Source organism: Crotalus tigris, unplaced genomic scaffold, assembly GCF_016545835.1.
Source record: "Crotalus tigris isolate CLP2741 ecotype Arizona unplaced genomic scaffold, ASM1654583v1 scf7180000017628.32516253702:7417878, whole genome shotgun sequence".
NCBI lineage: Eukaryota > Metazoa > Chordata > Lepidosauria > Squamata > Viperidae > Crotalus > Crotalus tigris.
Window position 1 is genome coordinate 5631917 of NW_024096523.1, and position 70761 is coordinate 5702677.

Here is a 70761-nt window from a genome sequence, read left to right on the forward strand (position 1 = left end):
GATGGCTCTTTACTCTTATGTGTGGATTATAGGGCCCTGAATACAATCAGTGAAAGCAACCTATACCCTCTGCCCCCCATGAAAGACATGCTGTCACACCTCTCAAAAGGGAAATTTTTTTCTAAACTAGACCTAAGGGAAGCTTACTATCACGTGAGAATTAAGGAAGGGGATGAATGGAAGACCGCATGGGGTGCTATCAATTCACTAACTTACCAAAAATGAAGGGAGCATCCTCAGTAAAATCTAGCCAGCCACTAACATGGACAATGGAGTGCCAAGCAGCGTTTAAGAGATTAAAGAGACTTTTTTCTGCTGAACCAGTACTAAGGCACCCAGACATGGACAAGCCCTTCGTAATACAGGTGGATGCAAGTGATGTGGCAGTGGGGGCTGTTCTATTACAAGAAAACAATGATGGGGTATTGCAACCCTGTGCATATACATCCAAGAAACTCACGGAAACAGAACAGCGCTGGCCCGTTGGGAGAAAGAGGCATACGGGATACGTTGGGCATTACTCATGTGGCGACAGTTCCTGGAAGGCAACAAAATCCCCTTCCAGGTGTGGACTGATCACAAAAATTTGGAAGCCCTGAAAGCGCCCAGGAAGCTCAATCTCGCATGCCCCAATATAACAGCGCACAAGCCACAGACTCTAAACCAATGATGACAGAGTCACAACTGGCAGCACCAGTAACCACAAGAACCCAAGCTAAATTAAAACCACAACTGGACAGCCAAACTGGAATTGAATTCCGAAAAAGTTTGGAAACAGACGAATGGTTCCAGAAAAACAAAAATTTGTGCACAATGAGAGACGGGTTGCCTTGGGTAGGGGAAAAGTTATATATACCAATAAACCAAAGAGTCACATTCATGCAGCTTTGCCATGACACAAAATCAGCAGGGCATTTTGGGTTTGTAAAAAATTTACACTTAATTAAACGGCAATTTTGGTGGCCATCCATAAAAAAGGACATAGAAAGCTACATGGCCAGCTGCCCAAAATGTGCAACTGCAAAGAGGTTGCAAGGGAAATTGCCAGGACTATTACAAAAAGTGGCAAATCCCTCAGCCCCCTGAAGGGAAATAGCCATGGATTTTATAGTGGAATTGCCAGAAAGCAATGGGAATACTGTTGTCTGGACGATCACAGACTTGTTTTCCAAACAGGTGCACTTTATCCCTTGCCAAAAGATTCCCACCCCAAAAGCCTTAGCAAAACTTTTCGTCCAGCACATTTACAGATTGCATGGGGCACCCCAACGCATCATCTCCGTTAGGGGAGTGCAATTTACATCTGCATTTTGGAAGGAATTCATATCCCTTTTAGGAACCACTCAGGGACTGACATCTAGCCATCATCCACAAGAGAATGGGGGGGCTGAAAAAAGGAACTCAGTACTTGAACAATATTTGAGATGCTTTCTTAATTTCCAGCAGAACGATTGGATGGACTTACTCCCTTTTGCAGAAGTTGCTTACAATAATGCAGTCCACTCCAGTACAGTTTACACTCGTTTTCAAATAGCCACCGGTCAAAGTTTCAACCCCATGCCAGAATTAACCCCGAACGAACCAACGATCCCATCACTGAAAGAATGGATGGAACAATTACAAAACACCTGGCCAATAGTTAGAAAAGCATTAGATGAAGCTAGGCAGGCATACAAAGCACAAGCCAATAAAAAAAAGGGTTGAGCCTACACCATTCATTATAGGAGAAATGGTGTACTTATCTACAAAATACCTAAAGTCCCTACAGCCCTGTAAAAAACTTGGACTAAAATATATAAGGCCTTTTCCAATTAAAAGAATCATAAACCCAATAACAGTTAGAATTACCCAAAAATCTCAGGCAAATATACCCAATTTTTCATTGCAGCTTGCTGAAAAGAGAGTGTCAGTCACCTTTATGGCCAACCCCCCCCCCACCTCCAATCATGGTGGAGGGCGAACAACATTTTGAAATAAAGGAAATCCTTGACTCTAGGAGATATCATAGAGCGACTCAGTACCTACTTGCCTGGAAACACCTCCCTGCCTCACAAAATGAGTGGGTCCATAAACATCATGTCAGAGCCCCGAAGCTATTAAAGACGTTTCACACAGAGTATGCTAACAAGCCTGACTAACTTTTATACCTGTTCTCTTCTCTTTCAGGTGGATCTGTCTTATTTTTAAGGGGGCAGGATGTCAGAATCCAATTATATTTCATCTCTAGTTATCAACTATAGAAAACCCCATTTCTGCCTTCTCTGGATTCTGCCATACGATGAAGGGGAAGGGGGTGAACAAAGGGGCTTTATGGCCCTCACTTTATGGCCCTAACTGTCTAGAACGCCTGCAACCATTTTCTCTTAATAAAGGATGCCTGTTGGAAGAACTATTCTAAGAGTTCTGTCTTCTTAAGATGCAAAGTGGGGTGGGTCCTTACAGGAAGGTTAAGAATTTTTTCTTTTGAATATGTATAAGGGTACTTCGATGCCAATGGTTTGGGATACTAGTAAAGCGTGTATGAGAGGGGTTTTGATTCAAATGAACAATGCGAATAGGCGTAAACAGATGCAAAAATGTATAGAGTTGGAAGAAGAGATTAAACTCAAAGAGAAGGCTCTTATTTTAAATCCACTGGATAATAGTTTAAGGGTTTCTATAACTATGCTTAGGGAGCAATTTAATATGTTAATGGCTGACCAGATTGCAATTAATTTGCGGTACATGAAACATAATATGTTTTGTAATGCAAATAAATCTGGTAGGTGGTTGGCTTACCAATTACGAAAGAAACAGAAGTCAAGGATTATAGAGAAAATAGATTATAAAGGTAAAGAGGTATATCAACAGAATCTGATTAAAAGGAGTTTTTTAGATTTTTATTCAAAGTTATATGCTAGTGAAAGTATACAAGTTTTAGATATAGAAAAGTATTTACAGGTAGCACACTTTCCTAGACTTTCCAATGACCAATGAGATGAGATGAATTGTTTAATTACTTCTGAGGAAATCATTTGGGCAATCAAACAATTAAAGATTGGTAAAGCTCCTGGTACAGATGGACTAACAGCAATTTATTACAAAATGTTATCTGAAGAAATGGTAGAACCATTGAAGGAACTTTTTAATAGTATTTTGTTGGGAGCAGAAGTACCTCCATCTTGGAGTAGGGCTTTCATATTGTTGATCCCAAAGGAGGATCAAGATTTGACCCAGCCTAAGAATTATACACCTATATCTCTTTTGAATACAGATTATAAGATTTTTTCAAAAAATATTGGCAAATAGGTTAATGCAAGTTTTGAAGTAATTGATCCATAGTGATCAATCTGGATTCATAACTGGAAGGTATATGAAATATAATGTAAGACAAATTGTTAATCTAATTGAGTATTTGGATAAGAATAATCAAATCCCTGCAGCCTTGATATTTTTGGATGCGGAGAAAGCTTTTGATCAATTAAATTGGCAATTTTTATTGAGAGTTGTAGAGAAAATGAATTTTGGGGATAAATTTTTGTATGCTCTTAAGGCTATATACCAACAGCAATCGGCACCAATTATAATTAATGGAGGATTAACAGATGCATTTAAAATTGAAAAGGGTACTAGACAAGGATGTCCACTATCCCCATTGTTATTTGTTTTAACAATGGAGATTTTATTAATTAAAATTCATGAATCAACTACAATAAAGGGAATAAAAATAAAACAGAATGATTATAGGTTGAGAGCTTTTGCCGATGATTTGGTTGTGACATTATCTCAACCGATAGATTCGGTAAGGGATTTGGTCGAAATCAACCCAGTATGGGAAAGTTTCTGGTTTTAAGGTAAATAATAATAAGACTAAAATACTTTCAAAAAATATGTCTATGAAGGAAAAAGATATGTTAGCTAAATTAACAGTTTTTGAAATAGTGAAAAAGGTTAAATATTTGGGAGTTTACATTACAGCTTCTAATGTTAAGTTGTACAAAAATAATTATGAGACATTATGGGTAAAAGTGCAAAAGGATTTGAATGATTGGAAAAAATTACAGTTATCTTTGTTGGGGAGAATTTCAGCGGTTAAAATGAATGTTCTTCCAAAGTTTCTTTTTTTGTTTCAAATGATACCTCTCTTGAAAAAAGATGCCAGCTTGGAGGAATGGCAGAAGGGTATTAATAAGTTTATTTGGGCAGGGAAAAAACCAAGAGTTAAGTTTAAGATTTTACAAGATACACGGGAAAGAGGACTGATTTAAAATTGTGTTATGATGCGGTGGGTTTAACGTTGATTAGTGATTGGCTTAAATTAACAAATAAAGATATACTTTTTCTTGAGGGATGGGATTTATTATATGGATGGCATGCATATTTAATTTATAATAAAAAAATAGATCAGGTTTTTAAATCTCATATTTTAAGAAACGGACACGTGATAGAGGTGGTATCTAGAGGAGTGAATTTGGATAGGATTTCTTATAAGGAATTACTTAGTTTGGTAGGGAAGGATTGGCAATTAAAATCTTTAGCTGAGTTGAAGCAAGAAAATATTGTACACTCTTGGTTTCAATATAATCAATTGTTAGTTAGGTGGAGTTTAGATCAAAAGGTTGGTATTACTTTAGAGGATGCGAATTTGGTAAAACAGATTAAAGATCAAACTCGAGCTCATATAAAGAGAATTTATAATGTCTTAATAGAATTGGATTCTGAAACGGAGTTAGTTAAAGATTGTATGGTAAAATGGGCACAAAATATTCAAGAGCCGATTCTATTGGACACATGGGAGACAATTTGGGTTAGAAATGTAAAATTTACTCAAGCTCAAAATTTGAGAGAAAATTTTTATAAAATGTTTTATAGGTGGCATTTGGATCCCCAAAAGTTGTCTTGTATGTATCCCAACTTACAGCCCAAATGTTGGAGATGTGATAGTTTGGATGCAACTTACTTTCATATTTAGTGGACTTGTAGATATATAAAAGCTTTTTGGATTAAAATTTGGTGGAACATTCAAAATATTTTTAAAAGAAAGATAAAGTTTACTCAACTATTTTTGTTGGGTATTATTGTAGATTTTGATGTTAAGGAAACTAATTTGATGTTGAATTTAATAACAGCAGCAAGGCTGTTGGTAGGGCAATATTGGAAGAAGGATTGTTTGCCAACTATAGAAGAATGGACGCTTAAAGTGTCAAATTTAGCAGAAATGGCTAAGATTTCTGCTTATTTGAAGGATCATTCACAAGAAAGATACATTTCGGTTTGGAGAAGATGGATAGATTATATTCAGAATAAATATGGGACTAAAAAGTTCCATTTATTTTATGAATAAATTTTAGGATATTATTATTGTTATTATTATTAATAGTTTAGTATAGTGGAATTTTTATTATATTGTATTGTTTATGAATTAGTATTTTAATTTGTTTATATGATTAAGTTTATTTGCAAATTGTTTATTCTGTGTTAAAAGGGAGTAAAGTGCATTATATTTGTTTATCTACATAGTTGGTTAATGTTAGTTAGATTATGATTATTATATTTTTTACCCTGTATTCAGCTCTGGGAAGTGGGGGAGGGAGGGAGGGGGAGAAGGCTGGGTGGGTTTGGGGTATATTTTGTAATTTTTGTAAAACTTTTTAATAATAATAAAAAAAAGAATTGCTACTCAGGCCTGCAATAAATGTTCCTGTCTGGATTATACCTGTTCCAGATATCAGCCATTCATTGCATTGTTTTGCATTGCATTCAGTGGATCGCATCGCATCCAGTGGTGGGATTCAAATATGTGAATAACTGGTTCTCTGTGTGGATGCCACTTCCAGAAGTCCATTCTGGGCCTGGGCCACAAAAAATTAGCTACCGGTTCTGCTGAAGTGGTGCAAACCGGCTGAATCCCATCACTGATTGCATCCCATCCCATTCTCCTTTGAATTTTCTCCAGGATATGCAAAGAGGTATAAGAGTGAAGAGAAGAGGAATAAAGATGATAAGGGATCTGGAGGCTAAATAATATGATGAATGATTGAGGAAATTAGGTATGTCTAACCTAAGAACGAAAAGGGCCAGGGGAGATGTGATAGCAGTCTTCTAATACTTGACAGCTGCCAAGTGCCTGAATTCTGATCACATGATTCTGGGGATGCTATGATGGTCGTAAATATGAGGAGCAGTTACAAGTCACTTTTTTCAGTGCTGTTATAACTTTTATTGGTCACTAAATGAATGGCTGTAAGTCCAGGATTACCTATATTCCAGCAGGAAGAACCTGTGCAAAGTGGGTGGGGCTAAACAGAAAAATCCACCTTTCTGTCTGGTCTTTCCTTTTTAATCTCTCTTTCTCTCTGCACAGCTTTTTCCTTCCACTGAGTAGGAAGAGCCTGCTGGAAAGGTTGGACTTTTTTTCTCCAAAAAATCTGGTATGAACTTTGGCAAAGGATGTTCACCCATGAATTAAAGGAGTTCACTTAGTAACTCGTTTTCTGGGGAAGGGGGCAATGTGTAATTTATTTATGTAATTGAAGGGAATATATTTAGACTTCTGGCCTTCAGTGATATTTACTCCCATGTAATTACGAGGTCAAGTTTCAGCCTGCAGTATTTTCCCACGAAAGAGCAGTGAATAGGGAAAAGATGGCAAAATAAACAAACAAACAAACAAATAAATAGTATCCTGTTCTTTCTTTTGAAATCAGGCTTGAAACAAAAGGGTTGTTTTTTTATACATCCCTGATGATGGTTAACTGACCATGGCAAAGAATCTGTAAAAATGCAAAAGGAATGTAGCAAGAAGCATTCAGAATTCAATTCAAGAAGGAAAAATGTAAAGAGAAGGAAAAAAATAAGGCATTTTTATTTATTTGTTTGGTCTTAAGCTTAGATCTATAATAACCTGATATCTGATGTGGTTGATACCACAGCAAGAGCAGCAGCATCTGGAAAGGCCTATAGTCCAAATAATTTCATGTTTACCCATCTGGAAATGTTTGTTGGATGAGATTGGTCAGAAGGAGCTCTCAAATTTCCTGAGTATTTCCATCCTCTTGGAATTTCCTTCCTTCCTTCCTTCCTTCCTTCCTTCCTTCCTTCCTTCCTTCCTTCCTTCCTTCCTTCCTTCCTTCCTCATTCCCTCCCTCCAATTACTTGTGGTGCTAAAGGGAAACAATCACACCCAATAGCTCAACCAAATGGATCACTAGTATGATTTAAATCTCTTTACAAACATTCATCTGCCTTTAAGGCCCAGAGCTTCTCCCCCGCTCCCCCCAGCCCGTTCTTCAGATGAGGCTCCCTCGATGAAAAACGGCTGGCCTCCTTCCCAGTGCAGAAGATCATCTGCATTAGCAACTGCACTCGGTTCTGGGAAACTGCTGCAGACGGAGACCTGTTTTAAGCCATAAAAATTTTTATTCTTTCACTCTCCAAAAATAACATCACTGTGACGTTTTTCTGCAAATCTAGCTTTAATTCTAGTGTTCCTCCAAGGCCAAGGAGTATGCAGCATTCCCCCCTTCAGTTTCCTGCACACTAATATTCCTAGGAAGTCAGGAAGTGAGCTGTTGGCCTAAAAATCACTGTGTGATCACAATGACTGTCATGAATACATGCCAGTGGCCAAACGTCCGAATTTTGATCATGCGACTATAGGGATGATACACGGACTGTGTGAAAAATGATCCTTTTTTCCCCAGCGCCATTGTAAGTTTGAACGGTCACTAAATGAATGATTGTAAATTGAGGACTACTTTTATATAAGATTGTTAATGTATATAAATGTATGTTTCTTAAGAATCAATAAAAAATAATTAACTCTGGGATGTAGAATAGCCTTTTATTACTGAGCTTTCATCAACTAGCTGTTGACATCATCAGAGTAACAGCTGAGAATAAAGGAGAACCTACATGTATGCTTGTGTGACTGTTTTTAACGGTCAAGACGTAGAACGTATATATAGCATGCTCACAACACACTTGCTCACATTTAGTCTAATAGTTCTGGCTTTGTTGCAAAAGCCGGTCTCCGACTGAAATTCAAATATCCCTCCTCTCAGCTGATCGGTGCGTAGAACTTGCTGTGCTATGCGCAGTCGCACATCGACTTTATGTGTCCTCGTGAGAGGGGTGCAATTGGCGTGGTCGTTTTCTCTCGTGCTCAGCTGTGGTGAGTCTGGCTCTGATGTGCGAGCCAGTAGATGTCCTCGTGGAACGTAAGTAGATGGCACGAGGACATCTACTGGCTCGCACATCAGAGCCAGACTCACCACAGTGAGCGAGTGTGTTGTGAGCATGCTATATATACTTTCTATGTATTGACCGTTAAAAACAGTCACACAAGCACACATGTAGGTCTTCCTTTATTCTCAGCCCTTACTCTGATGATGTCAACAGCTAGTTGATGAAAGCTCAGTAATAAAAGACTATTCTACCTCCCGGAGTTCATTATTTCTTATTGATTTTTAAGAAACATGTCTACACCTGGGATTCAAATATTCAGAACAATCAAAAATAAATGTATATGTATATAAATCACATTTTTTGTGGGGCTGCATTATTAGCTGTTCAGGGTCTCAGGTGACCTGTGGACCATGGGCTGGACATGCCTGCTTTAAAAGATGGATTTTTTGGTTTTTATACCTTCGACTCAATCTTGACTTCTAGCAACTGCTTGGAAAAAATCCCTGACATTTTCTTGGCAAGATTTTCAGAAATCTTGGTTTGCGATTGTCTCCTTCCTAGGCTAATGAGAATGACTGGCCTAAGGTCACCTAGTTGGTTTTGTGCCTAAGGCAGGACCAGAACTCAGTTTTCTGGCTCCTGGCCTGGTGCCTTAACACCAATTTGGCTCTTTTTTAACAGTTTGGGGCCCTGATACTTAAGGAAATATAGCTCTATGAACCTATCTTAACACTAGGTTTTGTGGGATGGCTCTGATCATAGGATTATAAGGTTTCCTGCTTGAGCAGGGGAGTTGGATTAGATGACCTCCAAAGTCCTTTACAACAACATCAACATCATCATTATCCCATGGTTGGGAGAACAGTGCCATGCGGATATGAGATTCTTCTCTAACATGATGCTCTAACTTTGGAAAGCCTTCCTCTGCCACCCTTGTTTGTTTTTATTTTTACTCTGGCATTCAAGATTTAAGCATCCTCTTCTAGCTGTGTCCAGCTGGTCCTTATTTAAACACCTCCCTCTTATGTCTCTCTTCATGTGTTATGGCTATTTTAATCTTTTAAAGTTTTGGTTCTCTTCAGTTCATTTTAGTGTTTTCTCCTATTTATGGACTGCAATCCATCCTGAAAAATAAAAGATTAATGAAAAAGAAAAAACAAAACATAAGATGGGATCTCTTGAAAAAGATTATGGCATCGCTATCCTAAAGGTGCTTTTTCAAAAGGCAACAGGACTTTCTTTGTTTTCCTTGAAGATATTTCGTTTTTCAGCCAAGAAGCTTCTTCAATTGTGACTGAAGAACTGAACTGAAGAAGCTTCTTGGATGAGAAGCAAAATGTCTTTAAGGAAAAACAAAGAAAGTCCCGTTGCCTCTTGAAAAAGCACCATTGGGACAATCATGACCTGGATGATGAAACCTCCATAGACATATGACATTAGTAATTACTTAGATTTAAATAGTATGAGACACTTTAACAACCATATTGTAGTGGGCAGTGGTGGAATTCAAATATGTGAACAACCGGTTCTCTGTGTGGATGCCACTTCCAGAAGTCCATTCCGGGCCTGGGCAACAAAAAATTAGCTACCGGTTCTGCCAAACTGGTGCGAACTGGCTGAATCCCACCACTGGTAGTAGGCTATGGAAATGGCCTTGAACAAGATATTCAACAATTGTTCAGTAAACAATAGTATAGTCCCCAAAGTGGGGATGGAAGTGAGGACACTCAATAGAGTGTTAGTAAAATTTGGAGACTCTTTCTTGACACGGCCTACTTTGAAGGGTTTTAGACACTTCCAATAGTACTTTTTCCAAAAGGCAACTGGACTTTGTTTTTTTCCCCTTTGAAAACATTTCGCTTCTCATCCAAGAAGCTTCTTCGGTTTGTTGATGAGAAGCGAAATGTTTTCAAAGGGAAAAATACCCCAAGAAAGCCCAGTTGCTTTTTGGAAAAAGCATCTTTGGGATAACCATGACCTGGATGATTGGGAATCTCCATAGACATTTTACATACTCATTGGTTCCCTAAAAATAAAGCACATAAAAGAAAAAACAGGATTTTTTTTTTTACTTTAGAAATCACTAGCTTCCAAATGATGAGATCAGCAATACAAGTGTATTCAAACTGTCTTTAAAAGAAAAATAAAGTAGTATTCCTAACCGAGTATTATGAGACCTCAGGCAGGAACTGTAATTGAGCTTCAAAGAACTGAGAAATTTGCATCCTTGTATAAAATGATTTTTTTAAATCGCTTTAGGATTTCTGAAGTCGTGCTATTTTCTGACTCTTCCCTGCAGCCCTTACAAATGCATTGTTAGCAGCCCGGTTGTGTGACATGGAACTTCAGGCTCACAGACCTAACCAGGGCTTGTGGTTCTACACAGACATACGCAACCTGGCATATGCAGTCCATTCATGGCAAAGTTTTTCACACTCAATCAGACTTTTAGTTAAGGCAAGAAACCGCAGAGCCTTGGGAAGAAAGTCCATCCGAAGTATTTCTCCATTGACAACAGACCTTGGCTGATGAATTAAGCAGCCAGCATTGCAATGCTCATCGCAAATATGTATCAGCCTGCCTTCTCTTGGCAATGCCTAACCTGACATAGCAAAATAACACAGTTCCCTTTAGGTGCCAGATCAAATGATAGGACCTGTTTTCACAGGCATTTCCTGGGATAATGAAATGCTCTCCCCCCTAAAAAGCTCTTTTGATGCTTCCAAAAGCCTATCAGAAGATTCTCCTTGGCTTTCCAGTTTTGCATAGTTGAGTAGGTCAATGTGGTCCAGCCTAGGCCAGCTCCTATGTTTCCTTTCTATGCTTGGTGCCACCAATGCCGTTCTTCGCTGGCCAAGATCCAAGGATTTAGAATGACCTAAATGTGGGAACACTCTCTTTGCACATTCATGAAATTTATCCACCAAGTTGCCTGAGTGGGGTGTGCTATCCATATCAATAACTATGTGGCTGCCTTTAAGTGTGTCCTTCCTGGGCAAAATATGGTTGCATCCAGGCAGAAGAGCCCATGAGAATCTCCGTATCTCTTCCCTCTCCTCTGGCAACCTACAACTGCCTTCCAAGTCCTGGATACCCACCTGGGAAACACTCTGCTTTTCAAGAAGACAGTTATTAAGCTTAATGAGAGGCAAAGGCAGGGCATTGACAGCTGTAGAGAGGACCGACTCTGCTCCACGAGCGAAGGAGAAGGCTTCATTCTCTGGCAGGGTGTTGCTGCAGTCAGAATGGATGCTCAAGAGGGACAGCGAAGGTGAGAGGCTCTTGTGATGAAAGAACTGGGTCGTGGTTTGGAGCCTGCTGGAATTGCAGCTATTGACCCATTTCTTCACAGGGCTGGAGCAAGATTGGAAGCCACTGGAAGAAAGGTCCACCTCGTAGTAGCCTTCTACACATTCAGCATTGGCCCTGAGGGTAGATGAAGTAGTCCTTCTCCTCTGAAAGTAATCACTTGTTGGTCCCGTGTCCTGTGGGAAATTCAGGCCCATGGAATAGAGTTCCTGCTGCATCAACAAGCGAGTTTCCATATCTCTGTTTTCATACAGCAAAGTATTAGCACAGATGAAGATGAAGAGTCCCACACCCATGACAACTGGTCCAATGAGCTTCAATTTCTCACTGTGAAGGAAGGGGTGGGCTTGGGGAGAAACCTTAATTTCCTTCCTGATGTCTCCTGCAACACTAGAGTTCCCTGGCCTACCACTTCCAGACTTTGTATGGTGAGGCCAATATCCAATCACAGCAATGGTCATTCCCACTAAGACCACCGAGATCCCCACCATCACGAAGACTCCTGAGGGTGAGCGCATCCGAAGCTGTCCCTTCACCACCATCTGCGGGGAGGGCTTGCGCCGAAACCTGCCCCTGTGCCATCGGGAAGGACCGGAGGATCCTGATGTTTTCTTCTCTGAGGTGTTATGGGTCTTCATGGCTTTGGTAACTTCAGTTATACTGTCAGTTCCTCTTGGATTGTCCACAGGTCATCTTAACAATAGTGAGAGAGGGAGAAAGAAAAGGGTTAAGCAGAACAGAACATAGACTAATAGGTTCAAGGTCTTCTAGTCCAACCCTTTGCCTAAGACAGGAGACCTTATTCCATGCTGGACAACATGAATGTAGTTGGAAGGCTGCAATTCATCTAGAAAGTAAGGCAGGGGTCTTCAAACTTGGCCCTTTAATGACTTGTGGACTTCAACTCCCAGAATTCCTCAGCCAGCGTGCCTGGCTAAGGAATTCTGGGAGTTGAAGTCCACAAGTCATAAAAGGGCTAAGTTTGAAGACCCCTGAAGTAAGGGCTTTCCTTACCAACAGGTAACTCCACCTCTAAGCTCCACTACTGACTCAAATAGAGCTGCTCTCATCTTTTACAATGTAGAACTTCTTCCAGTTATGTTGATAAGAAACCAGAGGCATGTGTTCTTTGCATAACACAGTAAACTAGCCTTCAGAAGCCTTCGAATCCGAGAAAAGGGATAGCTAAGCTCTAATCAATGACCAACTTTTTGTGAATTAGCAGGCTAGATTGGAGCTTGAGAACCTCAATTTCAAATCCTGATCCAAACCTAACCCTTCAGGGCCAGCTTAGCTAACCTAGGGGGAACTGCTTTCTAAATTTGGCAATTTATCCTAGTAGAAAGATCTATCCATACTTTATTGGGGGTGTGAAAATATGTCCTTGAAAGCCCATTTTCTATTGTGGGTGTCCCATAAATTTTCTTTGTGGTCTTCCACATTATCTTTGCTCCTTGTAGGCTTTGGAGGCCAAAACAGTTGCTGTTTTGCATTATCTCTTTGTATCCTAATTTTTTTAAAAGATGGGTCTGAGCTCAAGGTGAGTTGCAGCCTGCCACGTTGTTAGAAACATGATTTAAAATTAATCAACAATTGACTAAGCATGCAAGCAAATCCAACATAAATTCTTCGTTTTCATTTAATCATTTTAAGGTATTATCTGTCTCTGGAAAAAGACATTAAGTGAACAAGCTTTATAATGACAAATGTGTTCTTGTCCCAAACTGTCAAATTCTGACATCAAGAGAAATTATTGAAAGAAAGAAATAAAGGGATTTTTAAAAGTTCCAAAAGGTGAATCTACCAACATTATGTAATCCCTAAAGATATAAAGAAATACAGATGTAGCTATAGATCTATTATCTCGCATATACCAGATATTTCATAAACACATACATTTTAGTTGCTTCCTAATTGCTTTTATTCCCTAAATAGCCTCTCTATTTAATTAATATTTCCAATATTTCCAATCTGACAAATTACATAGGTCAGTGATGGTGAACCTATGGCACGTGTGCCTCTCTGGGGCACACATGCTGTTGCACCAGCCTCGCCTCCCCCCACAACCCCCTCCTCTCCAGCAGCCCCCCTGAAAGAGAGTTGCCCCTGAGCGTGGCCCACATGGAGCAGCGCAGCCAAGGACATGGCAGCCAGGCAGCATAGACAAGACTCTGCCCTCACACCCCATCATGCAATTGATACTGCAGGGTGCGGGCAGAGGGTGTGGCTGCCATAGCGCTGCTGGGCTGCCTGGGTGATTTGCGGTGGGCCCTGGAGGCGGTGAGTGGTCCTGTGGGCAGGTGGAGCAGGGGATGGGGGACAGAGCGGGGGCGGGGCAGGGGGTGGAGCAGGGGCAGGGCCAGTTTTTGGGCACTCGGTCTCTAAAAGGTTCGCCATCACTGATATAGGTAGTTCGTGGTTGTTTAGTAATCGTTCGAACTTACACCGGCACTGAAAAAAGTGACTGATGACCATTTTTCACACTGCAACTGTTACAGCATGGTCACATGATCAAAATTTGGTCACTTGGCAACTTGCTCATATTTATGATGGTTGCAGTGTCCCAGGGTCACGTGTTCACTTTTTGCAACCTTCTGAGCAGCAAAGTCTATGGGGAAGTTAGATTCACTTTACAACTGTGTTACTAACTTAACATCTGGATCCTGGATCTCCTAACGTAGGCATCAACATCACAGAGAAGAATTTCTGGAATGAGCTGTCTTTCTTGAACTTTCCAAGAACTCAAACTCTCAGCTAAAAAAATCCTTACATTCAAAGTTCAAAGATGTCAGTTTAAGAATTTAATATTATGCAAATAATCTAATCAATCATAGTTCCTAAACAACCACTTGGTTGTTCAGCTCATGAAAAGAGAACTAGAAACATCCCAAGATGCCTTACCCAGGTTACATACCAAATGTAACTCAAGTCCCTAGCAAAACGGCTGACTGCAAATCACCTTGAGCTCCTGCCTTGTATCACCAGACCCACTTTTTAAAATAAGACAGATACAATGGCTGGTTTAGAGATAATGAAGGCCAGTGCTAAAGCAAACTGAAGGTCTACCCCAAGAGAAGACTAGGCAAGTTCTTGGAGCTTCTGGATCCTCCTCCTTTAGTCTGGAGGAGGTCTTGTGAATGTATTCACACAACAATTGCAGTGAAGAATGCTCTGCAACACCCCACCTGGTCACATGGAACAGTGATCTGCAGGGACCACCTCTTTAAGAATGCCTGCATCCCACCATTTAGGTTGTCTTCCCTTAACCCAGACAGCTCAACATGGTTTCCAATCAAATGCCTCTGGGAAGTAGGTCATGCATTCAACTATAACCTCCTATAGTTCCTCAGCAACTGGAGGAGATATAGGAAGGTATATGACACACTGAAGGGTAGAGTGTAATTAAGAATATGCATTAATCACACACATAAGCATCTCCTGGGAACCACCTTAAATCAAGCACATCTTTTCATGGAGTCCTGCACTGTGGACCGTTCAAACAAATCCACAAAAGATGCAGCTACTTTACTGGGTGTGCAGTGGCCTAGAAGTTAAGGTTGGTAGTTGAAGACCCAAGCACCAGATGATGGAGTGAGTTCCCGTTTCTTGCCCCAGCGCCTGCCAACCTAGCAGTTGAAAGCATGCAAATGAGAGTATATAAATAAGTACCACTTTGGTGGGAACATACTGTAATAGTGTTCCATGTGACTCGGTATATATTGTAGTCATGGCAGCCACATGACCACAGAAGCATCTTTGGACAACTCTGGCTCCCTTGGCTAAGAAATGGAGATGAGCACCACCCCATAGTTGGATACAACTGGAAAGGGGAAACCTTTACCTTTTTACTTTACTGACAGATGCTAATAATACACCTATATTTTTTCTTTTAATGATCCTATAATCCAAGGGTCTTCAAACTTGGCCCACGCCTGGCTGAGTAATTCTGGGAGTTGAAATCCACAAGTCATAAAAGGGCCAAGTTTGAAGACCCCTGCTATAATCCCTTGTATAGAGGTGGTGAAGGAGCAACTGAAGGAAGTTGAGTGTTTACCAGCCAGATGCCCTTCCTAATGCCCATTTGGAATCTGTGCCCCAGAGAGATAAATATCTGTTGCTATCTAGGATTGAACCCACAGCCTCCTGATTGTGAGGCAAGAGTTCCACAGCGAGGCCACCACACCACTTGATAATAATGCACCTATAAACACTCTAAATCATGTCACTCTTCAACGTGGGATCTCTGCAGAGCCCTAATAAGTAGCCATCCTGTATAGTAACTATCAGCAATCTTACTCCTGAGGAATGTGACCCATGGACCTATCAGATTCAGAGTCCCCTTGTGGGAATTTCCATGCATTGCAATGGAGCTTACAGAAGAGAATTTGCCATCCAATAGGAATTCTACCTTCCCACACACTCCCTTGGGATTGGTGCAGGGAAACGGTTTTATATGCAGTGGGGTTTTGTACAGCGACTTATGATTTCTGACCTTGAAAAGCACTAAGTGTCATGGTTCCAACAAATAAAACTCTTCAAAAGAACTTCAAGGCATTGTTTACCTTAAAGAATCTTTTATTCGAGAAACAAAGTATCGGCACTACATAGTCGAAACCAAAAACTAAATTCCCCTCCCCTGATACAAAGTAACAAAGCACAATTCCCTCTTCCAATAAAGTCATAAATCACATTCCCCAATTAGCTTTCTCCCCAGCTCTCCAGCCCCCCAAACTCTATCAACTCTGGGCCCAATGACCTTGGGTTCCCACGGCTGAGTTATTATTGTTATGACTAGCTGGACTCTCATCCACATTCCCCTTCCCAGCATCAACTAGCTCTAAAAGCAATAGAGAAAAATGGCTGCATTTCCATCTGTTGTCAAAGCAAGAACATCTGATATTAGCAGCGTTGACACTAAGGCTATTTATTCTTTGACTCCACTTACCCTTGATTGCCAAGAATATCTGACTCAAATTTAGCTCAGTTGTTATTATGAGCCACCATAAAATCAACGTTCATAATTGCAGCGGGATACAAATTGGATTGATAAATGAGGTCTCATGCAGAGACTTCCTTGGATCGCCTTCTCTCCCACCTCCCCCGTTTCCCCATGATCTAAACTTAATTCCATCTGGCTGAAATGGGAATGGTTGGGTAAACCACGGGCTGCATAAAACTTCCAAGATCCAAGATGATGTTGCCAGATTCTGGTGACAAAATGTTTGAATTTTGACAGTGGCATTTTGCTCTGGGTCTCTCCTGCCCATCACGAGTTAGACTGAAGGAGAAAGGCCTACAGGTATCAAATCATTTGAAACCCTCACACTTATTCCCTTCAACCATCCCCAACGTGGATAGATTGGGCCCCTCCCTTTTAGTGATCTCCACATAACACTGGATAGCCTCCTATGGTCCGTTAAAAGTCAGAAAGCTAAGTTATGTTAGGACATGGCTTTCTGGGGATTCTGGGAGCTGAAGTCTACATATCAATAGAATAGAATAGAATAGAATAGAATAGAATAGAATAGAATAGAATAGAATAGAATAGAATAGAATAGAACAGAATAGAATAGAATAGAATAGAATAGAATAGAGTTGGAAGAGACCTTGGAGGTCTTCTAGTCCAACCCCTGTTCAGGCAGGAAACCCTATATGGTACCATTTCAGACAAATGGTTGTCCAATCTCTTCTTAAAAACTTCCAGTGATGGAGCACCCACAACTTCTAGAGGCAAGTTGTTCCTCTGATTAATTGTTCTAATTGTCAGGAAATTTCTTCTTCAAGCCGCCAAAGTTGAGAAACACTGGACCAGAAAGAGCATCTAGATTCTGAACTTCCACCTTACATGGAAATCCAGTAACTTTTCATCAAGGGAGATCTGGGTGACCTATTCAGTCCCCCCTAAATACAAGCACTACCTGGATAAGCTTGGCATAACTTGCTTGGTATGGCTGATCCTAATTTTAAAAGGAATGCAACAAAGCCATTGGGGACTGTATAAGAATTAGCATCTCACCTGATGCCCTTCACATGCATTGGGATTGAACATCGGACACTGAAATTCCAGCAGACTCAGGAAGACACAAGGTGGAGAGACAGATTTTAATGGAAAACAATTCAGGAATCAAGCAGACATTATTTTTAAGTGGTCCAGACTGTGAGGTAGATTTAACATGACAACTATTGCTAATATTCTTTTATCTGGAATTAAGTACAACTAAAAAAAGCAGAGCAAGACAGAACATAACTCTGAGCTAGAGAAAGCTGTACTCTATGCAGAGTTCAAAATCATAATGTTATTATTAGAATTCTCAAGAAAGGTTACATAAGCCCATATACGTCTATGTGTCTGTTTAAAAAAAAAGTTCCAGAACTCTTTGACACTATTACTAAAATGGACTGATTAAGTCCACATTTTGGTAGAAGTTATTTGACCTTTCTAAATAAAAAGTTACTTACAGCATTTGCTTCCAACGTCAGCTTATGATTCAACTGTGAATTCTGTCCATCCTTATAAACTGTTCTGTGTTGCCCTGTGGCATTTTAATTCACAGAGCAGGGAGACTCAGATTAGCAACAATTCAGAATGATAAATGCTACAGAAATGGAAATATTAGTGACATCCCAAAATATACTGAAAGCTGCTTGACTCTGATTTTAATATTTAAGAATTCTCTGTGTGTGTGTGTGTGTGTGTGTGTGTGTGTGTGTGTTTCTGTATGTAATTGATATACTTGGAGATTTTGTTAAAGTTCAGATAATGGAACTTTGGATGGTTTCTCTATGATTTTACTAATAAAGCATTCTATGTGTGTATGGATATGTATACATATACTATGAACCAATCAATCATTTATCTATATTTGAACATGATGAGTGCAAGCACCTGTACACATTTATCAACCATGATTTTGTCAACTTAATGCCACTCAGTTAGTGGCAGCGTCCACTTTTTGTAGTAACAACTGACACAATTTGCCCTGCAGTCAGGAGCTGGAGTGATAAGCAAACATTGGAACCATTATCCCAAGAAGCTTCCATTCTATATACGAGCTGTATATCCAGAAAGCAAACTTAACATTATGGGTAGTCCTCAACTTACAACAACAATTGAGCTCAAAATTTAGGCTGCTAAGCAAGGCAGTTGTTAAGTGACTTATGTCTCATTTTATGAACCTTTTTTGCCACCGCTGTTAAGCGAATCACTGCAATTGTCATGTGAACCATGTGGTCATTAAGCAAATCTGACTTCCCCATTGACTTTGATGTTAGAAGCTGGCTGGGGAGATTACAAATGGTGATCACATGATCCCAGGGCAGCGCAGCTGTCATAAATAGCTGTTGTCCAGTTGGGGAATCCAGAAGAAGAAACTTGTGAGACATTGTTTTCGCAAGAGTATAAAAACTTTACTGAATAAACTACATTGGCACAGAAGAAGCAAAACCAGTTCTGGGTTTCCCATGCAAAAGCAAGCATAGTTAATCCCCCCTTTTCCTTATGGGCCACTCATAGTCCAAAATGTCCACCAATCACACCTGTTCATTTTGTTATGAGAAACAGTCCACAAACCGGGACATCTGCTTGGGGTGCCTTGGGATGCCAGCAATGTCCCATGGTGCCGAAGGATGCTTGAATACCTCCTTCCCCTGCAGTCCAACCACACATACCCTCCCTATTATTGTCAAGCTACGAGAGAAGAGGAAGTGTAGGTGAAAGTGCAAATCAGTCTTGACACCTGCCAGTTGCCAAGTGCCTGAATTCTGATCACATGGCCAGCAGGATGCTGTAACGGTAGTAAGTTGAAAACCAGTAATAAGTCACTTTTTGTGGCTGCCATTGTAACTTTGAACTATCAGTAAATGAATGGTTGTAAATCAAGGACTAACTGAAGTCTGCATTCTGTCTCTAACCAGCATCATGAAAACTGAAATACACACACTCGCCCCAACCCCCCCCCCCCCCGCTGACATTTCTGGCATAATGGTGAGCTTTTTTGCTTCTTCCCATTTCTTTACGGCAATTGCCCGGCTAAAAACCTGTAAAACCTTTTAGATCGTTTGGGTTCCTTCTAAAAAAAATAAAAAATCAGGTCAGGATTTATTCATTTTTATTTTTAATCCCCCAGCCAGCATGGCTAGTGGCTTTTGAAATTTACTGTATGTCATTAATTTCTCCTGGAACACAAATGTGTTTTCAGAGACAGGCATGGAAAACAGACGTAGTTTAATTTTTGCAAAATGGGACATGATGAATTGATGAGCTGACCAGGCATTGCACCCATCCTTGTACCAGACGCACCAGGTTTAAATTCAGTGGTTGACAACGTCATGTTTCCTTGCTCTTTAAACTTCACTTGCTGCAGAAAATAGATAGGTCAAAGACTTGCTGCAATAAACTTGCAAATTCCCTAAAGGCCATGATTTATAACTGGTACTAATTAAGGAAGCTATTAATGGGACAAACCCATGTTGTTTGCATGAAATGTTCCAAATCAGGAACTGGATTAACCAGCTTCTAGCAATCTCTGGAAACAGTTTCCTGACTGCCTCCAATGCTGGTTTTATGCTATTATAAGAGTTCAAACAGACCTAATTTCTTGCACTGAGTGAAGAGCTCACACATCCCGCATTAAGCACTGACTAGCCTCTGTTCAAACGGCAGGCACACATCCCACTCAAATAATAAAATCAGTCTTCTTGGCAAGCTCCTTAGGCTGGCAAAATGTTGTTCCAAACATTAAAGCTCTGCAAAAGAAGGTCATTCCCATTGCCAGAAGAAAGCTAGCCTTTATTTTCCCTCTTCCTTAAAAGTATTTTCAGATAAACCTGGAGCTGCCTATTTAGCACAGGAGACAGAGGGAGGCGTTGCTGGGAACGCGTTTGTTTCCTAGCTGTGTGTTTTCTGGTCATGGTGATTCCTGCCTCGCTTTGGATTGACACCCTGGCTGGACTTGAATCACAGCTTGGAAACTCTTATTGACTCGTGAGCTCTCCTGTGTTGTGGATTTAAGTTTTGCCTGGTGGATTTATTTTGTTTGAGAAACTTTCAAGTGCTTTGTGGCTCTTTGGCCATTGCTTTGTGGACTAACATTGGTCTGCTCATGGCTGGACTTAATTGGGACAGTTCTGAGGTTTTTGGTGAAGAGAATTGCTGGGGAATATTAATAAACTCACTAAATCACAGTTACGTGTGTGTGAATGAGTGAGCGGAGCAGCACACTCGATTGTTAAGTGAATTTGATTTCCCCACTGATTTTGCTTGTCAGAAGGTCACAAAAAGTGATCACATAACTCTGAGACAGTGCAACCGTCATAAATACATGCCAGTTGCCAAGTGTCCAATTTGATCAGGTGACCATGGGGATGCTACAATGGCCATAAATATGAAAAACAGTCATAAGTCACTACTGTAATTTCAGTGTTTTAACTTTGAATGGTCACTAAATGAATGGTTATAAGTCAAGAACTACCTGTAATGGCTGTACTTGAATCCTTTCCGGAGAGCTGAGAACTGCAGCAGGCAGGGGCAGCAGGGTAGAGTGGGTAAAGTCATATCACGTATGTGCACACAGCTGGGATGTTTCCCTTTTCCTCCCAATTTGGGAGAGAACTTGAATTTTTAAAAATACTGTTATTAGGACTATTTTTAGATTGAGCACTCCTGGGAAACTACTGGCTTTCCCACTGCAAAACTATGGGAAATGTTGGCACTGACATTCTGAAGTTGTGACTGGAGAGATTTGGGGTGGGGGCACAGAAAGGGATCTGAGCCCTTCCATTGATGCATAAAGACCACAGTGCAAAAGACTAGAATTGTGTATTCCACATAAGGTGTTGGCATTCAACATTGCATGGACCAGATTTTTGGACCTATAAGGCTATTGATTACTGGGTGATCACTAAAGAGAGGTAGAAATGTATAACATGCCTCCCATTTTAGCCCATTGTGTCTATCAGGTGTCAGCAATAGTAGAATTCATTGGAGGACATAACTCAGCTTCCCAACTTCCAAAAGGACTACAAGAGAGCATCCAGCAGTATGCTGATATGGCTGGCTGGAGAATTCTGAGAGCTGAAGTCCACACATCTACAAATGGATAAGATTGAGAAATACTGGGTTGGAGTGATATTCTCAGGGCTTTCATTGGTGAAATACATTCAGCACTTAGCCAACTCCTTCTACCACCACCACAAACATACCCCAAAATAGAGCTGCAGGGACTCAAGGAGTCTCTACTCTAAGACAGGGCTTTTCAACCTTTTCACAGATTGTACCACTTTTAGGACATGACAGTGCTTACCAAAGTGTCAAAAACTTGATGACTAAAAAAAGGGGGGATTTTGGGTTTTACTGATTAGATTCATTTGTTGTTATAGAAATGGCTAGTTTATAATATTATGGAAAAGTACAAAGTTGAGGTTCAATGTTAATGCTTCCTTCTACTGCAACAGAGGAAGTCTGTTCTCTTTCCCTTCTCCCCCTCACTTTCCCCCCTTTTTCCTCCCCACTGTGTCCTACTATTTGCTTTTGTATTTTTGTATTTTATTCTATAATCTAATAAAATATTACAAAATGTAGAAAAAAAGTAAAAAAAATACTGGTTTTAATTTCTTTGATGGCTGTTCCTTTGCTGAATCCCTTTCCCTTTGCACTCACAACTGTATGATGAATTTATCCATGTTTATTAATATGCACCACTACCAGCTAGTTCAGGGGTCTTCAAACTTGGCACTTTTAAGACTTGTGGACTTCAACTCCCAGAATTCCTCAGCCCTCATGGCTGGTTGAGGAATTCTGGGAATTGAAGTCCACAGGTCTTAGTTGCTAAGTTTGTAGACTCCTGAGCTAGCTGGTTTGCCCTTCTGAGCTCTTCCACAGTGTAGTAAGAATGCACCCCCCATCCCTTCCCTGTATCCTCAAAGACACAGGAATCAAGTGCAAAGCAAGAAAATAAAGAAACACAAACTGCGAAGCTGCCTCAGGTGTGTCACGAGTTACAACATTGCAATTCTAGACTGAAAGGCTCCGGCAACTGCGAAAAGCTTTAGCTTTAAATTAAGGCAGTTTACCTTCAAAGAAAACTTTCTAAAAGCCACAGACAGACTCAATTAAAGGGGGTAAAACTGATTAATTTGTTTAAAGGGATTAAACTTTTCCTGTTGTCCTTTTTCCCCTCCCCCCATCCAAACCATGGTATTTTAATTTATAGCTTCTCTTCTCTTTGCCCTCCCCTTTTTCTTCAGTTCATGTTCAGCTCAGAGCTGCTTCCCAAAGCGACAATCAGCTTGAGCCCTGCAGGCTCCTGGAGCCCAGACAAACAAATCAAGGAGAGAAACAACCGAGAACTAAGGAGAAACTTCTTAACAGTGAGAACAATTAACCAGAGGAACAACTTGCCTTCAGAAGTTGTGGATGCTCCAACACTGGAAGTTTTTAAGAAGAGACTGGACAGCCATTTGTCTGAAATGGTATAGGGTTTCCTGCCTGAGCAGGGGTTGGACTAGAAGACCTCCAAGGTCCCTTCCAACTCTGTTATTCTGCTATTCATTCTGCCCACAAAAGGCACTAGGCTAAGCAATGGGGATAAACTAACTTCCATATCATTCGTCTCCTGCAACAGGAAACTTTATTTGCAGAAGTCTTTGGAAACAGCTTTTTGGGGTCACCAGCACATCCTTTTCTTTTTTGCTAATGTGTCTGGAAAATTCCACCTTCTGCATTGCTGCATTATTCTTGTATTTTAAGATTAAACTGGGGGGGGGAAGGAACAGCCAAACAACAGTGCTTTTCCTGCTTGTGACTCACATAGGCCCCCTTCATATATATCTGCATTACATAGCGCAGATTGTTCTCGGTTACTGGATTCTTTGCTAACAAGATCATTTTTTTTAAAATGCTTGCTCAGCGCAGCCTCTCCTTTTCTGTTTAGCATTAATACTCAGGCTTAGACGTCAACTTTAAAATGCTCTGTAATGCCATCTGTAACTGTAGCAGGAGTGACACATTTTGCTGAGAAAATACAGAGTACATAAAGAAGCAACTTAATGAGTAAACAATTTTGATCTTTTTCCCTGCCAGACTAACTTTCTACATGCAAGGTCTAGAAATGGTAAAGATTGCTCCTCTCCCTCATCAGGTGCAAACCACCAGCTTCTGTCTGAAATTAATCAGCATCCAGAGTGTCCATCTCAGCATAAATCTCTAACTCATCATTTTACCTTATTTCCCTTTGTTGGTATTAAAATATATTTCAGCAATGCATGAAAAAAAAAACCAGCGCTAATTAATGGTGGATAATCAGCAAATTTAGAGATTGTGGGGTTACTCTTAGGTCAAGAGCACCTTTTTTTGGTACAGGTGCACAAAATGAAGCACAAAATGTTGAAGCACAATGCATTTTTTCCCCAGCAGCTGCTCCAAGAAAATAAAGATGGCAGAAGCAGAAATGGTTCCTATAAATGTTAGGTTAGGCTTTGTGCACAACTGCAGCTCGATCTATCTTGATTGGTCTGTGCTTAGCCTTATGAATTTGCACCAGTTCAGAACCTTTAAAATAGACACAGGCTTCCAATGTGTTGTGTTTATCCAAAGGTAGTACTACCAAACAAATCTCAAGTTCTCAAAGTGGTAAGCAATATTGGGGCATCCTTGTTTTTTTCTTGGTAGCTTCTTGATTAGCCTATTGTTTCCTGTTTGATTGCTCTCGACAACACTCTCCTAACAGGCAGGGCAAGCTACTGTATATAAACAGAGAGCAAACCCCACTCCCCTCCATGCCTGAAGATGTTACATAGTTGGGTAATAAAATGTCTACAAGGCAACAAACAAGCTCAGAGAGCACAAGGACCCCTTATTTCAACCCTGAACAACAAATACTCTCCTTGATGAATCCAAATTTGTTTCATTCAAAATGTGGCTCAGTTCACTTCTATTAAATCATTGTTTCTCAACCTTGACAACCAATGCTGGCTGTGGAATTCTGGTAATTGAAGTCCACATGCCTTAAAATTGTCAAGGTGAGAAACACTGTATTAAATCATGGTGGATTTTAATATGACTGTAATTTTACCAACATTTTCTATTTTTCTGCTTGTTCTTTCCTGTATGTGATCTTATTTTTTATAAACCTCTTTGGGAAAGGTTTTGTAAAAGAAAACCTATCTACAAATATTTTAAATGAAAAGAAGTAAAACACCGTCCTGAAACTGGATCTTTCTCAACTATTTTCATTTCTTTATTTGTCTTTGTATTAAACTAGTTGCCTGCCACAATCAAACAACTCTTGGTGGCTTAGAATGCATCCAATCTGGTGCTCTCTGAGCTTGGTTGTTTGCAGATATTTCGTTATCCCACTAGGTAACATCTTTCCATACTTCAGCCCTGAGCTACATTCTTTTCTATTGGCATTGAAATATCTACAGTACAGTATTATATTAACAACATAAAGGTCAAACTTGAAAAAGAATATATATGTAATAATATACTGGGAGGGTGGGAGCTACAAAATTAATCCCCAAAGAAAAGCAATAACGATGTCAACAGCAATCATCACAATTCTAACACTCTTCTGTTTTTTAGGATTTATTAATGAGTGGGAGTTGATCATATCTGGAAGGATCATATTCTAGAAATCTCCGTTGTGACTAAAATACAGCAGCACAACATCTCCATCCCCTTTATTTCACGTAAGGGGTGGGTGGGTAGAAGACTATTAAAAGTTTCTCCAGGGACTTTCATGTCAAGTAAGTCAAAACTGGTGGAAGAAGATAGTGTTAGAGCTAAGTTGTGTAGGTTTTAAAGGTCATACCCAGCACACTGAATTGCATTTTTTTTTTTGCCTTTATGTAATATAGTTTCATTTTCATGACAATATTCCATTACAAACATTCAGCAATGCAGGGACCACATTTACTTCTTCCTTTCCAATAAAATACAGCAGCAAACTTAGCTGCCTCCAAGAATCTGGTAAATCTTCCTCATCTTGAAATTCAGTGTTGCTTTTGCTATTAGAACGCGCTTAACCTATATATTTTATCTACTTTTAAGCAATAATCCTAAGAACGTGAGCAGCTAAATCCTATTCAATTCACTTCCAAGTACAGATAGGATGAAGCTGTCAATTTCATGTATTATTTCAAGTTTTGCAGAAATGCTCAGCTGAGATTTTTGGATGTTTCCTAAGTTGAACTAGATATATGAGCCGAGGTGGCGCAGCAGTTAGAGTGCAGTACTGCAGGCCACTTTAGCTGACTGTGTTCAGTAGGTCAGCGATTCAAATCTCACCGGCTCAAGGTTGACTCAGCCTTCCATCCTTCCGAGGTAGGTAAAATGAGGACCCAGATTGTTGGGGGCAATGTAAATATATATATACATTGCTTACTGGTGTACACCGCTTAGAGAGTGCTTGCACTTGAAGCGGTATATAAGTCTCATTAAATAAATAAATAAATAAATATTTATAAGCCCCATTAAAAAGACATTTGCTGAAGCAGTAGATTATACACAGAAAAACGAGAAAACTAGTCTAAATACAAGACAGGAGACAAATTAAAAATTAAAAAAATATCACTTCTGCTCACCTAAACTGCCTTTTTTGAAATATGTTGAAGAATCCGTGAGTTACAGCAGGGGTCCCCAACCCTGGCAAGTTTAAGACTTGTGGACTTCAACTCCCAGAATTCCTCAGCCAGCTTTGCTGGTTGAGGAATTCTGGGAGCTGAAATCCACAAGTCTTAAACTTGCCAAGGTTGAGGACCCCTGAGTTAAAGGACAGGTGGACCATCACCCTCTCCAATCTGCCCCCAATCCAACTTAACACAGCCCCACAAGATAGATCAGACTAGGAAAAGCACTTTCTGGAAGGCTAAATTTACTTTTATTGAGATTGGCTACAATAGAGGTAGTCCTATGGAGTCTGCACATTATGACTGCAAGTTGCGACTTATGATCTTTGTTTTGTGGTGGACATTACACAAATTACCATGTTCATTAAGTGTCGCTAAGTAAATCTGTTGAGTCCTTGGCGGGAAGCAGACACGAGAAGCAGTTGAAGTTCTCAGTTTTCTTTATTCTGCGTTCAGCTTACAAGTAGATGGCTTCAGCAGCTCCCAAAACCTCCCAGCTTCTTATATAGACATTTCCCGGGTAAATGCGATACTTTTCCCGCGCCAGCACCCGCGCATGCGCACGGCGCTGGCGACAGCCTGTCTGGTCCCGGGCAGCTTTGCACCTGCCCGGGACTGCCTGCAAACGCCCGAGCTGTTTGTAAGGCTCGGGACATAACACCCCTTTCCCCCGGGCTAAAACTACTACCAACATATAATCATTTATTTTATGCAGTGTTCTGCTTCTCAGTGCTCCTATCGTTACCTGGCTTTTGTTTAGCCAGCAATGTTATGTAATCCTCTAAGTATTTAGGAGACTTCTTTGCTCTCTGTGACCTTCTCAGCTTCGGGTTACTAGCATGAGTTCCCTGACTGGAGGGAGATGTGAGCCTGTTCTCCTTATTTTGCCTTGGTGCCTTCCAAGGACTGTGCCCCGCTGCCTGGCCTGCTTGCTCGCCCACCGGGCTCGTCAGGCCAGGGCTTCTGTCACTTTGTGACCTGGTTGACCTGCCTAGCTGTAGGCCCTCGGGCCCCTTGAAGTGATAGCCACTGCTGGGCGTCTCTGTTGAACCTCCTAGGTCCATCCAAGACCTGTCAGGAGGCTGTCCATTCCCTGAACCCCGTTCGGTGTCCGGGCTTGTGTGGGTTTCTGTACTTTCCCAAAACTCAGTTACTCCCTGATTTGGGCTAGAGGTGTTGTAGTCGGGACTTGGTTCCTCGACCACCTCCCTGTATGTTTGACCCCCTGTAGGATTTGGGGTAAGGCCAACCTTGGGAATTGTGTGCCAGCTCTCTTGCGGGGACTGATTTGTTGGGATGCCCCCGGGTATCCTCCGTGACTGGAGTGCTGTGTGATGTGTGTGGAAAGTGAGTATGCCACCGGGGTGACTCCCAGGCTGGAGTAGGCGTGGATGCCTGGTAATTAGGTAGGCTCATAGAATTCTTGTTCGGAGCTCTCGCGGAACCCTGGGATGGGCCATTTGTGGCTCCATCAGTGGAGATGGGCAGCAGCTCGTGCCCTTCCCTTTGCTCCAAAGGGTCCCCCTCCCCCCCTGGAAAAGACCCAGGAGTCTCATCTGAAAAGTCCCACCGAGGGCGGAGTTGGTCGATGTGCCGACGCAGGACACGACCGTTGTCCAGGGCTACCTCGTAGGAGAGAGGACCTGTGACCCCGGAAATAGAAGCGGGGATCCATGTATGACCAGGCCCGTAATTGCGAGCCCAAACCGGGGCACCCACAAGTAGTTGTCTAGGTGCCCTAAATAGAAGATGTATGACCAGGTAATTGCGAGCCCAAACCGGGGCACCCACAAGTGTTGAGGTGCAGGATCTCTGTCCGGATGCAACCGGTCAAGTTTAGTAGTAAGTTGACGCCCCCAACGAAGTTCAGCTGGGCTTCTCCCTGTAGAAGTGGACGGTGTGGTGCGATAAGAAAGGAGAAAGTCAGCCAACCTGTGATGCCAGTCCTCATAGGTGAGTCTTTTCAATGCGTCCTTTGTGATGCGCACCATATGTTCAGCCATACCGTTGGTGGACGGGTGGAAGGGTGCAGACGTGGCATGACGAATCATGTTTGCCTGTAAGAAAGCTTGGAATTCGGAGGAAGTGAATTGAGGGCCGTTGTCGGACACAATGACATCTGTCAGCCCGTGTGCAGCAAAAATCCCCCTCAGTACCTGAATAGTCTTTGCAGTGGTGGTGGATGAGACAGGTACAACCTCAAGCCATTTCGAATGGCTGTCAACAAGGACCAAGAAGAACTGGCCCTGAAAGGGTCCAGCGTAGTCAATGTGCACCTAGACCATGGGGACTGTGTTTCCTCCCATCTATGCACAGGGAGCTTGGGGCATCTCTGGGCGAGATCGTTGGCACAGGTGGCATGCATGCACCTTAGCCTCAATATCTTTATCTAAACCAGGCCACCACAAGTGGCTGCGCGCAAGAGCCTTCATACGAACAATGCCAGGATGACCCTCGTGGAGGGATTCTAAGACCCTAGTCCTCATTGAGGTGGGAATGACAACTCTGTTTCCCCAAAGCAGACAACCCTGAGAAAGGGACAGCTCGTTCCTTTTGGACCAGAAACTCTGAAACTCAGGAATAGGGCAGTGCTCAGGCCAACCAGACAAAACCCAGGAACGGACACGTGAAAGTGTGTGATCTGTACCTGTTTCAGCGGCAACATCCCTGGCACTCAGAGGGAGCTCGGGCAAGGCTTGGATTGATAGAATGTTGACAGCTGGCGCAGGGTCAGCTTCTACTACTGGCAGAGGCAATCTACTGAGGCCATCAGCATGGCCCATTTCTTTTCCAGGCTTGTGGAGTAAAGAAAAATCATATGCAGACAAAAAAATAGACCACCTAAGCATTCTAGGGGAAATGATTTGGGGAGTCTGCTTACGTGTGGTAAACAGTCCCAGCAGAGGCTTATGGTCAGTGAAGACCGTGAAGTGCCTGCCATATAGAAAGTCATGGAATTTTTTAATTCCAGCAACAACAGCCAGAGCCTCCCTGTCTATCTGAGAGTAGTTGCGCTCAGCAGAAGACAATGTTCTGGAGTAATATGCAACAGGAACCTGAGTTCCATCAGACCTGAGGTGGCTCAGGACAGCTCCAACCCCGTAAGGGGACGCATCACAAGCGATGCACACAGGAAGGGACTCGTTGAAATGTGCAAGTACACTGTTAGAAGTGAACAAAGCCTTGACTTGGTTAAAACAACCCTCATGCGTTTGTGACCACTGCCACACTGCTTGCTTGTCTAGTAGCCTGTGAAGAGGCTCAGCTACACTAGCTTTTTGTGGAAGAAAAGAATTGTAGAAATTCAGGAGGCCCAGGAAGGCCTGAAGTTCGGCCTTGGACTTTGGCCTAGGTGCTTCTAAAATAGCAGTCAGTTTGGATTCAGCAGGGTGAATCCCAGCAGCATCAATTTTGAACCCCAGAAATTCAGTAGAAGGCACCCCAATCTGCATTTGTCTTTTTTGAGCTTGAGGCCTGATTTCCTGAATCTTAACAGAACAGCTCTTAGCCTTTCAGCTAGAATGTGTGTGGAGTCTCCTGCAATTAAGACATCATCAAAGTAGGGGCAAACCCCCGGTATGCCCCGCAGTGTGTTTTCCATTACGCTTTGGAAAATCCCAGGAGCGACATTCACTCCAAACTGCAGCCTTTTTACCTTAAAGGCTCCCCTGTGGGTCACAATAGTCTGAGCTATAGCAGCATCATCATCAACAGGCAGCTGTTGATACGCTTGAGCTAGGTCAAGCTTTGCAAAAACGCGCCCCCCCTTGAGGGAGGCCAGAATATGACTGACCACAGGAACAGGATAGGCATGTTGCTGCAATGCCTTATTCAGAGTGCATTTGTAGTCAGCACAAATGCGAATGTCCCCATTTGCCTTTAGAGGCGTGACAATGGGGGTCTCCCAAGGACTGGAATCAACAGGTTCTAGGATTCCCTGTTGAATCAGTTTGTCTAACTCAGTGTCAATTTTACTCTTTAAAGCAAAAGGGACCCTTCTTGCTTTAATTCTAATGGGAGTGACAGTGGGGTCTAGCTTTAAGGACACAGGGGTCCTTTGAATGTGCCCAGCTGGGGGCTGAAAACATCTGCAAATTCTTTGCAGACTTCCTGTAGGTCGAGTGTTTGTAAACTGTTGAGTCCTGTGACGTGTATCCCCAGGGCCTCAAACCAATCGAGTCCTATGAGACTCGTTCGTTCACCCCCTACTACTAATAAGTCTAGTGGACCTTCAAAACTCTTGTATTGCACGTTAAGGGTGGCCTCCCCCTTAACACACACTCTTGAATTTTGAAAATCTGTTAACACAATGTCAGAAGGCCTTAACTTGGCCTGAGTTCCACTACCGGAACAAATCTTCCTAAATGTATGCAAGGAGATAATTGAAAAGGCAGACCCTGTGTCTAGTTCCATAGATAATGGAACCCCTTGTAGCTTCACCTTGAGTGACAGCTTTTTCTTAATGGGCTTGTGTGTGCCTGTCCTAAGGATGCTTCTTCGCGAAGCGCAAAACCCTACCCTATTCTGGCTGGGGAATCTGGTACCTTTCAGGCGCAGTTCTTCCTGAGGTTGTACCTTTCGTCGGCCCAGACACACAGCTGCAATGTGTCCTTGTTTGCCGCATGCCCGGCAGGTAGCGGAGCGGAACTTGCAGTCGGTTCTCCTGTGGCGACCTCCACAGCCGATGCACTTGAGCGGAGCTGAAGAGCTTCCCTTCTGTTTTTCTTCCTTCGTGGGGTGGAGACGGTCGACTTCCTCGTCCGGATCCTCCTCGGAGTTTCTTTGGACGTCTTCCTGGTGCACGGATGCAACCTCTGGACTGTTTCTGATCGGCCGCATGTTCTTGACAGCGCCGCCTGCTGCTTCTTCTGCGGTGACTTCCCTTAAGGCATCTTGGTAGGACAATTCTTCTTTAGCGAAAAGTCTCTGTTGTAGATCTCGATGCCTTAAGCCACACACGAATCGGTCCCTCAGTCGTTCTTCGAGGTCTTTGAACTCGCACTGCTTGGCGGCCTTCCGTAATGCGGCGATGAATTCTTTGGCCGACTCACCGGGCCGTTGATCCCTCTGCTCGAAGGTGTGGCGCCATGCGATGACGGACATCTTGGGGTGGAAGTGCTCCTTCAGTAGCTTCTTCAGATCTGCGTAGCTTACAGACTCTACTGGAACAGGTGCTGCAAGGTTTTCTGCGATGTCGAAGGCGTCTTGGCCGCAAACACAAAGCAGGGTGGCAACCTTCAAGCTCTCTTCCCTCACTTGGTTTGCCTTGAAATAGTTCTCCACCCTGGCTACGTATGACTCCCACCGCTCTGGATGTGAGACGTCGAATTCCGAAAGCCTTTCGATTTTCGCCATCTTCAGGAGACGGGTCTATCAGCCAGCCTACCCCCGAATGCGCACTGGATTGGCGGGTAGCTGCCGAGTTGACGCCGTTCCGCCGCTCAGGACTCACGTGGGTAAGCTTACACTTCTTCCTTTCCAGGCGGTGTAAGGCAATCCCATCCTCGTCGCCAGTGTTGAGTCCTTGGCGGGAAGCAGACACGAGAAGCAGTTGAAGTTCTCAGTTTTCTTTATTCTGCGTTCAGCTTACAAGTAGATGGCTTCAGCAGCTCCCAAAACCTCCCAGCTTCTTATATAGACATTTCCCGGGTAAATGCGATACTTTTCCCGCGCCAGCACCCGCGCATGCGCACGGCGCTGGCGACAGCCTGTCTGGTCCCAGGCAGCTTTGCACCGGCCCGGGACTGCCTGCAAACGCCCGAGCCGTTTGCAAGGCTCGGGACATAACAAAATCCATTGTTCACTATGGGATGTTTGTGCTGAAAACCAGAAGTAAACACCAGTTTTCAGCAAAAATGTCATAAATCATGTTCATGAGACCACAGGGTAGTACAAACAGCTGTATATGTAAGCCAGTTGTTGAGCACCCAAAATGTCTGTGTGTGGGGGGGAGGGTAGAGGTGGCCATTGGAACTTCAGAACCAGGTCATAAGTGCCTTTTGGGAGGGCCTATCTTAACTTTGAATGTTTGCTAAGTGACCACCGTAAGTCAAGGATTACCTGTAAACAGAATCTTGCAAACTTTGGCATTATATTGCAGCAACTTTCTGCACTGCTTTTGGATGTAATCTTGCTGCTCCTGCTTTTAATAACACAGAGATCCCCAACCTTTTGGGCACCAGGGACTGGTTCCATGGAGAGAGCTTTTTCCGTGGACCAGAGGGGGCGTGGTTTCGCGTGCTGCCTGCATCCCATGAATGGGGCTTCCCTTGTTTGCGTAGCCCGGTTTCTGGCATGCTGTGGCCCGGTGCAGGTCTATGGACCAGGGATTGGGAACCCCTGTCCTACATCATGTTTGTTTCCCAGATCAGAGATCCCCAATCTTTTGGGCACCAGGGACTGGTTCCATGGAGAGAGCTTTTTCCGTGGATGCATGGTTTTGTGTGCTGCTTGCATCCTGTGGATGGGGCTTTCCTTGTTTGTGCAGCCCGGTTGCTGGCTTGCCGCGGCACGGTACTGGTCCACGGCCCGGGGGTTGGGGACCCCTGGGTTAACAGAGTTGGAAGGGACCTTGGAGATCTTCTAGTCAAACCCTGCTCAGGCAGGAGACTCTGTACCATTTCAGACAAATGGTTATCCAATCTCTTCTTAAAAATCTTCAGTGATGGAGCATCCACAACTTCTGGAGGCAAGTCGTTCCACTGATTAATTGTTCTCATTCAGGAAATGTCTCTTTAGTCCTCGGATTGCTTCTCTCCTTGATTATCCATTGCTTCTTGTCCTGCCTCACAAACGGTTCCTGCAGATCTCCATCAAGGTCATCTTTTTTACTTTCTTCAATGCCCTGTTTTACCATCCTGAGAAAATCTTATGGCTACATTTACATATTGATGTGGCTTTCAACAGGATCCATGACCCTCCTTTAAAACTCCAATTAAATGGCTCTGTTGTTAAGTGAATTTTGCCCCATTTTATGACCTTTCTTGCCACAACCTTTAAGTCAGGGGTCCCCAACCCAACCCCCGGTCCATGGACCTGGACCGGGCTGCGGCATGACAGCAACTGGTCTGCACAAAGAAGCAAAACCCCATCCATGAGATGCAGGCAGCACACAAAACCATGCACTTTCTGGTCTGTGGAAAAACCTTTCTCCACGGAACTGGTCCCTGGTGCCCAAAAGGTTGGGGACCTCTGCCTTAAGTGACTGCACTTGTTAAGTTAGTAACATGGTTGTAAAGTAAATCTGGCTTCCCCATTGACTTTGTTTGTCAGAAGGTTGCAAAAGGGGATCATATGACCCCGGGATACTGCAACTGTCATAAATATGAGTCAGTTGCCAAACATGAATTTTAATCACATGACCGTGGGGATACTGCAATGATTGTGTAAAAAATGATCATAAATCACTTTTTTTCGGTGCTGTTGTAACTTCAAATAGTCAGTAAGTGACCTGTTGTAAGTTGAGGACTATCTACTATACTGTAAATTAGACCATAACTTTATTTTATCAGTTGGGTTCACACACAATGGGTAAATAAAAGAACATTAAATACGGTTCAAACTAACCATACTTCAATTGTTGTGTGAATGCAGACCCCATGTTTTAATTGGCATGGCTAAAAATCTTTTTGTGAATACACCCTACAAGTGACACATTTCAAAATTCTGCAGCCTACAGGAGACGAAAGAAATAAAATGAATATCCAACTGCACACTCAGATGTAAGAATCACTCCTGGCTTGAGATACGCTCATGCCCTTAAGCAAGGTTAACCTGCTTTGGGGCTGGATTTTCAAATCCCTGAGCAAGAATTAAAAGCAGCAATCCAATTATGAAAAGAGTTTCTCTTTACATCTTAAGGATTTTTAGTTAAGACTGTTGTCCTGTCCAAGTTTTCTCCAGAAAGCTTATAATCAATATCATATTTTTAAAATGAAGCCAGTGGATAATATTGCTTTCCCTCTGCCAGGAGAAGGGAGGGGCTGGTTTTTGGCAAAATCTCTATTCCTGGCACTTTCCCAGAAAATCTGAAGCCTCCACCCCACTGATGGGGCGGGGGGGGGAGGATAAAAAATGTCCCATTCCAGTTACATGTGCTTCTCATCCACGGACTGATTTATCAGTCCATCCTCTTTTAACTGAAAGCATATTTAAAATTAAAAAGTCTGAGTCATCTTAAATTGCACAAGGGACTTCCAGAAAGATGGGGCTAATATTGACCATAAGATGGTTTGCGTGACAAGCATTTTAATTTCAGTGCTAGCCATCAGTATTGGCCCAATGCAATTCACTTGTGGTCTCATGACCACAAATGGAATCAAACTGGGTTAATACTTAAAAAATTCTATGTTTTGCACTGGATTGTAGGTGTCTGTTACACTACAATCTTAGCACTACTGGAGGAATGTATATATACAAATGATGTCGCAGTTGGTGACTGCTGCCTGTGAATGGCTCTAGATTGAGCTGATACAGGCGAAAGAAAAAGAAAGATTTCTTTCTCCCGTATTTGGGGCAACAGGGTGCACCAAAAAACACTCAAGTTAAATCTCCTCCCCTTGTCTCTTCCCTCCCTGATACAGCTGACAAAGTGAGAAAGAGCCTGTGGCCTAGAGTTTAACACAGCTGCCTAACATGTAAGCAGCCCAGGTTCGAATCTCAGAAGGGTATGTTTGGCTGAAGAGAGCTAAGAAGCTCGAAATAGCTATTCCCTCCTCCCTTATTCTGTTAGCAATCCAACGAGTGTGTGTGTGTGTGTGTGTGTGTGTGTATTTCCAATAACTTCTAGACTTGGTATATAGAGCTTAACTGCTGTCCTCTATAATACTTTTAAATGCAACCCCAAAAGAAGAATGGATGACATTTGTGACAAAGTGATGCTAAAATGAAGACTGTGTGTCTGTCATCATGACACAAAGGTTGCTATTATCGACTTGCATCCTGACATCTGATGCATGGATGTGAGCCACAGTGGTGCATTGTTTAGAATGCGGTATTGCAGGCTAATTCTGCTGACTGCCCGCAGTTTGATTCAGACCGGCTCAAGGTTGATTCAGCCTTCCATTCTTTCAAGGTCAGTAAAATGAGGACCCAGATTGTTGGAGGCAATATGCTGACTCAGTAAACCTCTTAGAGAGGGCTGTGAAGCAATGTGAAGCAGCATATAAGTCTAAGTGATATTGCTATTTGCATAGTGACCTCATCATATACCTTTCATCATCTACCATGTGTTTTTCCATGGATGTCCATGGGATGGTTTGCTTTTAAAAGATCTTTGCCCAGACTTGAAGGGATGCTCGCTTGATATAAGCTCCGTCTCTTCTGGGCATGCATGTGATGTCACCATCTAGTGAGAAGGAGCGATGACACTATACAATACAGAAGCCTTTCTAATCCCCTTTGGCCTTTTACAGTTGCCACTGTTTGGACCTTCAGGCAATTAGGTCTTTTCCTAAAGCATCTGCTGAAATGTTGAAGGTGTTCAGTTGAAGGTGTCCCCCAACAGACTCTACATGCTCCAATTCACCTGTTGTCTTTTAAATCCCAAATCCTGCACAGCTCTGTTAGTCTGCAAAGTGGATTTCCCAGAATCTTAAAAGGAAATCCCTGCTAAGGAACCAGTCATTCCTATGGCTAAAACAAAATATGCAGCTGTGTTTCATAGTTCCGATTTCTTGTCATCATGATCATCATCAAACGGAAGCTGCAGAACAAACTTCTGCAAACTGACTGGGGAATTTGTGAAGTTGAAGTTCACACACTTTAAAAGTTGCCGAGGTTCAGAAACCCTGGTCCAAAGATGACCATCATGATGGTGGGTGCTTAATAGTTCATAATGAACAAGAATGTATCTGCTTTAACAGCAACAACTCTAGGATGGGAACACCGGCAGTGTATTCAGATACAGCCTTTGGTCTCTGGCATTTCTGTCACCCCAATAATGTTGGGGTGACACTATTTTCTTTATCATCACACAACTACACTCAGCTCTGAGGCAGAGGTGAACTGGAAGAATCAGGTGGGAGAAGAAAGGGAGATTGTCTTGGGGTTCTGGAAAGACCTGGGCTCAGCTCCCTTGGCTTTCCATCTTTGACACTTTCTGCAAGATTTTTAAGTAATGTCATTCTGAAAACTTGTACATAAAGGTAGTCCTCAGCTTATGACTGTAGTTAGCCTAGAATTATAGTCATGCCGTCACTAAGTGGGTTATCATGTAACCAACCCAATTTTACAACATTTTTTTGCGGTAGTTGTTACATGAACTCCATGGTTGTTAAGTAAACTCATTGTCTGCAACGAATTTTTTTTTTTTTTTGCCAAAAACCAGATATAAACACTGGTTTCCAGGGGGAAAAAAAGCAAATTGCAGGCACATCACTGTGGGATGCTGCAAACAATCATAAATATGATCCGGTTGTCGAATGCCCAAAATGCGATCACGTGACCAGGGGGACAACTATCACATATATCCAGTTCACGGGTACCCTTTGGGGGGGGGAATCTGTGATAATTTCAAACAGTTGCTGACAAGTCATAAGGGTCGAGGACTATCTGTACAGAAATGCATTTCAAATAGCTGGTAAATTGCCCTGGTCTTTACAACATCAGCTACAGATTTGGCAATCATGACAATAGAAACTATACAGTCATGCCAAAAGCAGGCAGCTGGAGAACTTACAGCTTGAATCAGAAACCAAACAGAAAACCCAAGCCCAATCACCAATCCAATTCTTAACCTTTCTTTCTGCTCATGTAAAGCTGCCAACTTCCCCGCTTCTCAGTTTCTGTTTTCCCAGGGCTGCCTTTCTCAAGGCAGGGCCTCCAGATGTTTTGCAACTGCCATTCCTTACGATACCCAGTGCATTTCCTATTACGCTGTAATGGACTCATCTGGAAGCAATCAAGTCAAGGAAGGTGGCTCCACAATGACCCAACTGAATCAACGCTTAGTTTTCCTCCATCTAGCATGACTTCCATCTGTTCTTCCTCCTTGTGAAAATGTGATCAGCTGTGGTCCATCTTCATCTGGGTTCGACCTCTTTCTGAGTCCAGGTCCACCAGCTGAAGATATGCCTAACTACAGTGTCTCTTGGACTCAGCTTCTGGAGCCTGCAATGTAGTGACTCCAAAGTTTTCTGGAGCCTGGCCAGATTCCTGCTAGCAGAGCCAAGGAAGAGTAATGTCCGTGTATGACTTTGTGTGTGCCTCCCTGAACATATATGTGCATGTGGCTTTTAAAAATAGAATTCCTTTTCATTGGAAGCCGTAGGGGAGAATCATTCTATGCCAGCTTCAGGACTGGCATAGATTACACACCAATTTGGCTGCTGGGGACCAAGAGGACCTCAGATTGAAACCTCCACTCCTTCTACAGGCCCCTTGGCAGCCCCTCAATATGACTCCTCATGTCTAATTCTGTTGCTAGACTTCTGAATACCAGAAAGGACCCCATTGCAAATCCAAGCTGAAGACTGGAGGAATTACAATGTCAGGTTTCCATCTTCCCAAGCCAGCAAATATGAAGAGGGGAACATCCATTAGGCCTATTACCTTTAGTTCCACCATTGTATTTTGAAGACTGCAGCTGAAAAGGAAAGACCCTTCTTAAAAGATACCTTTAAAAAAGCACTTTAATCTCAATGGGTTTTGTGTATTCCCTTCCTTCCTCCCCCCCTCCCCATTTTAAGACAACTGAAATAATTTCTTCTCAAGCCTGAATGCAAACTGGAAAGCTTTTCTTTCAGACTTCACCTTTCTGAGCACTGGTGATGCAATTCTCACTCACATATTGATTATAGAAGATACACTGATATCCATCGATTCCAAAACAATACAGGGACAGCAGCGCCATCAGGCGAATGCTGTCATTATATACTTGCATGTCATAGCATTGCTGTGGAGACAACATCCTTCTTGGGTTGCCATCTGCTGTGCCCCAGACACCTATGCGGAAATGTATACCTAACAGAAAGTTGCCCATAAAAACAAGTGTGTCCAAAAAGTTTCTAAAAATGCTTCCACTGGTAAAAGAAATGGAAGATAATCAATTTCTTATTCATTATATATGACAGAACATCTTCTGGATCCAGAATTAAAATTCAGTTCTTCTCAGTTTTTTTGCAGGACCCCAATTTTACTTGAATTGTGGCATCTCACCTTTACACAACTGTCTACCTTAAATATTGCTGGATTTAAATATTGCTGGATGTTTACAAGCATCCATTTCAAAGCCCTTTCCTCTGTTATCACAAGAAGATACCTTAATAGTTTTCCTCTAGTTTGCTGCCTCCTCCCTTATAGCATGGAGAAAGTTGAATCTATTGCACACAAGCTATTACCCTGCAGTTTTTATCTGGGTTGACATCAACATTTAATTTTTCCTTTTCTAGCAACAATTCCAGGGCAATCAGATGATTACTTTGTAACTGTCCTATTAGCCTACAAAAACTTCCAGGTTATTATTATTGTCTCTAACATTTGCTTCTTAGCGTCAAGAATGAAGCAGAAAATACTTCCCAAAGATCAAGGTCTAATCTTATAAACGTGGCTTGTTTTTTGCCCTACTCTGTATGTTTATTTGTTTGTCTGTTTGGCTTCAGGCCACGATAAAAATTTATCACAGCATATGCAATTAACATGAAGCAAATACATGCTCCTCCCTACCTCTTTTCCATGAAAGACAGGGAACACTGTACAATTGTGCCTATTGCTAATTACTGAGCTGTTTTCATTTCCCCAGACTTAAACATGACTAATTAAACTCTGCTTTCCCGTCAGATAATGAAACCACAGTCTCACTTAAGCAGGTGGTCATAAAACAGATTGTCTACCAACGCGCCTTCCCCCCACCTTCAATTCAGAGTGATGCAGTTTCTACCAAGGTTGGAGAAACTCAAGCACTGTCCTTTCACAATGCATCTTCAGAAATAGGAAGACATTTCATAATACTCAAGACTTCTTTGATCAGCTAATGGGTAAATTACATAAGCAGCTCTTTGGAACATCTTAAAAGCATAAATCTGTGACAGACAATTTTGAAAAGTCTTATATTGGAAGAATGTGTTGAATGGTCATCATGAGACAACAATGGGTCCAACATCCTATTAGTATCCTATTGATATTAATTTGGTGATTCTATCTGGCAAACAAAACCTTTCCCGAAGTCCCATAGTGGGAAGCTACACAACAACTCCACAACATTGTCTAGTTACTTATATAACCTTTTTCCAACCTAACTTACTGTCCTCCTAACGTGGCTTCTTGCCAAGCCACTTAGAAATTCTGGGAGTTGTAGTCTCAACAACATCTGGAAAAGGCTGGGCTAGACTCGTAGTCTCATCTAGATAGTTTCTCAAGTGATTTTGTAACAGTTTTCTGCAATCCTGTTCTACACTTTTATTACAGTGCAAACATCAAAATGAGAGGCCTCTCAAAATGCAGTACTGTGGCTTGGAGGGAAGTGATGCTTAAAAATAAATTCTTCCTATGTTCAATTATACACAGACCAACTAGATCTCAAAGAACCTGCTGTGATAAATTTATGAGACAAAAAAGGTTGATCCATCATCAGCTATTTTTATATTAACATGTCTGGGAGTAGAACAGAAGACAGAAACTAAATTTGGTTTGTTTAATAGATTCTTCCAAGTCTGGGAAAAGAAACAGAAATAAAAATAATTCACATACTGGATCAAAATGTTAATGCACAAGCATATTGAGAATTGCTAGATTGATTCATTATTAAAAATGTAATGAACCAATAAATAAACAACATATTAATCTGGTTGATTAAAAGCTGTACTAAAATGAGCTATTTTATATTTAGCTAATAGCTGAAACTGCAAAGACCAGCAAACTCTAATAATAAAAGTCAAAGAGACAGAAAAAAATGTGACAAAACATAAATATAAAGAAGACCAGATTAATAATATATGTAACAATTAGGAATTGAGAATTCCTCTTCTGCCTTTTAAAGTCAACAATCAAAAGTAAAGGATCAACAATCAAGAAATATGCCCCAGACTAACACTTGGTAGAACAGTCATAATGCTTTGGAAAAGGTACTCAAATGCTGAGGTGGGTCTATACATACAAAGCATCAAAATCATGCAAGCCATGGCATTCCCTAAGACAGTGGTGGCGAACCTATGGCACAGGTGCCAGAGGCGGCACTCAGAGCCCCTCTGTGGGCACATGTGCCATTGCCCCAGCCTTGCCTCCCCCTGCAACCCTCTCCTCACCAGCAGCTCCCCTGGAGGTGTCGCCCCTGAGCGTGGCCCATGTGGAGCAGCGCAGCCAAGGACATGGCAGCCAGGCAGCGTAGACAAGACTCTGCCCTCACGCCCCACCACGCATAGTTGATGCTGCGGGGCACGGGCAGAGGACGCGGACGCCATGGCGCTGGGCTGCCTGGGCGATCTGCGGCAGGCCCTGGAGGCGGTGAGTGGTCCTGCGGGCAGGTGGGGTGGAGGCAGAGCAGGGGCGGGGCCAGTTTTTGGGCACTCAGTCTCTAAAAGGTTCGCCATCACTGCCCAAGGATGCTCTATGGAAGTGAAAGTTGGACTTTGAAGAAGCAAAGGAGATGATCTTTGATCTTTTGTGTTGGAGAAGGCTCCTGAAATACATCAGGCACCCAAGAAAACAAACAATGGATAATCAAACAAATCAGGGTTCTCACTGAAGGCACTAATGACCAGGCTCCAATTTTCCTACTTTGAATACATTATGTGCAAACCCAGCTCTCTAGAGGAGGTTCCAAGGCTGGGGAAGAGGGAAGGAAAGAGAAGAAGACAACCAGTAGCAAGATGGACGGGACCCATTTAGAGTAGCGATGAATGCATCTTTGGAAGACCTGAAAGACACGATTAGGGACAGACTGCCATGGAGAAAATCTATGTGGTCTCTTAAGAATTGACAATGACTTGACAGCACATAGTCACTCAAGCAGCCAAAACTGAGGAAGCTCTAGTAAAGTCAAGAGGTGTCTTATTTTTGAGCAGGTTGGCATAGTTGTATGCTAAGCTGTTTGATTAGCTTCAGAATTTACTGATGAACCAAGTTTATGTAACATTTGCATTGGGTTTGTATAACTCAAAATTAATGTATATTTTCCTTTGGGGAGGGAAGGAATTCCATATGCTCAAATTACAATTCTAGGCATATTTATTCTAGAGCAGGGGTGTCAAACTGCCGACCCACAGGCCAGATGCGTCATGCAGAAGCCGCGCCCACCCCAATGCTGGCAATGGCAAAAGAGTCCTGAAATGTCACGCGACGTCATGTGACGTTGCAAGTTTGACACATCTGTTCTAGAGTAAACCCCATACGATTGCTAGGCTTCCTTTGGAGAAACTCTTAATCCAAGCAATTTGGTTAACACCTAGCAACCCTAATCAGTTTAGGGGTTAATTAAAAGATGCCAGATAACAAACCTGGGTGATATTATGCTCATGAAACCAGAGCTCCACCCCTCTGGTTCAGAAAGAAGCAACTCTGTACATTACTGGCTCTTGCTTATAAATAAACATCAACAGGGCTGATTGCAACATGAAGGATACATTTCCCAGTGCAAGATTCAGTGATGCTCACTCCACGAATCAATTAGGCAACTGCAAAAAAAAAAATCTAATTTCAGTGAAACCCAGGTAATAGAGACGGATCCTACAATTTAGTGCAATGCCATAGACAAGGGGGTGGTGTGGTGCTTATAATAGTATCTACATCACAGTCCTAAAGGGGAATGAAAGAGCGTCCTCCTGTGATGACAGCCTCCTTGCTGTAGGCAAGGTCAGGAATTGAAGACAACAGCTAGTGCAAATATCCAGCGGGGAAGGGGTTTGTTGGAGATGTTGCGTTTACTAACACCTTACCTACTGATTAGTTCTTAAAAACATCTTCACACCTTCTCTAATTTTATACAATTCTGATGGACTGGACTACACATTCCACCAACTACCTCATGCACCTGTGGGGCTGAGGAACACCAGTAAGCCGTTCCTCTAACTTGGCTCTTCCTGGATACAAATAAACTGTTTTACATATCATCTAATCCAGGGCTTTTCAACCAGTAGTACAGGTACCACCTGTGGTACATTGGCACATGGCAGGTGGTATGCGACCATCCTAGAAAAGTGGTAGCGGGGGAGGGGAATGAGCTGAACCAGTGGCAGGGCTGTCAGGGCTCAGTGGAAGCGCCAGGATCAGCGTTTCTTTGGGGTTCTCAGGGCTCAGTGGAAGCGCCAGGATCAGTGCCAGGCTCCAGCTGGAGCTGGGCGCTGATCCTGGTGCTTCTGCTGAGCCCAGAAGAAGCGCTGATCAGCTGGAATGTTGCAGCATCTCCAGGGTCTTGTGATTTACATTCAGATGCTTGGCAACTGATTCATATTTATGACGGTCACAGTGACCCAGGGTCATGTGAAGTGATCCAAACCTGCTGCTACCACTCAGCAGATGGGGGGAATAAAAACCAAACACCCCCCCACCCCACTCCCGCTGCCAATCCTCAACAGAAATGCCTCACAACAATGAAAACCTCGGATAGGAGGAAGAGCGTCGCAGGCAGGTGTCTTGCTTGGCTGTGTCTTGGGGAGGCACTTTTTTCAGTGCTATTGTAACTTTGAACAGTCACTAAGCGAACTGTTGTAAGTCAAGGACTACCTGTACTTTATCACTTTTTTCCTTTTTTTTTTGTCATCAAGTTTTTGACATCGTGCTAGGCGATTGGTGGTACTCGGATATTGCCATATCCTAAAAGTGGTACAATGGGTGAAAAGGTTGAAAAGCCCTGATCTAAGTTCATCTACTGAAGTACAGGCTTGTTATCACAATTGAGCCCAAAATTTCTGTTGCTGAGACAATTGTTAAGTGACTTATGCCCCATTTTACAACCTTCCTTGTCACACTTGTTAAGTGAATCATTTCAGTGGTTAAGTTAGGAAAATGTTCATTAGGTGAATCTGTCTTCCCCATTAACTTTGCCTATCAGAAGGTCGCAAAAGGGGATCACATGACCCCTGGGACACTGCAATTGTCATTGCCAGTTGCCGAGTATCTGAATTTTGATCGTGTGACCATGGGGATGCCGGAGTGGTCATAAGTGTGAAAAACGGTCATAAGTCACTTTTTTCAGTGCCCTTGTACCTCTCTGAACTGTCACTAAATGAACTGTTGTAAGTTGAGGACTACTTGTGTTTTATTTTGATAATACTGGATCCACACTTTACACAAGGGCATGGTTTGTTGCATAAACTACCTTTTGAATCAGGGCAGTCTACTAGCCCAGATGTTAGGTGTTAATTTCAAAAGCCAGACTGGTTGAGTTCACATGAAGCATGTATATTTTGAGCTATATCCAAGTTGGGCAAAAACAGGCATCAACTTATTCTGTTTTATTGTTATTCATAAAACTCTTCTAAAAATACAGGAGGGGGGAGGAGGGAGGATCACATGTGCAGCCAATTTTACTCAGTTACTACTCAAGACACTCTTGAACCCTCACCCAGCACATCTCTTCTCCCTTAGAGATTGTAAAGCCTCTCTCCCCACACTGAAATCCCTTTGATCAACCAGGACTGGATGCTAGCCAAACGCCTTCTACTCATGTTGCTTTCTCCTTTAATATCCTTGCCTAAGACACAGTCTCCTCTTCCTCCCACTTTTTTAGAGCCATCAATGTTAGAAGCACTTCTGAGCTCCCACCAGACTCATAAAAGTCCTTTAAAAAATAAAGCAGAAACTGTCCCGGAACCAAACATCTGGATGTATCAATTTAGGTCCATCATTACCACTGCTCCAATTTGCCATCAAAAGAGCAAAGCGCAGGTTTTGGTGAATTTAGGATCCTCGTAGCCTCTTCCTGAAAAACTCTAGAGAACAGCTCAAGACTATGATTCCTACAGAAGGCAGATAGGGCAACTCCATGTTTTGTCTTCAGCTCTCTAACAGGCTGAGCCAAACGGGTAGGGAGGGAACCACACATAAGAATGCAAAAGATGTGCTTTAATTTATCAACTTAGCAACTGAGATGCTGTGGCCAACATAAGTCCCAATTCCCTTTCTCTTTCATCTTTTTGTTTTGCAATTTATGGCACGTCTCATATAAGTTTACTCCAAACTATGGTAACTACGTTTCATTTCTTTTCCAAGCATAACAGGATCTCTGCTTAAATCAATGAACAGCACATGGCAAGAGGGTTTGTACTAAATCCCCAGTTCCCAGATTGGCTCCCTTCCCACTATATACTTTCAGGATTCTCAGTTTGTGATGGTTGTGGGAGACACAATCACCACTAGGAAAGGACAGGCTGTTTTCTTCCCTCAAGCACAAGTTAAAGGCTTTGCTTAGATGCCACCGGGAAGTTAAAAAGAACAGAATAACAGAATTGGAAGGGACCTTGGAGTCTTCTAGCCCAACCCTCTGCTCAAGCAGGAGACCCTACATTCCAGACAAGTGGCTGTCTAGTTTCTTCTTAAAAGCTTCCAGTGTTGGAGCACCCATAACCTCTGAAGGCAAGCCATTCCACTGGTTAATTAGTCAGCACACAAATCAGCAATCCTATTCACCCACCTCAGTGCATGTTTTCAGGGGGAAGAGAAAATGCCTTTAAAAAACAACTTACCATCAGCAAAGGAATCATCCACCACATTTAATTTGTTGTCCTCTGATGTCCTTCCTTGCCCATTATTTTCTCAACTCATGGGTTTTCTCTCCCAGGAGAAAAGAGGAAGAACTGCCACTGTACCTTCCCAGCTTGTTCCTGGACCATCTGAAAAACAAGACACGTCAGAAAAGGTGGGCTGCAGCTGATTAGGACCACAATTCCAATATTTACAAAGACCCCTTTGGGAGTGGAGGAGACTTCTGAGCTGGCATCACAAGTTTCCTTGCAGGGCAACCAATTACAAAGGGGTGTGCGTGCAAAATCGAAGTCACACTGGTGTTCCCCCGGACACATGGTTCACTCCCCTGTTTTGTCTTCACCAGTTTTTTCAAAATGAAAGGTCTCCTCGTGGCTTCCTTACCCCACATGCCCCAAACACTCCAGGAGGAGGGCTACATTTCTTCTGGGGGGGGGGGATTGGCAATGGGGGTCCTGCCGGCCATCCTTTAAAGTGGTCTCTGGGGAAACGGCTGGAAAAGAGAGATTCTGCTCCACACTTGTGGCGCAGCTATTCCTCAAAGGCAATTTAAGGGGATAGTCTTGAGTTTCTGAGCTGCGGATCCTTTCCCTGCAATTTCTCAGCCGGCGGTCGCCCATCCCATGCTCGAGAAAAAGGGGAGGGGGCGCAGGGCTAGAAACCCTCCGATCCACGTACCCGTCCCAGAAAAGAGAGAGGGAAGGTCGCTGCAAAGCAGAGCAAAACCGCCCGCCAGCCTGCCTTCCACAAAACCGCGCCACACGGTGCCAAAGGAAGTTGGATCTGAGCGCGTGGGGAACGAACCCCTTTCCCCAACCACCCTCCCCTTCCGCAGTTACCTTCAGCCCAGCTCTCGGGCTCCCCACAGTCTTGGCCGTCGCTCCGGAGCCGGGTTGCTTCTCCCCCCCCAGCTCTCCCCACCCCCGGCATAGAGGCGCCTCCGGGCCGACCGCGGCTCGCCAAACCCCGGGCGCCTCGGTCGCTTCCCCTCCGCCCCGCGCAGAGCAAGACGGTCGGAACAGCAACCCCCCCACTAATTGGGGCGGGAGGGGGGAGGGAAGAAAACTGGGGAGGGAAGGCGCGAGTGGCGCGTTGCAGCCCGCCAGAGCCCCGGCCCGCCTGATCCTGCCTGGGAGCCGACGGGGACCGTCTTGCGCCGCCCGTCCCTTTTTCCCCGGCTCCACCGCTTTGCTTTCCGCCGAGCCTGCCTCGGCTCCGCTCGCCTCTTGCAGCTGTGCACCCAGTCCTGCCCGGGGACTGGGCTTCCCGCTCTCCCCCGCCACGCTGCCCGCCCGCTCTCCCTCCGCCCGCCCCAGAGTCAGGCTGGTTTCCAGCTACTTTGCCCAACAGGCTGGCGGGGCGGGGGATCGCTCAGCGAAGGCTGGGAGTCGAAAGAGCCCGCTCGCTTCCGGCTTCTCACTTTTTCTTTTTCTCACCAACTTGCTGGGAGAAAGTTGCCCCCCCCCTCAGGTAGGAATGTTTTCCAGCGTAGGGGGGGGGGGGGAGAACATTAGTGTGGGGACTTGAAATATCCAATTGCAAACCGGGCTAAATAACAAAAGCAGCAGCAGCAGCAGCAACAACAACAACAACAACAATAATAGAGTTGGAAGGGACCTTGGAGGTCTTCTAGTCAAACCCCCTGCTCAGGCAGAAAACCCTATACCATTTCAGACAAATGGCTGTCCAGTCTCTTCTTAAAAACCTCCAGAGTTCGAGCATTCACAACTTCTGGAGGCAGGTTGTTCCACTGATTAATTGTTTTAACTCAGGAAATATGTAGGTGTAAAGTGTAAAGCCTAAAAATGCAAGTGCTTAATGCTGAGGGGGGGCTTCGCACGACCCGCTATCTGCTGCTAAGATCCTTTGTGGCACCGGGAATACAGGGGACAAGTCAGCCCTCCGGATACTGAAGCCCCCACCGGTTGACCGCATTCCTGGATAACCTTGTGTGAACTGAACCCCGCAGCATCACCTAACTGCTAGTTTGGTAGGATCACATTACCTACATTTCAGATGGGTAGTCAGCTGCCCCCGAAATCTGCAGATGGATGAGTGTGTGTTTACTTTACAAAAAAGTTCTCAAGTTCAGAGATTCGCAGCTGGCTGAAATAATAGCCTTTTAGGGTTTCTTTTTCTTTTCAAACAGTGAAAACTATATTTAAACTGCAGGCCAAAGTAGGGCACCGTCAAAGAACAAAGAAGGTGATTTTTCTCCTTCTGCCTCAAACTTCTTGTTTATCAGGAGAACCTTGGGCACCTCCTTATCCCCTCCTTTTTCAGAGCCAGGAATCCAGAGCAAGCCCTTGCTGAAAACATGTTCCCTTCCATTTCTTCCTCTTTGTGAAAGGAAGCAAAACTCTCATGCCGCGAGACTTGAAACAAATGGAATATCTGACAACACCTTGGAACCAAACTTTTAACCTTTAGTCACTCACCATGTCAAAGAAACATTTTTTAAACAATGCAGATTAAAGTTGAACATGGTAGAAGAGAACAATGACAAAACAAAATCAATGAAGCTGAATGTGGCAGTGAAAATGTTAAGGGCCTTGAAAACGTTAAGGACCCGATAGCTGGGGGAGAAAACTCAGGAGTGTCTCCCTTCTTTAGTGCCCTAAACACATATTTATTTTGCTTAGTGGTTAATCCGGGACAGTTGGGGTATCGAGTGTCTTCTGTAGCAAATTGGATGATGTTGAATCAGTAACACATGTGCTGATGTCATCGTACAAACATCACTGCAACATACTTCAATCCCAGTTTTTGGTACATAAACTGCAGCATATGTGAATTGGATTTTTTTTCCAGCATTTACCTATTGGACCATGGATTTGGATCAATAATCAACTGGGTTGTGATTATTAGTCAATGACCAACTGGATCGTGATAATTGGTCAATGATTATTGGTCAATGATCAATTGGATCCTAAACTGGTCAATGACCAGTTGGATCATGACCATCGGTCAATGATCAATTGGATCATGATTATTGGTCAATGATCAATTGGATCATGACCATTGGTCAATGATCAATTGGATCATGTTATTAGTGATCAATTGGATCATTATTTGATCAATTGGATTGATTACTGGTCAATGATCAATTGGATCATGACCATTAGTCAGTGATCACTGGCTAATGAGCAATTGGATCATGATCAATTGGATCATGTTTTTTTCCAGCATTTGCCTACCTTTTTCTCCTGCACAGACTCTGATGCTCTCCATAGATTTCTGCCTGTGGGGGGAGGTCACTAGCATGGACACACTCCAGGTCCCATCAATTAAGCAGGGACACTTTTCAGGACGGTGCTACCCTATGGAATGGTCTCCTCCACCCACCTTGAGATCCTGGATATTGCTCCCAATTTGATTTTCTGCAAATTGTTAAAGACCCGGTGGCTGAGCCCCTTCGATTTTCTTTGATATATATTGTTTTCTTTTTAAATGTTTACTGTAAGCCACTGAGAATCATTGTGAGTTGGGTGGCCTTGAAATTGAAATAATAAATAAAATAAATAACACCCACATCAACCCCAGCGGGTTCCTTCTCTGACTGCAATTTCCCCTTACATTTTTCACAATCTGCATGATGTATCTCTGCCCTGGATTACAGCAGATTGGAAAATTAAAAACGGCAACTGTTTAGCACCAGTCACTGTAGTGTTTCCAGAGGGGGGTGAAAAGTCCTCTCCCATTTCATCTTTTCCCTATCAAGCGACCATCGCTTTTAAGAACTGCCTTGCTAAATCTCTTTGTCTCCTCCTCCAATCCATATAGACCCTGGGAAAGTTTAGTCCCAGCCAAATTGGCAAGTGCTTCTTCCCTCACCGAAACTGGATTACAAAATGCTTTTTAAAATTGTTATATTTTTCATGGAGCCCAGAAACTGGTAAGCTCTCTGGTTTTAGCAGATGCAGCTGCTTAGCATCAATACAGAAGGTAACAGGAACTTAGGCGTCCCCAATGAGTTGGAGCTACAGCTCCCCAATTTTCCAGCCAGCACTGCCGATCCATAGTATAGATTATTTTACATGATAATAATACACTCAGATCTGGTAGGATGGCTACATTATACATGCTGGCCAATGTTCCTCGAGTATTGAAAATGGATATGCGCCAACAACCGAGGGGTCTCCTTGGGAATATTGGATTGATTTACTCTCTGCTCTAAAATTCACATGCAGACGATATTCTTTGCCTTTAGCACTACAGTTTTCCCGAGTGCAACAATGCAGTATCTGCAAGAGACAGTCTTGGGCCAGGAGTCAAATCACCAAATTTGTTTGGATTGCAAACACATTCGATTAAAGTAGAGCAATTCATATGTGTTCATGAGAGCCCATTTGGTCTAATGGTTAAGTCACCAGGCTAAAAACCAGAAGACTGAGTTCTAATTCTGCCTTAAACATGAAAGTCAGCAGGGTGACTTTGGGCCAATCACCAGGAGATTGTGAATTCTATTCCCACCTTAAGCATGAAACTGATTGGATGACTTTGGGCCAGTCATTCTCTCTCAGCCAACACACCTCATAATGTTGTTATTGAGAAAAAAAGGAGGAGGAAGAAGTATTAGGCATATTGGCTATTTTCAGTTATTTATAAAAATAATAAAGGCAGGATATAAATAAATTAAAAAAATATGTCCAATGCCAATGTCAGAATCCAATTCTATTTCATCTCTAGTTATCAATTATAAAAAAAACCATTTCTGCCTTCTATGGATCTGTCATACGATGAAGGGAAGGGGGTGAACAAAGGGGCTTTATGGCCCTCACTTCCTTCGATACACTTCAAAGGAACTGGATGTTTGTATCGCCAAAAGAACTAACTATAACAATGGGGCTATTACCTTTCATGTAGTTTTGTTTGAACTCTCCATCCAGCCGGCAGTAAGGAAAAGGGGGTGGGAGTGTAATGCCTGAGACTGTCACTGGAAGAGGGGGGTGATTGGGTGGGGCTACTGGGGAACCCCTTAAAACCTTGAATGGGAGAGCTTGGGCCCCAAGTCTAAAACGCCTGCAACCATTTTCTCTCAATAACGGATGCCTGTTGGAAGAATTATTCCAAGAGTTCTATCTTCTTAAGATGCAAAGTGGGGTGGGTCCTTACATTACACAGGACTTGCAAAATTAATCCACCTGGAAGGGAGACCCTTGCTGGGGAATTTTGCAAAAATTTACCATGTCAGACAATGGAGCAAGAAAAGGGGAAAACTCCCTGGAAAGAGAGCCGCTGCCCCAACTGGAACCTTGCCAGATGTTGGGATCCGAGAGGTCAGATTCCTCAGGAGAAGAAGTGGTGGAGACACGGGACCACAAGCCTCGCTGGTCAATGGGTGTTGGAAAGAAAAGTGAGTGGGGAAAGGAATCAAGAAAGGTGACCCTGAGACGGGGGACCAAGCAACCAGAATGGAAGCAGGAGATGGAGAAATACCTGCACGCAAGTGAAGAGCGAGGAAGCTGGCACCGTACTCAGACTGGATCCTAGAGAAAGCTATTGACCTGATGAAGGGAACTCTCAGCTCCCTAGGAGAGGAGAATCCTGAGCCCTACGGCCGCCCCAGCTCCTGGAGCCGCAAAGGGAGAGACATCGAGGGGGACGTGGAACCTGCAACCCCGGGGACATCTACTGATCCAGTAGCCCCCACCCCCTACCGGACCACAGATGGCAATCTGGATGGAAGACACTACCACCAACAACGGAGGCACCGATCCATTCCAAGACATCCACCGTTGGAGGTGAAATTCAAAGGGGAGCCAACACGCTTGGGGTTTTTCCTAACCCAAGTCCTCAGCTACATGGAGGAATACGGGCAGGACATTCCCAGCGACAAAGCCCGCATCCGGATCGTGCAATCTGCCCTGGATGGACCGGCTGCAAATTGGGTGGTGAACTTGCATGACTCCAATGCCCCAGAACTCAACGACTTCAACCGTTTCATGTCCTCTCTGAGAAGACGATTTGAAGACCCCCTGGCTGATCGCAAAGCCCGCGAAAGGATAAAAAAGATGAGGCAAGGCAAACACCCAGTGGCTGAATATACACAAGAATTCCGGGCCATTGCCAACAAACTGAACTGGCCAGAAGACATCCTCCTTAGCCATTTCAAAGACGGACTAAATTATTACCTCTATGACGCTTGCCTGCCCTGAGGGGACCCACACCAACTTGAGGAATGGTACATCTTGGCAGAGGAAGCAGAGATCAACATATTGAAGAGACACCACCAAGGAAAACAATGGAGCGCTCCCCGCCTGAGTTGATACACGAACCAGTGAAACAATCGGCTAAAGCCAAGAAGCAAATGGGGTGTTTCAAGTACGGAAGAGAAGGGCATTGAGCTGTAGAATGCCGCTCCAAAGCCCCCCAGCACAACCCAGACAGATCACCGGCCAGCAAATCTGGAAAGTCTTCAGCTAAGCCAAAAGAAACTGCCATGAGAATGATGGAAATTGCGGAACCCCCCACTTCTGCTCATCAGGGGGAAAGAACTCCAGCCTACACCGCAGGGCCGGTGGACGCCTCCGATGACAGCTCGGAGGGGGAACCCCTGGTAAGTGGACGCATCGCACCCATCCTCAAGACAGTGACTATATTAATTCCCCCCATGCCCAAAGCCGTGAAGGTGAAAGCCTTAATAGACTCTGGCTGCACCTGCTGCCTCATTAGCCCGACACTAGTGGGGAATCTGGGCATTCCATCGAGGAGACTGAAACAACCAGTCTCATTTGGCCAGTTAGATGGATCCATAGCAGGGGGGGGGTGCCAGCTACTCTAGCCACTCTATCAATACACCTCTCCCTTGGCAAACATGAAGAGGACATAACGTTTGTGGTGACCCAATGGAATGCCCAATGATTCTAGGGATGGAATGGTTGAAAAAATGGAACCCCTGGGTAAATTGGAGGATGACAGAAATCAAATTCCCAAAGGGGGACCCTATGAACTTAAAACCCCAAGGGGGGCTACCAGAATCAAGAATAGAAAAAGCATCCATGGGAGAGGAAAAGGGACTAACAGAAATACCAGAGGAATACAGAGACCTTGCTGAACTTTTCAGTGAGGAGAGGGCGGATGAGCTGCCCCCCACTGACCCACAGACTGTACCATTGAGTTCAAGCCAGGGGCAAAACTCCCGAAGCCCAGATTATACTCCATGAGCCCAAAGGAGAAGGAGGAAATGGAAAGATTCATTAAAAAAAACCTAGAGAGAGGTTTCATTGAGGCAGCCAAGCCTAAAGGATGGCTCTTTACACTTATGTGTGGATTATAGGGCCCTGAATACAATCACTGAAAGTAACCTATACCCTCTGCGTCTCATGAAAGACATGCTGTCACACCTCTCGAAAGAGAATTTTTTTTCTAAACTAGACCTAAGGGAAGCTTACTATCGCGTGAGAATTAAGGAAGGGGACGAATGGAAGACCGCATTTAACTGCCCCATGGGGTGCTATCAATTCAAAGTCTTGCCATTTGGATTACAAGGGGGCCCTGCAGTCTTTATGCACTTAATCAATAACATTCTAAGGGAGCACCTGTTTAAGGGGGGCCTTGTTTACTTGGACGACATTCTTATCTTCACCGAAGCAAAAGAGGAACATGTCAACCTTGTTAGAGCAGTTTTAAAGAAACTGCGAGCCGCCCACCTATATGCCAAACTCTCAAAATGCGAATTCTACCAGGAAAGGATAGATTACCTACGTTATCGCATATCCTCCCAGGGCATTGAAATGGACCTAGAGAAGGTCAGAGCAATATTAGATTGGGCACCACCCCACACAAGAAAGCAACTACAAAGTTTCCTGGGCTTTGCAAACTTTTACCGCCAATTCATCCCCTCATTTGCCCAGATTGCCTTTCCCCTCACTAACTTACTAAAAATGAAGGGAGCATCCGCAGTAAAACCTAGCCAGCCACTAACATGGACAATGGAGTGCCAAGCAGCGTTTGAGAGACTAAAGAGACTTTTTTCTGCCGAACCAGTACTAAGGCACCCAGACATGGACAAGCCCTTCGTAATACAGGCAGATGCAAGTGATGAGGCAGTGGGGGCTGTTCCATTACAAGAAAACAATGATGGAGTATTGCAATCCTGTGCATATACATCCAAGAAACTCACGGAAACAGAACAGCGCTGGCCCGTATGGGAGAAGGAGGCATACGGGATTCGTTGGGCATTACTCACATGGCGACAGTTCCTGGAAGGCAACAAAATCCCCTTCCAGGTGTGGATTGATCACAAAAATTTGGAAGCCCTGAAAGCGCCCAGGAAACTCAATCCCAAACAAGCCCGCTGGTCCCAGCATTTTCACCATTTCCAATTTAAGCTCAAACATTTACCAGGGAGAAAGAACTTCCTGGCAGATGTTGCCCCAATATAACAGCAAACGAGCCACAGACTCTAAACCGATGATGGCAGAGTCACAACTGGCAGCACCAGTAACCACAAGAACCCAAGCTAAATTAAAACCACAACTGGACAGCCAAACTGGAATTGAATTCCGAAAAAGTTTGGAAACAGACGAATGGTTCCAGAAAAACAAAAATGTGTGCACAATGAGAGACGGGTTGCCTTGGGTAGGGGAAAAGTTATATATACCAACAACCCAAAGAGTCACTTTCATGCAGCTTTGCCATGACACAAAATCAGCAGGGCATTTTGGATTTGTAAAAATTTTACACTTAATTAAACGGCAATTTTGGTGGCCATCAATAAAAAAGGACATAGAAAGTTATGTAGCCAACTGCCCAAAATGTGCGACTGCAAAGAGATTGCAAGGGAAATCGCCAGGACTATTATAACCAGTGGCAAATCCCTCAGCCCCCTGGAGGGACATAGCCATGGATTTTATAGTGGAATTGCCAGAAAGCAATGGGAATACTGTTGTCTGGACGGTCACGGACTTGTTTTCCAAACAGGTGCACTTTATCCCTTGCCAAAAGATTCCCACTGCAAAGGCCTTAGCAAAACTTTTCGTCCAGCACATTTACAGATTGCACGGGGCACCCCAATGCATCATCTCTGATAGGAGAGTGCAATTTACGTCTGCATTTTGGAAGGAATTTTTATCCCTCTTAGGGACCACTCAGGGACTGACATCTAGCCATCACCCTCAGACAGATGGACAAACAGAACGTTGTCATTCAGTACTTGAGCAATATTTGAGATGTTTTTTGAATTTCCAACAAAGTGATTGGACGGACTTACTCCCTTTTGCAGAAGTTTCCTACAATAATGCAGTCCACTCCAGCACAGGCTACACTCCTTTTCAAATAGCCAACGGTCAAAGTTTCAACCCCATGCCAGAATTAACCCCAAACAAACCAACGATCCCATCACTGAAAGAATGGATGGAAAAACTACAAAACACCTGGCCAATAGTTAGAAAAGCACTAGATGAAGCTAGGCAGGCATACAAAGCACAAGACGATAAAAAAAGGGTTGAGCCTACACCATTCATTATAGGTGAAATGGTGTACCTATCTACAAAATACCTAAAGTCCCTACAACCCTGTAAAAAACTTGGACCAAAATATATAGGGCCTTTTCAATTAAAAGAATCATAAACCCAGTAACAGTAGAATTAGAATTACCAAAAAATCTCAGGCAAATACACCCAATTTTTCATTGCAGCTTGCTGAAAAGAGAGCGTCAGTCACCTCTACGGTTAAAAATCCCCCCCACCACCTCCAATCATGGTAGAGGGCAAACAACACTTCAAAATAAAGGAAATCCTTGACTCTAGGAGATATCATGGAGCGACTCAGTACCTAGTTGCCTGGAAACACCTCCCTCCCTCACAAAACGAGTAGGTCCATAAACGTCATGTCAGAGCCCCGAAGCTATTAAAGAAGTTTCACACAGAATACCCTAACAAGCCTGACTAACTTTTATACCTGTTTTGTTTTCTTTCAGGTGGATCTGTCGTATTTTTGAGGGGCAGGATGTCAGAATCCAATTATATTTCATCTCTAGTTATCAATTATAACAAACCCCATTTCTGCCTTCCATGGATTCTGTCATACGATGAAGGGAAGGGGGTGAACAAAGGGGCTTTATGGCCCTCACTTCCTTCGGTACACTTCAAAGGAACTGGATGTGTGTATCGCAAAACGAACTAACCATAACAATGGGGCTATTACCTTTCATGTAGTTTTGTTTGAAGTCTCCATCCAGCCGGCAGTAAGGAAAAGGGGGTGGGAGTGTAATGCCTGAGACTGTCACTGGAAGAGAGGGGTGATTGGGTTGGGCTACTGGGGAACCCCTTAAAACCTTGAATGGGAGAGCTTGAACCCCAAGTCCTGTCTAGCATGCCTGCAACCATTTTCTCTTAATAAAGGATGCCTGTTGGAAGAATTATTCCAAGAGTTCTGTCTTCTTAAGATGCAAAGTGGGGTGGGTCCTTACAGTCAAACTGATATTAAATATTGCCTGATAATATCCCTTAGCCATGAGTGTGAATGTATATATGTGAATGTGTGTGTGAGAGAGTGTGTATACACACACACACACACACACACACACACGTATATTTCTTCAATTTATTTAGCCATCCAACTCATAATAACCACTTTGCCCGGCTTGCAACTTTTGAAAACAAGAGAATAACTTTTCACAGAAAACATAAAGAGTCATAAACATAAACTAAAGAAGTAAAGAGCCAGATCAGTCTGAACAAATAAAAATCATAGTATGAGAAACATTCCAACTATAAATATATATGCACATACATACCGATAGCAAAAGGAATCCAGTTACACCAGGTCTAATACGACAGCAGTGTTTTTCAAGCATAAAGTCTCTTAATGATCCCAAATGAGGATTAACAGCAAATCTGAAGATTTCCTAAGGTGCCCTCCTATTTCATATAGTTTCCTCTTCCATTTTATATTAAGAAGCATCTAAAAGCTCCCCAGCTGGACAATCCTACCCAGGAATCCCTCCTACAGAAGACATCGGGGTTTACTTAAAAAATACAGGTAGTCCTTGACTTACAACAGTTCATTTAGTGACTGTTCAGAGTTATAGCAGCACTGAAAAAAGTGACTCATGGCCAATTTTTATAACAACCATAGTCATGGGATCAAAATCCAGACGCTTAGCAATTGGTTCTTATTTATGACGGTTACAGCGTCCCAGGGTCATATGATCCCCTCTTGTGACCTTCTAACCAGCAAAGTTACTCGGCAAGCTAGATTCACTTAACAATCGGGTTATTAACTTAACGGGAATGATTCACTTAACAAATGTAGCAAGAAAGGTCATAAAATAGGGTAAAACTGACTTAACCAATGCCTCACTTAACAACATAATTTTTGGGCTCAATTGTGGTTGTGAGTTGAGGTTGACCTGTACATAGAGGATTTCTTCCAGAATAGATGAGATGGGCTCTGGTGAGTGATCATGACTGATTGTGAAATAACAATATCTGGATCACACCAGGTTAGGAGACCACAAGGAAATCCTCGGGCTATCAATCAGATTGAGAAATCAAAAAAAAAAAAAAAGGATAGAAGGATTGGCAATTCACTTCTGCATGATTACCACTCAAAATGGCATGGAGATGGGTGTGGAGTTCCCCATGAACTGAGCTGGATTTGAGGCCTCAGCAGCATCCACTGGGTAGGGGGGCAGCAGACATGGTGTTGAAAAGAGCATTGCACCCCTGTAATGCAACCCCATCCCTTTGGTACACACATTCTGTATGAAAGGAGGGGAGTTTGCCCTGTGATGGTGCAAGGCTTGTGCAGATGCTTGTGACTTCTCTTTCCGCAAAAATAGTCCCCAGATTTCAGCAGTTCCAAAAAGGTTCCACACCCATTTGCGCTATTCAAGTGACTCCTGGGGCACAGATAAACCTCCAAGGGGTCTCAATGACTCTCAGAGAGAGTGCTAATGAGGGCTGCAAGGAATACAAATCCTTCCATTCCCCACCATTCAGTCAGAAATCAAGAAGTTCTTAGATGAGAAACGAAACCTCTCCAAGGAATAACAAAGAAAGGCCAGTTGCCTCTTGAAAAAGCACCTTTGCGACAACCATGACCTGGATGGCTGAGAGTCTCCGTAGCCATTGCCAAATGTACAGACATATAAAATCCTTCTGCTTTAGGGCCTATCAGCCCTTTGTCTAATCAGACGTGGATGCTTTTTCTTAAATCCTTTTATTAAACATGAAATGGAGGCTGGCCTGCTCTGGGCTATAGGGTCAGCACAGGCATCCTCATTCTTTCTTTCCAAGAACATGCTTCAGCTCCATCTGGGCCCCTCATTTTTCTTTAAAAAAAATGTCTCGCCTGGTGCTCTTAGTTTTTCATTTTCCTGCCCTGGGCTTATTTAGAACAGTGTGCTCATTTGCTGTGATAACAGATCGTTCCACATCATTTCTTTGTACTTACATAACTAGGAGCATTTTAAAATGTTTCTTCCTCCTTGCAGTTAAAACACAAAACCAAACAAATCATTGCAAATCTGATTTAAGGATACAGGGACCGTTTCAATGTGTGTAGCTTTGCTTTTTTCTGAAGCAGCTTGCAAGCCAACAGAGAAAGGCTGTGTAGTGTGGGGTATATTTCTTTAAGTTAATTTTTTATCTTGTTGGAAAGCTGTTTAGAAACACATGAAAAAGCTGCCAGGCGGTGAAACTAGTCCATCCAGGATTGCCAATTTTTAATTTGACCCCTGTTCTTGTTCATCTGACAACATGAACTTCAAATTATCTCCATGGTACAAAAATTTTCCCTCAGAATTTCCATTGCTAAACAAGGTGGTGGTTAAATGAATCTTGCCCAATTTTACAACTTTTTTTGCCACAGTTGTTAAGCGAATCATGCAGTCATTAAATGAATCCAGCTTCCCCCATTGACTTAGCTCAGGAGTCTTCAGACTTGGCCCTTTTATGACTTGTGGACTTCAACTCCTAGAATTCCTCAGCCAGGCACACTGGCTGAGGAATTCTGGGAGTTGAAGTCCACAAGTCATAAAAGGGCCAAGTTTCAAGACCCCTGACTTAGCTTGTCGGAAGTTGGCTGTGAAGGTTGCAAACGGCAGTCATATGACCTCAGGTGCTGCAACCATCGTAAATACATGGCAGTTGCCAAGTGCCCAAATTATTATCACATGACAGTGGTGAGAGCTGGCCGTAAATCACTTCTTTCAGTGCCGTTGTAATTTTGGTCGCTAAACAAAGGGTTGTAAGTCAAGAACTATCTGTAGGACTGGCAAACTTAACTGGAGACTGGCTGGTTGGAGTCATCTGACATGCTTTGATCTAGAAACTAAATTAACCTAATTATTGAATTAAATGAATGTCCTGAGTTTGCACAATACATGGAATTATAAATTAATCAAATGGGTTGGGTATGAACCCTCCCCACTAAAAAACCTATGTCCAACATCAAAATTAACCAAGCTTGGCTGAACGCAACTGTTAGGTTTGTAATGGGGCTCATCAAGACAGTGATACTAAGTCAGAGTTAACATAACCATAGCTTCTTCAAATTCAAATTTTGAAACCAGGAGAGGATGTTTTTGGCTTATGACACCCTGAATTAATCTCACTGCCTGGTTTGCATAACACAATAAGCTGCAGAGGGGGTCAGAAAAACTAACATGACTGAAGTCTTGCATTGTTTTACATGTTTTATGGCACACGTTAATAAAAAGCAGGGCTTCAACTATACATACATTTCTACGATCTTGACATTTTTGACCTCACTGCTATGGACACCCCTGATGTGTTGCAAAGTTGCCCTCTTTATTTGAGCACTATAATGCTGCATCTTGCCTGGTTGAGGAATTCTGGTAGTCATAAAAGGGCCAAGTTTGAAGACCTCTGTCTTAGACCAACACCACTGAGCTTCTGCTGATAGCTGGACAAAGCACTCTTCCTCTTCATTATTTGCTGATCTTAAATCTTCATTTTCTTTAAAGCAATTAACCTTATCTATTTTCATGTTTGAAAGTTCCAGCTGGACTGGCGGAGTCTTGCCTGCTTGCAATCTTCTTGGTGGGACAAATCCCCTCCATATTCCTGGTTCTGAAACGCAGATCTGATTTGAGGATATTTGCTGACTTGGCATTAAGCATGTTGTGCTTAAGTAGCTCCTATTTATAGGACCCCCAGCCCTCCCTCCCTCCCTTCTGCATCCTGCCAATGTTTTGGATCAGAAGCTGATGGTAGCTGCAAACAAGAGTGGGGGAGCACAGACTTGGATTAATTTAAAATATTTATTCCAAGTTTTCCATTTTAGCCTCATTAGAAGAACAGCCTTTGTCAATAAATCAAGAACCCACTTATGCCGCCTGGCAGAAGATGCTTCTTTAGGCTCTGATTTTTCAATCGCTTTATACCCGGGAAGACAATAAGCCAATATAGATTACTGTTTCTTTTACTAGATACTGTACTACACAAAGGGAGCCAATACACTCAACCACAGCTTTCAGGCTTCTTGGTTAGCACAGCCTGTCCAATGTCTTGCTCTGCTGACAATGGCTGTGGCTGTGAGATAAGACCATAATCTTCTAAGCAGCCAGATGTAAGACAAATACATTTCCCTTGCTCTCCATTTTAGGCTAGGAAGTTCAAACTTGGTCCATGACTCTACAAGGGTGTCAAAAGCAACTTAGAAGGAAGTCGCAAGCATTATTAAAATGCTGCCTTAGGCATGGTGGTTAAGTTTGGATTTTTGTGCATCATTAAACTCACCAGTTGGTTTCCACCTGCTTATTAGGCTTAGCAGAGACATAAATTCTAGGAAAGGCCCACAAGTTTCTGTTGCTCAAATTAATATTCATATTGTTTTGAAATTTACGGTACTTTGAATAGTCAAACACTTATTTAACTTGGAAAATGTTTAACTGTTGGCAATGAAATTCCATCATTATCTCAAAAACATCAATGAAAGTTTATAATTTGCACTGGTCCAAGTGTTATTTGTGCATATATATTTTGGCTTTTACACCACTGAAATGGACAAACCTCTTGTGTGGTTTAATTATTTGAGAGTTTATAATTGCTCTGTCACGGTATACAGTTTAATAAATAAAAATGTAATGATACTAGTAATAAAAAATAATAATGAATACAATACAGTAAATTTTTCAACAATTTTTGTCCTTAGTGTCCTCATTGTGTAAACAATGTGGCCTCCAAAATAGAAATTGTGCCATGGGCATGACGAAATCACATAGATCATGACCATTATTGATATTCTTATAGAATTATGGAATTCATGTCATTTGCATGATGATGTCACAACATCATGAAGGCCAGTTTGGTCTAGTGTTTAAGGTGCTGACTTAGAAACCAGGAGACTGTGAGTTCTAGTCCTGCCTTAAGCCAGCTGGGTGACCTCTGGCTATTTTCTCTCAGCCCATCTTACTTCAGAGGGTTTCTGTTGTGGGGAAAACAGGAAAAGGAAGGAGTGCACTATTAGATATGTTTGCCACCTTGAGTTATTTATAAAAATAATAAAGGTATGGTATAAATAAATATAGATAGAGATAGATGGATAGATAGATAGATAGATAGATAGATAGATAGATAGATAGATAGATAGATGTAGGTAGGTGGGTAGGTAGGTAGGTAGGTAGGTAGGTAGATAGATAGATAGAATATCACTTGCCACAACCCAGTGACACTGACCAACAATGAGTTTGTGTTGCTTTCTCTTCTAATTGTGTGCCTCCAATATTATGCTGGCATATTGCCTCATATCCCTTTTGGATATCTATAGAGGAACAGTATATGGGTTGGTGAAATTTCATACTTCTACCCATCTAAAAAAAATTCTAGGCTTTTAAAATGGAAAAGGTGTTCTTGCATTAAGAGGGGAGGAACTGTTGCACTGCAAAGTGGAGGTTTGATAGATGCTGCATTCTGCATTGCTGAGCGTAGGCCAGTCAGCCCTACCTCTAGGGCATTTAAGAAGCTCCAAATCTGATTTTATTCTGAAGTGCTGACTTTCTCCAGCATTCATTAGCAGCAGCTATAATTTGAGCCCCTAGTGCATTCAACAGCTTGCAGTTGCCTTGAAGCCTGTTTGCAGAGCTTGGCTTCAGTCAATCTAAAATAGATCCATTTGCAGGATTTCCCATATTTACAGTTGCAGAAAGAAGCAATCTCGGTGGCAAAAGGCTCTCTCTTCCATTTATGAAACCACTTAGTCAACTTCCTCTGCAGCAGTTTTAGATATATCATTTCACTTAGTCAATCTCCTGTATATATTGATACTGTTATTCACAAGCATGCACACAAACACACAGACACATACCTACCCCTATCTCTTGGAGAAGGAACTTGCAAATTTCAGTCCAGCCTGGAACAAACTGAATTCCCAATAGTAATTATTTTCTCCTAAAGCACCTTTGGGACAACTATGACCTGGATGACTGAGAATCTCCATAGACATCATCTCCTAAAATATAAGATTTGGAATAAAAAAAATCACATGCTGATTCAGATTATTTTTTTGTGAAATGCACCACAAACTCAGATGGAGGAATGATAACAAAACAGAGTTCAAATTATGAAACCAGGAGGGGAAGCTTGCAAATAATTTTTGCTCATGTAGACCTTCTGGATCTACAGGATCTCTCTCTCTCTCTCTCTCTCTCTCTTTCTCTTTCTCCCCCCCCCCCCCATTTTTTGAAATTAAAGACACAGGGAAAAATAGCAGCTCAAAATTCTGTTTCTCAAAGAAATGCCCACAATTTCCAATCTCAAACTCTCAATAAGAGAATAATAGAGTTGGAAGAGACCTTAGAGATCATCTAGTCCAACCCCCTGCTCAAATAGGAGATCCTATACCACTTCAGGTTGTCCAATCTCTTCTTTAAAACTTCCAGCGTTGGAGCATTTGCAACTTCTGGAGGCAAGTCGTTCCACTCATTAATTGCTCTCACTATCAGGAAATATCTCATTTCTAGGTTGTGTCTCTCCTTGATTAGTTTCTATCCTTTGCTTCTTGTTCTGCCTTCAGGTGCTTTGGAGAATAGGTTGACCTCATCTTCTTTGTTTAGCCCCTTACATATTTGAAACACTGATATCATGTCACCCCTAGTCCTTCTTTTTATTAAACTATATTCATTAAACATCATTTATCATCTTTAAAGGTAAAGATGATAATAACATTTAGCTGACCCTGGCTGATCTCTGAACATTCAAACAGGGCAAGGCCTGCTTCATTCTTGGACAGGAGATGATCCAGAAATTCTAGGGATTGAGGATCTAAAAAAAAAAAAAGCAATCCTAGAAAACAGTAGAAGTGAATGACTTCCCTATTGTTGCCAAGAAAACAGCATGTCCTTGTCATGTTCTCACAAGGAGTCAAGAGCTACTTGAGGGAGACTTTATCTGTTTAAAGATAAAGAGTTTCTTCTCCACGTTTAGCCTCTGGAAATCAGAATCGGTTACCCAGTCACAGTTTTTGCCCTATGTAGAAAAGCTTTGCATTTATTTTGCACAAAGATGATTAGGGGACTGGAGGCTAAAACATATGAAAATTGGTTGCAGGAGTTGAGTATGTCTAGTTTAATGAAAAAAAAAAGGACTAGAGGTGACATGATAGCAGTGTTCCAATATCTATACATGACCAGAGACCAATTTCAGTGCATTCTATTCTTGGATTATAAACAGGCATCTTTTGTGGGTAATGCATTCCTAACCTCTGGAGCAGGCATTTTCAGAGATGAGTAAAACACCACAAAGTCCTTCATGATGTGTTTGATTATTTATTTTGTCTCCCAATGTGCTAGAATGTTGGATATGACTGAACAATTGGTGAGCAAAGAAGAATGGTGGGGTTATCATCAAATTAATGCAGGAGGGATTATACAAGCAGAACTCAGCAAAAATAGGGTAACTTTTAATAGATCAGGGCTTTTCAACCAGTGGTACGGGTACCACCTGTGGTACATTGGCACCTGGCAGGTGGTATGCGACCATCCTAGAAAAGTGGTAGCAGGGGAGGGGAATGAGCTGAACCAGTGGCAGCACCGCACAAGCCTGAGCGAGAGATGACTGAAGCTGTAGGGCTGTCAGGGCTCAGCAGAAGCTCCAGGATCAGCGCTTCTTTGGGGTTCTCAGGGCTCACTGGAAGTGCCAGGATCAGCACCAGGCTCCAGCTGGAGCTTGGTGCTAATCCTGGCGCTTCTGCTGAGCCCAGAAGCGCCAATCAGCTGGAATGTTGCAGTATCTCCAGGGTCTTGTGATTTACATTCAGATGCTTGGCAATTGATTCATATTTATGATGGTCACAGTGACCCAGGGTCATGTGAAGTGACCCAAACCTGCTGCAACCACCCAGCAGATGGGGGGAATAAAAACCAAACACCCCCCACCCAACCCCCACTGCCAATCCTCAACAGAAATGCCTCACAACAATGAAAACCTCGGACAGGAGGAAGAGCGTCGCAGGCAGGTGTCTTGCTTGGCTGTGTCTTGGGGAGGCACTTTTTTTCAGTGCTATTGTAACTTCGAACAGTCACTAAGCGAACTGTTGTAAGTCAAGGACTACCTGTACTTTATCACTTTTTTCCTGATTTTTTTTGGGGGGGGGCTCATCAAGTTTTTGACACCTTGCTAGGCGATTGGTGATACTCAGATATTGCCATATCCTAAAAGTGGTACAATGGGTGAAATGTTGAAAAGCCCTGTAATGTTGGATATGACCCTGGAGAAGCAAAATGAGCAGTCAAAGTTATTTGATTACATATATTGGATTCTTGGCCTTGGCAGAAATGAGTATGATGTGATGAGCTTTGTATTCTGCAGGAAGAAGCGAAATAAAAATATTTGCCTAGAGAGAATATTAATCAGAGCACAAGACAGTGTCTGCAAGAACTGATAGAGCATGTCCCACAGCTCTTCCTGGATTGTTCTGTTTCAGAATAATAATAATAATAAAGTTGGAAGGGACCTTGGAGGTCATCTAGTCCAACCCCCTGCTCAGGCAGGAAACCCTATACCATTTCAGATAAATGGCTGTCCAGTCTCTTCTTAAAAACTTCCAGTGTTGGAGCATTCACCACTTCTGGAGGCAGGTTGTTCCATTGATTAATTGTTCTAACTGTCAGGAAATTTCTCCTTAGTTCTAAGTTGCTTCTCTCTTTGGTTAGTTTCCATCCGTTGCTTCTTGTCTTGCCTTCAGGTGCTTTGGAGAATAGCTTGACTCCCTCTTCTTTGGGGCAGCCCCTGAGATATTGGAAGACTGCTATCATGTCACCCCTCGTCCTTCTCTTTATTAGACTAGACATTCCCAATTCCAGCAACCATTGCTGGACACAAGGGGAAGATCCATGTTAGAATTCTCAAATAAATTAGGCTCAAGGCAACACAAGTTTTAGGTGGATTTGATTTTCAGGTGTGCCTTTTTCTCTAGATTGGATTCCTTTCCCAAAGGAAGCCCGTCCACTGCCCTCTCCTTCCCACACCTGCAATTCTGCAACCTAAAGAATCCATCAAAGACTGTATGTTCTGCATCAATCAAGGGGGGGGGCCTTGATGCAGGCAGATTAACTCCACAGAAGGGTTTCATGCAGACTACTTTAATTCATCAGGAATTCTCAAAACATTAACTTACAGTTACTGAAGATACATCTGACATTCATTGCATAATCTGTACCTATCACATAGGTAAAAAAGGATAGCTTCTTCCATGCTAACAAAGCAAACAGATCTCGTGGCTGGATTTCATAGAGACCTGACTGGCACATAGCCAGGAAATCCAGTAATTAAACAGAAGTCCCTCCCAGTGGCCAGTCCGAACACAGATATGACCAGGTAACATAAACTACATTTCCCAGAAGGCTATCCCTTAAGGGGACAGTTCTTAATTCCTAAGATAGCTATATACTCTGATCAGCACACTCCCCACCTGGAATTATACAATTTCCACTATTAACTAACTATTAACTAAAATAAGCAAAGGGATAGCATCAAACAATACGACTATGTGGTAAACACAAAACATGCATAGCTTGTGGTTCAATCTTCAAGTTTGGTCTTCCTCAGCAGCAGTACCAGGTTGGTGATAGGTCTGGTGTAAAGCCTTTTAACGAAAATCTGTGAGTCACGACATGACTCATGTGGCTTCGTGATCTGGACTTCAACTTGGCGAACTAGTCCATCAGAGCTGAGTAGAATTTGGTGCACAATCCCTATGAGCCACGAGTTCCAATGTGTGTCCTTGTCTCTCAACAAGACAAGGTCTCCTTCTTCGAGGTTAGGTTCTTTGGTCTTCCATTTGTGGCAATCCTGTAGGGTAGACAAGTATTTTTGCTTCCAGCACTTCCAGGTGTTGGCGAGCAGTTGAACTTGTCTCCATTGTTGTTTATACATGTCTTTGGGAACAAAGTTCCCTGATGGTGCTGGCTAGTCGCCTGTCTTCTGGGTTAGCAAGGTGGCTGGGGTGACGATAGTTGGATTTTCAGGATCTGAGGAAACTGGAACCAAAAGTCAAGCGCTGATGATAGCTGCCACTTCTGCCATGAGGGTGGTGTCAGAATCCAATTATATTTCATCTCTAGTTATCAACTATGAAAACCCCCATTTCTGCCCTGTCTGGATTCTGTCATACGATGAAGGGGAAGGGGGGTGAACAAAGGGGTTTTATGACCCTCACTTCCTTCGGTACAACTTCAAAGGAATTGAATGTGGATACCACCAAAAGGATTAAAGCATAAAATTGGGGCCATCAGCTTTCATCTACTCCTCTCTGAAGTCTCCCTTCCACCGGCAGTGAGGAAAAAGGGGGTGGAAATGTAACGCCTGGGATTGTCGCTGGAAAGATGGTGGGGTTGGGTGGGGCTGCTTGGGGACCCCTTAAAATCTTGAACCGTAGGGCTTGGGCCCCAGGTCCTGTCTAGAATTCCTGCAACCATTTTCTCTTAATAAAGGATGCATGTTGGAAGAAATATTCCAAGAGTTCTGTCTTCTTAAGATGCAAAGTGGGGTGGGTCCTTACATTAGACAGGACCTGCAAAATTAGTCCACCTGGAAGGGAGAACCTTGCTGGGGGACTTTGCAAAAATTACCATGTCAGACAGCGGAGCAAGGAAGGGAGAAAACTCCCTGGAAAGGGAGCCGTTGCCCCAACTGAAACCCTGCCAGATGTTGGGATCTGAGAGGAGAAGAGGTGGTGGAGACACAGGACCACAAACTTCGGTGGTCAATGGGCATTGGAAAGAAAAGCGAGTGGGAAAAGAAATCAAGAAAGGTGACCCTGAGACGGGGAGCCAACCAACCAGAATGGAAGCAGGAGATGGAGAAATCCCTGCATGAAAGTGAAGAGGAAGGGAACTGGGCACCGTACTCGGGCTGGATCCTAGAGAAAGCTATTGACCTGATGAAGAGAACTCTTAGCTCCCTAGGAGAGGAGAATCCTGAGCCCTATGGCCACCCCAACTCCTGGAGCCACAAAGGGAGAGACACTGAGGGGGAAGTGGAACCTGCAGCCCTGGGAACAACTGCTGATCCAGTAGTCCCCACTCCCCACCAATCCACATATGGTGATCTGGATGGAAGACACTACCACCAATAATGAAGGCACTGGTCCATTCAAAGACTCCTGCCGCTGGACGTGAAATTCAAGGGGGAGCCAACATGCTTGGGGTTTTTCCTAACCCAAGTCCTCAGCTACATGGAGGACATCCCCAGTGACAAAGCCCGTATCCGGATCATGCAATCTGCCCTGGACAGGCCGGACGCAGATTGGGTGGTGAACTTGCATGACTCCAATGCTCCAGAGCTCAACGACTTCAACCGTTTCAACCGTCCTCTCTGAGAAGGTGATTTGAGGACCCCCTGGCTGATCGCAAAAGGATAAAAACGATGAGACAAGGCAAACACCTGGTAGCCAAATATACGCAAGAATTCCGGCCCATTGCCAGCAAACTGAACTGGCCAGAAGACATCCTCCTTAACCATTTCAAAGACGGACTAAATTATGACCTATATGACACTTGCCTGCCCCAAGGGGACCTACACCAACTTGAGGAATGGTACGTCTTGGCAGAGGAAGCAGAGATCAACATATTGAAGAGGCACTGCCAAGGAAAACAATGGAGCCTCTCCCCGCCTGAGTTGACACGCGAACCAGTGAAACCTTCGGCTACAGCCAAGAAGCAAATGGGGTGTTTCAAGTGCGGGAGAGAAGGGCATCAGGCTGTAGAATGCTGCTCCAAAGCCCCCCAGCACAACCCAGAGAGATCACCGGCCAGCAAATCTGGAAAGTCTTCAGCTAAGCCAAAAGAAACTGCCATGAGAAAAATGGAGGCTGTAGAATCCCCCACCTCTGCTCATCAGGGGGAAAGAACTCCAGCCTACACCGCAGGGCCGGTGGACGCCTCAGACAACAGCTCGGAGGGTGAACCCCTGGTAAATGGACGCATCACACCCATCCTCAAGACAGTGACTATATTAATTCTCCCCATTCCAGAAGCCATGAAGGTGAAAGCCTTAATAGACTCTGGCTGCACCCACTGCCTCATTAGCTTGATGCTAGTGGGGAATCTGGGCATTCTGTCGAGGAGACTGGAACAACCAATCTCATTTGGCCAGTTAGATGGGTCCATAGCAGGGGGGGGGGTGCCAGCTACCCTAGCCACTTTACCAATACACCTCTCCCTGGGCAAACATGAGGAAGACATAAAGTTTGTGGTGACATCAGGCATGGAATGCCCAATGAACCTAGGGATGGAATGGTTAAAAAATTGGAACCACTGGGTAAATTGGAGAACGGGAGAAATCAAATTCCCGAAGGGGCCCCTATGGACTTAAAATCCCAAGGGGGGCTACCAGAATCAAGAACAGAAAAAGCATCCATGGGAGAGGAAAAGGGACTACCAGAAATACCAGAGGAATACAGAGACCTTGCTGAAGTTTTCAGTGAGGAGAGGGCGGATGAGCTCCCCCCCCCACTGACCCACAGACTGTGCCATTGAATTCAAGCCTGGGGCAAAACTCCCAAAGCCCAGATTATACTCCATGAGCCCAAAGGAGAAGGAGGAAATGGAAAGATTCATAAAGAAAAACCTAGAAAGGCGATTCATTGAGGCAGCCAAGCCTAAAGTGGCTGCCCCGGTACTCTTTAGAGAGAAGAAGGATGGCTCTTTACGCTTATGCATGGATTATAGGGCCCAGAATACAGTCAGTGAAAGCAACCTATACCCTCTGCCCCTCATGAAGGACATGTTGTCACACCTCTTGAAAGGGAAAATATTTTTTAAACTAGACCTAAGGGAAGCTTACTATCGCGTGAGAATTAAGGAAGGGGACGTATGGAAGACCGCATTTAACTGCCCCATGGGGTGCTATCAATTCAAAGTCTTGCCATTTGGATTACAAGGGGGCCCTGCAGTCTTTATGCAATTAATCAATGACGTTCTAAGGGAGCACCTGTTTAAGGGGGTCCTTGTTTACTTGGACATTCTTATCTTCACCAAAACAAAAGAGGAACATGTCAACCTTGTCAGAGCAGTTTTAAAGAAACTGCGAGCCACCCACCTATATGCCAAACTCTCGAAATGCGAATTCCACCAGGAAAGGATAGACTACCTAGGTTATTACATATCCCCACAGGGCATTGAAATGGACCCAGAGAAGGTCAGAGCAGTATTAGAATGGGCACCACCCTGCACAAGAAAGCAACTGCAAAGTTTCCTGGGCTTTGCAAACTTTTACCGCCAATTCATCCCCTCATTTGCCCAGATAGCCCTGCCCCTCACAAACTTACTAAAAACGAAGGGAGCATGCTCAGTAAAACCTAGTCAGCCACTAACATAGACAATGGAGTGCCAAGAAGAGTTTGAGAGATTAAAGAGACTTTTCTCTGTCAAACCAGTACTGAGGCACCCAGACATGGATAAGCCCTTCGTAAAACAGGTGGATGCAAGTTATGTGGCAGTGGGGGCTATACTATTACAAGAAAACGATGAAGGGGTATTGCAACCCTACATACATCTATACATCCAAGAAACTCACAGAAACGTAACAGTGCTGGCCCGTGTGGGAGAAAGAGGCATACAGGATATGTTGGTCATTACTCACGTGGCACCAGTTCCTTGAAGGCAACAAAATCCCCTTCCAGGTGTGGACTGATCACAAAAATTTGGAAGCCCTGAAAACACTCAGGAAGCTCAACCCCAAGATAGCCCGCTGGTCCCAGCATTTTCACCAGTTCCAATTTTTGCTCAAGCATTTGCCGGGGGGAAAGAACTATCTATACTATCTCGCATGCCCCAATATAACAGCGCGCAAGCCACAGACTCTTAAACCAATAATGGCAGAGTCACAACTGGCAGCACCAGTAACCACAAGAACCCAAGCTTCTGGAAACAGACGAATGGTTCCAGAAAAACAAAAATGTGTGCACAATGAGAGACGGGTTGCCTTGGTAGAGGAAAAGTTATATATACCAACAACCCAAAGAGTCACTTTCATGCAGCTTTGCCATGACACAAAATCAGCAGGGCATTTTGGATTTGTAAAAACTTTACACTTAATTAAAAGGCAATTTTGGTGGCCATCCATAAAAAAGGACATAGAAAGTTACGTGGTCAGCTGCTCAAAGTGTGCAGCTGCAAAGATGTTGCAAGGAAAATCGCCTGGACTGTTACAAACAGTGGCAAATCCCTCAGCCCCCTGGAGGGAAATAGCCATGGATTTTATAGTGGAATTACCAGGAAGTAATGGGAATACTGTTGTCTGGATGGTCACGGACTTGTTTTCCAAACAGGTGCACTTCATCCCTTGCCAAAAGCTTCCCACCGCAAAAGCCTTAGCGAAACTTTTTGTCCAGCACATTTACAGAGTGCATGGGGCACCCCAACGCATCATCTCTGATAGGGGAGTGCAATTATGTCTGCATTTTGGAAGGAATTTTTATCCCTCTTAGGGACCACTCAGGGACTGACATCTAGCCATCACCCACAAGGGGATGGACAGACAGAACGGTGTCACTCAGTACTTGAGCAATATTTAAGATATTTTCTTAGTTTCCAGCAGTCTGATTGGGCGGACTTACTCCCTTTCGCAGAAGTTGCCTACAATAATGCAGTCTACTCCAGCACAGGTTACACTTCTTTTCAAATAGCCAACGGTCAAAGTTTCAACCCCATGCCAGAATTAACCCCAAAGGAACCTGCGATCCCATCACTGAAAAAATGGATGGAACAATTACAAAACCACCTGGCCAATAGTTAGAAAAGTACTAGATGAAGCTAGGCAGGCATACAAAGCACAAGCCGATTTAAAAAGGGTTGAGCCTACGCCATTCATTATAGGAGAAATGGTGTACTTATCTACAAAATACCTAAAGTCCCTACAACCCTGTAAAAAACTTGGACCAAAATATATAGGGCCTTTTCCAATTAAAAGAATAATAAACCCAGTAACAGTAGAATTAGAGTTACCCAAAAATCTCAGGCAAATATACCCAATTTTTCATTGCAGCTTGTTGAAAAGAGAGCATCAGTCATTGTTATGGCCAAAAATCCACCCACCACCTCCTCCAATCATGGTGGAGGGCAGACAACACTTCGAAATAAAGGAAATCCTAGACTCTAGGAGATGTCATGGAGCGACTCAGTACCTAGTTGCATGGAAACACCTCCCTGCCTCACAAAATGAGTAGGTCCATAAACGTCATGTCAGAGCCCCGAAGCTATTAAAGAAGTTTCACACAGAGTATCCTAACAAGCCTGACTAACTTTTATACCTGTTTTGTTTTCTTTCAGGTGGATCTATCTTATTTTTAAGGGGGCAGGATGTCAGAATCCAATTATATTTCATCTCTAGTTATCAACTATGGAAAACCTCATTTCTGCCCTCTCTGGATTCTGTCATACGATGAAGGGGAAGGGGGTGAACAAAGGGGTTTTATGGCCCTCACTTCCTTCGGTACAACTTCAAAGGAATTGAATGTGGATACCACCAAAAGGACTAAAGCATAACAATGGGGCCATCAGCTTTCATCTACTCCTCTCTGAAGTCTCCCTTCCACTGGCAGTGAGGAAAAAGG

General features: G+C 43.2%; 1 protein-coding gene across 7 annotated transcripts; it reads right to left on the bottom strand.

Annotated features, from left to right (window-relative positions):
- Positions 1–10220: 10220 nt before the first annotated feature.
- On the bottom strand, positions 10221–46047 carry TMEM200B (transmembrane protein 200B). 7 transcript variants are annotated; one of them, XM_039334351.1, is made up of 5 exons: positions 45576–46034; positions 44718–44864; positions 41658–41708; positions 36837–36990; positions 10221–12168 (listed from the first exon to the last, which is right to left on the bottom strand). In XM_039334351.1, the coding sequence occupies exon 5, from the start codon at positions 12111–12113 to the stop codon at positions 10809–10811; it is 1305 nt and encodes a 434-aa protein (XP_039190285.1). In that variant the 5' UTR covers positions 12114–12168; positions 36837–36990; positions 41658–41708; positions 44718–44864; positions 45576–46034; the 3' UTR covers positions 10221–10808. The 7 variants fall into 7 exon arrangements, 6 of the variants coding, with proteins under 6 accessions (XP_039190285.1, XP_039190283.1, XP_039190284.1 ...); XM_039334349.1 differs by lacking the exon at positions 36837–36990 and having other exon boundaries at positions 41532–41708; XM_039334350.1 differs by lacking the exons at positions 36837–36990; positions 45576–46034 and adding an exon at positions 45415–45495 and having other exon boundaries at positions 41532–41708.
- Between the last annotated feature and the right edge of the window lie 24714 nt (positions 46048–70761).

What these genes read in the sequence shown, in the direction of transcription:
- TMEM200B (XM_039334352.1), bottom strand. Translation starts at nt 12,113, where the DNA reads ATGAAGACCCATAACACCTCAGAGAAGAAAACATCAGGATCCTCCGGT.